The 72,089-nt window shown below is 45.6% G+C and overlaps 1 protein-coding gene across 2 annotated transcripts; it reads right to left on the bottom strand.

Annotated features, from left to right (window-relative positions):
* Positions 1-17,259: 17,259 nt before the first annotated feature.
* On the bottom strand, positions 17,260-62,212 carry large2 (LARGE xylosyl- and glucuronyltransferase 2). Of its 2 annotated transcripts, XM_029499011.1 has the most exons (16): positions 61,932-62,212; positions 46,840-46,918; positions 33,349-33,577; positions 30,218-30,507; positions 29,591-29,673; positions 26,765-26,888; positions 24,447-24,618; positions 23,772-23,876; positions 23,579-23,691; positions 22,037-22,162; positions 21,650-21,805; positions 21,139-21,302; positions 20,753-21,031; positions 20,194-20,340; positions 19,917-20,112; positions 17,260-19,313 (listed from the first exon to the last, which is right to left on the bottom strand). In XM_029499011.1, the coding sequence occupies exons 3-16, from the start codon at positions 33,446-33,448 to the stop codon at positions 19,116-19,118; spliced, it is 2,253 nt and encodes a 750-aa protein (XP_029354871.1). In that variant the 5' UTR covers positions 33,449-33,577; positions 46,840-46,918; positions 61,932-62,212; the 3' UTR covers positions 17,260-19,115. The 2 variants fall into 2 exon arrangements, with proteins under 2 accessions (XP_029354871.1, XP_029354872.1); XM_029499012.1 differs by lacking the exons at positions 46,840-46,918; positions 61,932-62,212 and adding an exon at positions 37,750-37,885.
* Positions 62,213-72,089: the final 9,877 nt, after the last annotated feature.

Genomic DNA, 72,089 nt, shown 5'->3' with positions numbered 1-72,089 from the left:
TTCTACACAAAGTTACAAGACAAAATGAAAAGTAGCTGCACAGAATAAATGAAAAACATCACAAATCAAAAGCAAAAGAGGCTCTAAAGCTGCGAGGACGTTAGTTATGGACAAGACGAGGTAAATAAATAAAAGATGAATTGGACTTTACCAAAAGTTAGGACATAGAAATGTGTTTAAAAGAACACACTTAAAGGACGTTAAGGAGCTCGATTGTAATCTGCCTGAAAATCATTTGGCTCGTCAGTTTGTCTTTGGAGTCTGTTTATTCTCCTCTTCACTTCTCTGAAAACAAATCTTTGTCTCATCAGTCAAAAGAATTCAGATGCAGTTTGTTGTTCACTCAATAACCGAACTGACCTTGAAGTGGTCAGAAAAACTGGAACGATGACCGACATGAATCCAAAACCAAACACAACCTGAATCCGTCACTTTGTGCTCACGAACCCACAACAACAGAAAACTGAAAACCTCTGAGGAAATCATCACCGTTCACCTCCATGAAACTGCAGAGACGTTGTGGCTAACGCTCACATCTTGTTGTTGCCTAGTAACCGTCTCCAGGCGCTGCCCTGCTGTTCATTTTGAAAAGATCAGAGTCGAAGGTTCACCGCTGTGGCTTCACCCACCTGGACTGTTGTTCATCGCCTCGCCGTCCCCCCAGAGACGCCCAGAAGGCAGCAGCAGGGGCGGAAATAAGTGGGAGGAGCCACAGCAGCTCAGACTGATGTCAGGAGAAGCGCTCCGTAAGGCTCAGTAATCAAAGACTGAACATCACAGAACCAACTTCCTATTTCAGCTGGAAGATGTTTTATTTTGAAAGGCTTTACAACCATTTCCTGTAATCATGGTGACATCCTTCATGTCATCTATTGGCCATCTAATGCTTCAACCAGTAAAAACCAGAACAGAGAAGGTGGATCTGACCTGCTCTGTCCTCTCTCCTGATTGGGTGGTCCATTCTGTCAGTCACACAGTAGCCCCGCCCCGTAACCCCTCCCCTTTCCCCCTAAATGACAATCATGTTGTATTTCAGACTCAGGGAGGAGGAGGGACATTTTCCCATAGACTTCAATAACCATATTTTTACAACCAGCAGAGCTGGTCGTGTTGTGGCAGCTGTAGGTCCTTCCTCTCTCTTCCTAACAGCCAGTTTCTGTCTGATTTAAGGCACAAAGTCCAAAATAAAAATAATAAATATTAAAAAATGCAATTTATTTCTAAGGTTTAAAAAAATCCTTGAAAAACTTTGTGATTTAAACGGTGATTTAAATAACAGTTTTCATAGTTAACAGCTGACAGCGCTGAATTATTGAACTTTAGCAGAAGAAAATCATTTCTGTACGTTTTGTTGCGCTTTGTGAAATTTGCATATTTGCTTTTTTTCCCCCATTATCATAAAATATTAGTATTTTTCTCCATATTTCAGGCCTGTGTGAAGTGTTCTGGTTTTTATAGCAGCAGCATCTTTCACATCAGCACAGATCATTAAACTGAGTGGATGATTTATTGGAGGCACAATGAGCCATAAGTCAACAGAGCAAAGGCCAATAAAACATTAATCACTGATTGGCCATAAAAGATGATCTGATTGAGCTGTAAAATAACAACTTTAAAAGAAACATTTATATCAATACATGAACTCGTGAACACAGATAAATCACATGCATTTAGTTTCAGATGGAATCCTTTTCAGAGACACATATTTAGGTCAGATAGCTCATAATGCAGCAGATGGTCTGCTGATGATGAAGCTCAGACAGTTTCAGCGTCGTCACTGATCTGCTGAAGTTTCTATTTGTTGGAAAAGAACTTTAACTCCTGAATAAACAAAGTTCTTATTAATTTATGATGACATAAATCAAGTTCCTGTTCTGGATCTTCAGCTCCAACCAAAACACAAATCCAAGAAGTTGGTGGTGAACGATCTCCTGCAGACCTCGGTCCACGTCCTGGATTCACTTCTTCATGAAAACACGACTTCCTACAGTTTGACCCTCAGAACTCTCCTGAGGGTCAAACTCGGCTCGAAGCAGCAGCTCCTCCGTGGTCAGAACACGGCCAGGCAGGATGTTGGTTTCTCTGAATCAGAATGCACTTTCTCATCTCTGCTCATTACAGACTCTGTTTCCTCCTTGGTTTGTTTCGTCGTCGTCATTAATCAGGGATTCACAGCGTGGAGCTGTCGGGTCTCTGCTCAGACACTCAGGTCTGCCCTCCGTCACAGCCGTGACTCCGCACTGATAAATGTCGGCCATTTTTCACCAAACACACAAGCGATCGAGCCATTTACAGACATGACAGCATCAGATTCTGGGCCATTACCGCCACTCGCTCAGCTGGTCATTTGGCCGGCAGGCTGAGAGTCCGGCCTGCACACAAACTCCTCCTCCTTTATTACTGGCTGTCATCATCCCAGCATCCATCCCCACAAATGTGGACCGTCTGGCACGAGCTGCGCCGTGATGACAAAGCAACGCCGCCGGGGCCATATTTAATCTGAGCTGTAAAAGTGCCAATGCCATCATCTGTCAGAGTCAGAGCACGACTGTTCGGAGCAAAGTTTATTTGGCTGTCAAATCCAGGAAACAAATGTGTTTTCTCTTTAATCCCAAAGGAGGATTCTGAAAAAGACAGATGGATGTTTCTGTGATGAACAAAAATAATCCTGAGCTCCAAATTGAGATTTATGGTCATGTGACTTCTACAAGTCTGATGTCTGCGTTGATGCTTAGGAACCGTGGAGTTAAAACAAATGTCCTTAATATCGCAGCAGCTGGTGTCGTGTGGTGAAGGATCTCTGCAGAAACACCCAGAATGAGACAGTCTTTGGCCTTCGTGTCGGCCGTTCTCCACGTCGAGGTTCATAAACTTTTCTCAGCTTTTGTATCCTGACTGATAGAAAGACAATCTGAAGGGGCGATTTGTTTCACTGAAGATAAAGAAGAATGACCAACCTGGAGGACTTCAGGCTAAAGTTAGCAGCTAGTTCACCTCATGTTCACTGTTTCATTTTATTTTTATTCAGTTTGATTTACTTTGTTCTGTTTATTTTAGCTGTACGATCATTCATTCATTAAAAATAAAAAGTTGTTTTAATCGGATTATTGTTTTGATTTCTTTCCTTCGATCTGACACTCAGTGAAGTGGACTGTGTTCCAGGTTAGTTGATGTCTGTACATTTTTCTTTCCTTTCTGTCATCATTGTTCTGAAGAACGTTTCCTCGCTCCACTTCCGTCTGATCTGCTGATATTTGCCGCCGTGTTACAGAATGACATCAGAGATGAATCTCCGGTCTTGGCTGCTCGCCTCAGGACAGAGCTGCCATGTTGTGCTAAATATCCAACGCTGGCCTTTTCTGCCTCGACGGAGAGCGTTGACACGATGGACGCCGCACTGCGGTAACGGTTGACTCCGGTCTGACCCCTGAGCTACGTCTTTACTCCGAGCCCTGAAGGCTTTGACATTTCTCTGACATTTACCATCACGGTTACCTCGTAGAGGTGGAGAGGCCTGACTTATTGGACCTCGGTCGGTCGGTCAGTGGTTGGTTCATCCTGCAGCGGCGGTCCGAAGGAAAGGAGCCGTCTGTCCAATCACATCATCTCTGCAGCGTTCTTGATGAAAAGATTTTAAAATGATTTAAAATATTTCATTATATTTTTGAATCATAAATATTCAGAGATATAAAGAAAACATTTTTCTTTATATCTCTTTCATTTAAAACAAAGGCTTTTCGATAAAGAGTGTTGAATAACACCATTGAGAAGAAGTTTTGTATGAACGCATCTTTCGTATTTTCTGTCTGTTTGATTTTCTTCTCATTTGCACTGTTGAGGATTTGAAGCCTGAGCAGAAACCACCAGGCCTGAAACCGGATCTGAACAAATCCTGGACCTTCAGACCAGCACTGAGTAACGCTCTTCTTCAGTCACAGTGCCCCTGAGCAAGGCAGCAGCTGCCTCATCGACCGGCGGCCGGTCAGCTGCAGGAGCTGAAAGAATAAAAAAGGTTAATTAAACCTCCAGAGAAGATCAGAGCCGCCTGCACGTCACGTCCAATCAGAGCGGCTATTCATCACACAGCTGTGTCATATCACTGTGTGCGTCGACAGACCGGCCTTGTTAGCTGTGAAGGTTGGCCTTGTGACGACCTTCACGGCTTCTCCTCCAAGACGACGGGCTGAAGCGTCTCCATGACAACCTGTAAATCAGCCGCAGCATCTCTTCTCATCTGAGATTCAGGCTCTTCCTCCTCATCATCACTACCCACAATCCACTGCGCCTGATCTTTAACCATCAGAGGAAGACGCAATGAAGCTGTAATATTCTGAATATTTATTATCAACACTAAAGAGAACTCAGATTGTATTGAAGTCTATGGGAAAATGTACCTCCTCCCTTATATTGAAGTCAGTGTCTGTGTTAATTTTTTGGACTCCTCCTCACATCCAGAGATGGTTTCAGAAAACAAGATGGCTGACAGACTAATTAGACTCACATACTGACGGGTGATGTCACGGAGGGTCGGTGGTTGGTTGGTCAGTTCTGGAGAAAAAATTATGTTCTGTTTTTGAAGATAAACGAAGAAAATCTTCTTCACTGAGTTTCATATTCAGCTCAGATAAAACTTTATTAGACAAAAAGGTGTTAATGTTTGTCTCCTTCAAAAGACACACCATCATCATCATCACCGTCATCACCGCCATCATAAACATCACCTGACTGCCAGCTGCTAAAAACGGGGAATGGCGGCCCAGAGCCCGCCTCCATCATCAGCCTGCAGCAGTGAAACACATTAAGGCTTCGAATTAGAATAACAATGAGAGTCGGGTTTGCAGGAATCCGGCGACAGACTCCATCAAGTCTGATGTTAATAGCCGGCAGATACAGACAGTGTGTTTGTGCTCGGCTGTTGATTTCCCCCGAGGACCCCAAATAATTCAGCTAATTCGGCGGCCTCCTCCATCAGCAGTGCGTTGGCGCCCGGCTCAGGTGTTTGTGGCAAAGGAATCACCATATTGAAGTGTGTTTCTGTTGTGCGTGCCGTCACTCTGGGAGTGATCTGAAGTGCTGAGACGTATATTTAATCTCCACATCTCTGACCGAGCTCTTCGTGGATTTCTTTTTGGATGTTAACTCTACAAAGTTTTCACCGTTCAGCCCGTTGGGATTAAATTTTAAGTTGTTTTTGTATCTTTTAATTATTTTCAGTTTCCTTTCCAATAAAGCCCAGTTGATTCCAACCAACTGATCCTGATGCAGATTAAAGATGAAACTTTCAGTTTGTTGATCAGAACAGGTTATTGGGATCGTTCTGACTTTCAAGAACAACATTTATATCATGTCATATATTTCTACTTTCATTTGTAGATATTTTTTAAACTATTGGCCTTTTAAAATTTGAATTTGAAAAAATAAAAGTGTATTTTATTTTCTTTGTTAATTTTGACGTTTGTCATTTCAACGTGTTTTATTTCATTTTACCGACTGCTGGATGTTCCGTCTATTTTTCTTCCTCTCTTTGATATCAAACAGATGAGGGCATTCCTGATTGTGTGTCTTGTGTTGAGCCCTCAGGGCAGCCACAGATTGATGTTCTATTCATCACACCTGGTTTGTTCACCTGCTGACAGCAGAAACAATAAAGAAGACGAAGGCAGCAAAGTGTTTCTGGATCAGATCTGAGGTTTCTCCGATTCCAGCTGAATCAGTCTGCTGAGTCGACCTGATCTGTTTGCAGTCTGACTGTTCATCTGGTCAGAGAATCAGCAGCTGAAGGATGGAAAACATGCAGGCGAAGAAGAAGCTGCTTCAGTTTTACCTCGTTGGTGAAGATTTGAAGGGTCAGCTGGATCATCTGCTGCTCAGTATTGACTTATTATGGGATGTACTTTACAGTGTCCAACCGCAGGCTCCGCCCACAGGATGTGAGGTCACAGTAAACTCAGACAAACTTCTCCTCACTGAGGTCAGAAACAAACAGGACTGATCCAGGGACTGTGATTGGCTGTGACATCACCCACCGGAGCCAATAGGAGCGTCCGACGTATCAAAGATGGAGAACAGAAGTACAGACGTTATTGACGAACTGGTTAGAAAGAGCGTGAATCTTTATGAACAAAGTGAACCCTCATCGAAACTTCATTCTGCTCTGACATCATGTTTGCGTTTATGTTGTGTGTCTGAAGGTTAATCAGCTTGTGTGTGTCTCCCATTTGTGGTGCATCATTACTCCGCTGCTCCGTCTTCAGACAGGCTGACCTATAAACACAACTGGTCTGACGCTGAGCGAGGTCACGCTCAGGGAGGGCACGACGCAGCACACCGACCGACAAACACACAAACAAACAAACGGCAGGAACAAGGATATTCTTAGAAACTTAATGATGCTGAGTGACAGCTTCGAGAATGAACACGATGGTTCACAGTGAAAACAGCACAGATGCTCCTCCGCTCCTTCCTGATTGGGCCGTACAGTCTGTCACTCACACAGAAGCCCCGCCAAAGGCTCCAACAGGTGGGCTGATGGAGCACCTGTGAGGATCAACAGCTCCAGGATCCAGTCACATCAGCGTTCACTAAACCAGCTTCAGCCGGCGAGGACTCGGGGTGGATAACAGGATCTAACAGGCCCTGAATAGCTTGTTTCCCTCCACTTACTGCTGCTCCTCAGATCAATCAACGGCTGAGTAGACACACAGCAGGAGGCCTCCCAGACACACACACACAGCTGAATCTTCTCTGACTGATTAAAGTAAAATTTGAACAGGAAACTTCTCTGATTAAGATTTGATCAATTTGCTGAATTTAAAAACGGGTTGGAGGTTTTAATTCACCGTCTCAGAATGAAAGTCTGTATTTCTGCTTGGAATAACATTTTACAGCAACAGTTCATGTAAAGCTCAACTGAATGAGTTTTTCATTTAGTTTCATTAGAAACGTAAAAACAACCAGCAGAGAAAACGAAACTAATGAAGTCTAATAATAAAAAATGAAGTCTGTCTGTGTGTGTCTGTGTGTGTCTGTGTGTGTCTGTGTGTGTCTGCTCTCTTGGTACCAAAGGGTGAAAAATGCTGACAGAAGGCCACAACATCCAGGAAATCACAACAAGATCAACCTGAGAGAGCACACACAGACACTCCAGACCTCCATGGACCAGACCTCTGTGGTCCAGACCTCCGTGGACTAGACCTGCGTAGTCCAGACCTCCGTAGTCCAGACCTCTGTGGTCCAGACCTCCGTGGACTAGACCTGCGTAGTCCAGACCTCCGTGGTCCAGACCTCTGTGGTCCAGACCTCCATGGACGAAGACCACCGTGGACCAGACCTCCGTAGTCCAGACCTCCGTGGACCATGATGGGACACGATGGGACACAACAGAACATGACAGGGACATTCTTCTTCTTCTTCTTCTCCCATGTAGATCCTCCAAATGAGAATCTATTCTACAACAACAGGACGAGTTCTTTATGACAGAAACAGAAAAAATTCAATCAGGCAGCCGGCGCTATCTTTAGTTCTGTAGTCCGGAGTGATTGATTAAAAATAGAAGGCGCCGTTCGGTGGCAGCGTGAAAAAAAGCAGAGCGGCCAGAGAACAATAGAAGAGGAGACGGGTGTGAGCGGACGGAGGTGGATGCAGATTAATTGATGAGTTCTGAACTGTGTCACTCTTTGTCTGACTCAACAAAAGAATCCATTTTCAGCTCTTATTATTCCAACAGAACCGCTTTTGATTTCACAATCTGCTCTGCTGTCGGACCACAGACCGGCTCCAGGCCTGGACCTGGCACAGACATCTGGACACCAGGCTGACGTGTGCTGATGTTCAGGGAGACCCGCCGCAGACGTTTTCCTTTGGTTTGACTCGTGTGTTAGACAGGTTTAGCCCACTTGACTGTTGATAAATGACTCAGATCTGCTGATGTTCAGGGTCACATGACTTTGAGGTATCTGCCTGAATCAGAGAGGGAGAGAAATCTGAGGCTGCCATGGGGGGTGAAATCACCTCAGCTCTGTTAAAGGCCGTGGAAAACATTTGTCCTCTCCACAGGCCATTAATCTGAGGCGACATGCAGAAGACGTGGGGGGGGGCTGAGAGGGAAAGACGGGGTGACATTTGTCTCTGAGTTATCGGCACCATCACCACCGAGCTCACTGTCATGTTTGTTCAGAGCGTTTGGGTGATGAACAGGTGGCTAACGGGATCCCCTTCTATAAACGCTTCTTTACGAGACTGTCGAGGTCGTCACCAACAGGAAGTCATATCGATGAAGTTAGTGGGAAGGAGCTGCAGTGTCAGTTGTGTAGTCCTGAGGCAACACAGACGCACAATCTGGTTCAGATGTTGTGAACAAGACGTTTGACTGGACTGAGGTTCACCTGGGAGGAGACAAAACCAAGCCGAACCTGATCTACGGTCTGCTGGGCTTTTAGAGCTGAACGTTAGCCCACAGAATATATTCTCTGAAAATATAAACTCAGATATATTCCCTATGTGTCCTGGAGAGGCCTGCTATCATCACATCTAATAAGATAATCTAACAGGGAAAGGGAATATTTAGAAAATGAAATTAGGAGGAGCTGAAAAAAGGGAGACAGATTCCTGCTACAAATAGAAAGTGATAGTTTCAACATCATTAGCTGATAATGTGTTTGTGTCGACTGAAGCAGAGTGAAGAAGAACGGCAGCGGAGTTAAAGCTTCTGTAAACAACAACAAAGCCACGCCCCCCCGGTCCTTCCTGTTAGACTGCTGTTTATTAACACACAGGTGAGAGGATGGACAGGTGCTCCGTCATGTGACGCCTTCACAGACACTCAGATCAGTCTGAATGTGGAAGGTTTAAAGGAAAGTTGCTCTGATGGACAGCTTAGGCTTTATTTAGAGGAATGAGGCTGAATCCCAGAATAGATTTCGGGATCCAGAGATCCACTGATCGGTTTCACATTTATGGAAAGCTGAATTCAGTGTTTTGTGTTAAGATGGACTCGATGATCATCAAAGTCAAAACAGCAGCTGAGATGTTGACCCTGTGGCCCAGTGGTCTTCCTTCCTGGAACCTCTTCAGCTACGTCCCTCAGAGCTCCAGGTTTGGAGAAGATCTGACTCGTCACAGTTTGGTTCTTCTGATCTTCACATTGGAACTTTTTTCAGCCTAACATCAATTTCAGGACTCCGCCCACTGACCGGTATCCACGGTAACCAGGCGTATATGAGAGCAGGCAGCACTCTGGTGAATCAGGACTGTGTGCTGGCTCAGGCTGCTGTGTGTGGAGCTCTAAATGGTTTCAGGCCCAAACAGATCTCTGTCTGACTCACCTGAGGTCAGACTGAGGGAATCATGGTTTTCTGCAGCTCCTGCAGTAAAATCACACATCAAATATCTGTGTAGTTTTGTTGTCAAACAGCTGAAACAAACCTGCAGTGCATTTGTGTCTGTTGGGAAAATGAAAGAAAAAGGAAATATTTTCAACTTAAAGAGAAATGCCTCATCCTGGATTTTCTGCAGTCTTAAAAACATAGTTTTAATTATTCATTCCTAATTAGCTTTTATGGTTTTTAAATGCAGTTTTAATGGTAATGTTTTATTTCTAATGTATCTGAAGCTCTGCTGTATAAATAAAGCTCCTAATGGAGCAAAGTGCTGATCTGCACTCAGGAGGAGAGCGTCACATGACAGCAAGTCATGTGACCCGCTGCCAGTGCAGGTGTGGTAGGCAGCGAGAAGAGGGTAGCTATTAATACCACTGGGGGTAAAACCAGCAGACACTGATGATTCACAATAAAACAACATCCAGCGGCTCAACAGAAACAGGAGAACCTGAGACGAACTGATGCATGATGGGATACAGAGAGTCAGACTGAAGTCCTGAAAGGTAGATTTTATCAAGGTGAGTCTTAAGACCATCCAATCGGGTATCTGCAGTCAGCTGTTGGTGGTTCAGGGTGGATGCTGGTTCTTAAATCCAGGAGGGGGCAGTAAAGCTGCTAAAGTAAGACAGGCTGCTGAAAATCCCTGAAGAAGAGGAAGAGGAAGAGGAAGACTAGGTGGTGAAGATGTTAGCACATGTTGGTGTGGAGGGAAATACAGAAAAACACGGAGTCAGGTTGAAGTTCTGCTCATCTACATCTGGACTGAACCAGTTTATTATCAGTTTTAATATGACAGCTGTGATTATAGCTGCACGTCTGTCGCTCATTAGAAACTAACTTTACTTCATGTGTCAAACATCATGTCCTTTGACATGATGTCTAAATTTCATGTGATTGATGCAGATATGTGGGCCTGTGGTGAACTGATGTGTGAGCATAAAAACACAAACAAAGCTGCGAGCGCTGCGAAGAACAGATGAAAACAGGAACTTTGGATCGTTCAACACCATGCTGTGTCACACCCAGAGGGGGAAGTATTATTCATTTCATAATCAACTTGACATGATTAATCTTGTAAGCAAACTGAGCACACGGATCTCATTAATCATTTTCACCTGATTGTCAGCTGGAGCTTTGGTCCATTTCTGCCTCAGTTTTCGTCCTACAGTCTAAAAGGGATGTGGCCTAAAGGTCCTTACAGTCTTCTACATGTCCCAGATTAAACAGAGACCGTGAACGCACCACATAATTAGACCTTAAGTTCAGGACATAAACAGAAGTCTTCAAAGCAGCTGATCACGGCAGAGTTGGATTCTGGATTCTGGATGTTCTGCCTTTTTAGATGATAATTGGAGGTGAACTTCTGGTTCTGGTTCTGCTGATGCTACACTGAATTAACTTGTTCATTCAGTTCACTGGATTTGCGACACCATGACTGTGCTACCGAGCTAATGTTAGCATTACCAGCTGTTTACCTCCCCCAAAGGCATCATGGGAGTCGAACAGTGAGCTCGTTCAGAAGATGCTGGTCTTCATCATCCGGTTCTGGCTCGCTCCAGCTCTGCCTCATGATGACCCTGGACTCTACTTGCACATACTGGTGTTTCTTCGGGCCCACATACAGCCTGGTGGTCAGACGGGTTCGGGTTATCTGGATCTTCTGGCCAACGCTGGAGTGTAACAGCTGGAATCATCCTGGTGAGCTGGAGGAGAAGCCTCTTCCTCTGACGTTTAAATGATAAAATGTATAAATCTTCAGTCTATTTGAAACCTGATTTACATTCCATTTTGTTGCCGCTCAGCTCCTGGCAGCTCTGCACCCGGGATCATGGCGCCTTCTGTGCATCATGTGACTCCACGAGGAGGCGGCGGTGCTTAATGAGGGCGAAGAGGCGAGTGTGTATTTACACGATGGATTCATTAGACAGACATATTGGAAACATTTGGTAAATGAAGCCCTGCAAAGTGTGTGTGTGGCCCCAGGTCCCCAATTACAGACCAAACTTCTCATCTGGAACAGAGGCCGAAACACCTGCTCTGAACATCTGCTGAGCTCGCTGCATGAAGTTTGTGCGTGTGTATGTACGTGTGTGTTTTGTGTTAGAGAGACAACAGTTTTTGTCCCCTTTAAGGAACCCCCTCTCATTTTATCACAACAGCAGCAGTGAGTTTTTGCTGGCAGGAAGCTCTAAAACACACTGCACTGTTGCATTATGGGGAATGTAGGCGTTTCTGCTGAATGAAGCACAGACGTGTTCAGTTTCCATCTCAGCTTCTGTGGCCAGTTAATGTGATGACAATCTGTTGGAGGGAACGAAACATGAACATGAAGCAAACAAACACATTTCCCCTCCTGGCAGTAAACAAATTAGATTAAAGTCACGCAATGAAAGAAATAATCAAACATCTCCCATCTTACGCTGTTTTCAATTTGAGTCATCAGGCTGATGTAAAACTAAAGATGTCGAATATCACAACTGATCCAAATGATGTCAGTCCTCTCATTACATTTAATGAGTTCACCTTCAGAGCAGGTTCTCCCTCCTGAAACAGACTCCTGCTGACAAACTAACTCTGGCTGGAGGACAGGGCAGCCTGGTGCATCATGGGAGCCATCACACCTCATCAGGAAGCGTCTGTGATGTGGCTTCAACTTCATTTGAGTTTCTGAAATTTGGTCGTGTGATTTTCTGCTGCAGCTTGTTGTCGTCCCGTGAACAGAAACTGCGAGCTGCTGTCTGACTCAGCAAATGATGAGGTGGAAAAATCCTTCCTGCAGCTGGAAACACTTACTTTTCTGTTTTTTTTCTGTCCCTTGAAGGTGGCCAGGGAGGGACCAGACCAGAGGCCGGGTTCTGATCCACAGTCCGGTCTGACCACTCAGACTGATCCAGATCTAAAGATGTCTTCTCTGGCCTTTGTTTTGGTTGTTGGTCTGTGTTAGTGCAGGTGAGTCCCTCCTGTCACATCATTGGTCCACCACATGTTTGTAAATACACAGGCTCCGCCCACAGGTGATGTCACAGTGTTCAGGTGGACTGGACTCAGGGACCAGGTTCAAACCCCACCAGCAGAATATATTTCCCAGTCCGACCGTGGTGGTCCAGGTCCTGGTCGAAGTTAGCATTAGGAGCTAGCATCCAGCTAGCATCCAGCTAGCATCCAGCTAGCAGCGCTTCAACTTTTAGCTGCATGAAAATATAAAATAAGTGCAGAAAATGGTGAATGAAAGACGAGAGGCTCAGAAACAGCTTCATTCTTACTTCTGTTATTTATTGAATGTTAATTAGCTTAAAACTGAAAGCAGCTTCCTCTGAAACTTTTAATTGAAATATTATTCCCTCAGTTATTCAGCAGCATTCAGCCCTCCTTCAGGCTGTCCACGCTTTAATTAAACCGTTAACTCGCTCACATTTGGGCTGTAAAGTGCTGACAGTGTCTTCGATGATCAGCTGACTTCGGCCTCTCCGGAGAGCCAGCAGTCAATAAAACGGAGACAGGACAGTGGCCCCCCCAGAGTAAATATGATAGATACATCAGTGTTCTCCTTGTGCAGGTCTAATCGGAGAGTCTCCTCAGTCCAGCAGAAGGGGGGCCGTTATTATTACCATTGATCTAAGAGGGAGCGGTCCTCGGGGCCGCTGCTGGGAGCCACATCGATCCTCTGTTGGCTCTGACACTAATAATTGCCTCCCCACGCACCGAGCCCAGCTCAGGACCTCATCATGGAGAGTGCTGGAGACGGACAGCCCCCCCCAGTCAGACGGAGGTCTGAGCTCTGCTGCTCATGTTTGAGTCAATTCTCTGCTAATTAGAGACTGAACCCAAAATTAGATTAAATATGAGCTATTATATGAGAGTCTGCTGCTCATCACCTCTGCTGAAATGACTTTCAGATCTTATCGCTGCGTTTCAGAGCTGTAGATTTAAAAATGGAGCTGGATTCTTCAGTGTTCAGCTGCCTCATGTTTATCAGTTAGCTGCTTGATATTGACGAATATTGAATATTGTGATGTTTCCCACCACAAACAATATTTTATACACTCATTCCTTTTGTTTAAACGATTTTTATCTTTAAAGATAAACTTTACCTTCGACATGCTGCACCCTGGATGACGTGTCAGAAGTTGACGATCTGAACATTAAATATCTTTTAACTAAAATGTTAAACTCAATAACATTTATATGTTGTTAAAAAATTATCAGAATATACAATAATAATAATAATAATAAGACAGATGTTTTCAGTGAGCTGATGATGAATTAATTGCATGTTAATTTGTATTATGTTTAACTGGTGAATGTTGTTCTGCAGGAACAATCAAAGCGGACGACTCGTCTCTTTGTGAGACCAGTTTTATGGCAGAAGGTAAGAAAATCACAGTCAGCGAGGTGACGGAGGTCCAAGTGGAGCTGTACAGATAAATCATCCTCACCTACCTCAGAGTTTTCTTCCTCACTTTCTGTCTTTTTCCATTTTCCAATATTCAGACACATTCTTTCCGTCTGTTTCTTCCATCAGAATTTATTCATTCACAGCTCATTTGCTGCAGAGCTGTTGAATTATTTCTGAGTCGTAGTCTCAAACATTTTCGTATATTAATGTCTTTTATTTACATCGAAAAACCTCCAACAACCAGAATGACTAAACAATAATCATTCAATCATGATAACAGTAATAAAATTAGGGTTAGGATTTCAGCACTAAAACATCCTGATTTACTGAGTCAGACAGAATCAACTGATCCTGAATGTAAGTAGACTTTTTAAAAATGAAACACAGAAAAGCCCGACTGAGTCAAAGCAGATTGACTTCAGCTGTAATGATGTGCTGAGTAAATAAAATCTGCTGCTGAGGATCATGCGATATGATCAAAAGCTCCAGAGCAGCAGCTAAAGGGAGCCCTGAGGTGAGAGTGGTGTTTTTCTGAAATGTAAAAGGTTAATCTCACACACACAGAAGAACAAATACAGATTAAACAATTCTCCGTCAGCTGTTTCCTGCTCTGACATTTATTGCCACAGCCGGGAAATTGAATTGTCTTCTGTAGATGTGTTGTTTGAATAATGGACTCGCCCGCTCACACAAAACACAGACAGAAAAAACTGTGAAGTCAACCGTTTCTTCGTCTCCAATATCTGCACCGATAGTCATCTTCCTGCAGCTCTACACAGCAGCTGCTGTGCTGTTGTCATGGAAAAAGGAGGAGGAAGAGGAGGAGGAAGGAAAAGCAGGAGGCATCCTCCGTTTGCAGACTGATATCAGATCAGCTCGGCTGAAGGTGTTGAAGCTGCAGTTTCTTCTTTCTGTCCATCTCAGTTGCAGATGTATGTTCGGTCTTCTCAACAAGTTTTCCAACGCAGACTCGTTTACACACAAACTTACGCCGACGACTCTCCAGCTTGGCTCAGAGCGACGCCTCCGGCTGCAGAACAGCAACCCAAAATTCATGAATTCAGAGAAAAACCTTCAGAGAGTCCAGCCTGTCCGCTGAATTTAAATGGTAACCTGAACTGAGTTTTGGGGACAGGAAGAGTGATCCATCCAATCGGGATGAGCCACCAAAAACCAGTCAGCTGACTGTGATGTCAGAGTTCTAATCTGTCTGTTAGCCATCTTTGTTTTTTAAAGCAGTAGAAACCATCTTTGGAGGAGAAGGTGGATCTGACCTGCTCAGAAGTGAAAAACCTGAACTGGACTAAACCAACATGAAAACCCTCCTCAGACAGAACAAGCCGAGCTCCGACCTGACGAGGATCCTCCAGCAGCTAATCAGACTTTCCACAGCTCATATTTGCACAATCAAAGAGCATCTGTGCGTTCGGAGTCGCTCACTGAATCAGAAACGATTCTGGCTGCGTTGACACGTCCTGCTGGAAAAAGCTCCGTCTCTAATGAGCCGCGGCCTGCTGACACTCTTCAGGGCCGCTGGCCTACATGCACAGAGCTCCAGCAATAATTGATAAGCTGTTGGTAAGAATCCCGGGGGCTGCTGTGAACTGGCAGCCTGAGGAGGCCTGGTGGAACAAAAACTGCACACGATCTGGGATCCTCTGGACAACAACACAACACAACACAACATGTTGGCTCCTCATGTCGTCAGCGGCGTGTTAGAAAACACTCCGGACTGAAAATCAGAAGTTAGAAACTGGCCTTCTCTTTTGATCAGACGAAGGAAGCATCTTCAGTTTGGGCGTCCACGAGTCTCCTGCTTTAATGTTCCAACAATTTATCCAGCAAATTAACACCAAACTCATTTTTGACTTTTGTCAGTTTTATAAAAATAAGCCAAAGAAATGTTTAAATCCATTCTGACCTTCTGACCCAGAACCCGCAAACATCGTTAGCTTCAGGCTTTAGTTTGAAAATCATCTCTTCTTCTTCTGCTGTTTAATTTCAGAAACGCAGCTGGATGTTTTATTCTGAAAGCTCGGGGCTATAAATCACTAAAATGAGACCTTTGACCCCCCCCCACGCTGTTCCTGATTGGTTCTTGTCAGCCTGGAGAAACAACATGAAGGACAAATGAAAGCGTCACTAGCAGCTCGCTCCTCGCTCAGTGTTTTCTAACAAACTGCAGACGTGACCTTTGCTTCTCGTTTACGGAACTCACACATGCCCAGTGTGCGCTGCTTTGCTAATGCGCTAACTATGCTACATGCTAAGGATAGCGGCTGTAATTAGCACTTAGCATTATAAATTGTTGGCAGACTTCTGTCAAGAACAAATTTGTCGGTCACCACGATGCTGAAGCTGCAGACAAATTGAGAGATCATCTGTTTTCTGTGTTCGCTCGCTTCATCTGTCAGAAATGAAAAGTGTTTTTGTTCCGGCTCAGCCAGAGAACTATTTAATGTAATACAATTTGCATTTAAAGAGGACGAGAACTATCAAGAGGTTTGTGTTCATCCAAAATAATTTAGTTTGGATTGGAAATTTCCTTTGGACCAATTACACACATGGAAGGTTCACACAGGCATAAAACCGCAGACCTTGATAAATATTATAAATTCCTGGATATTTTTGTCCTGTTGGGGCAACAATTAAAGGGAAAATCCCTGAGGTCTCAGTAATCCCCCCAAAACTTTAATTCACTGGAAACACGACTGTAAAGGAAGCAAAGTGTCTGTTTCGTTTCTGAGCTGCTGTAGAAAAAACAATTCCCCCAAAGTTTAAGTGTTTTATTGATTATAGTTTTATTTTAGCCACAGAAATAACTGCCCCTTAATATTAAGGGTCAATGAATGTTCCTCATTCATGTTTTAGTTTAAACTCATTTCTCTCTCTCTGATGTTTTTATATTTAACTTTCTTCTTTTTGAACAGCTGCAGTAGAAAAGTATTTCTTCGTCCGCTGTCCTAATTTTAAACACGTCTTGAAAACAGACGGACAAAGTGATTAAAAAAGGGCAAATTTATTTAAAGCACTTACATAGAAAAATATGATTGATTTGAGTCAACAATAATAAATAGAGCGCCTGACTGTCCCCAGGCCGTCAGTACAACAGTACAATCAATATCCAGTTTCACAATACAGCAAAGGCACTAGCATTTACCACAATCAACAACAAGTCAATGGAGGCGGCGTGGGCGGGGCAGTGGGGGCGGGGTTTTTCAGTTCGCTCTCACTCCTCATTGGCAACAACATGTCCAACAACGGTTACAGGTTCGATCCCCGCTCCGAAAGTTTTGAGCTGAGTTCGGCTCCCCTGTGCTCTGTGTCCGGACCGGACTGGCCCGGAATCGGAATCAGGATCAGCGAAGGGGCAGCGTGATGCATGAGAATGTTGAGAATGGAAACAGAAATGAGGACGTTGGACTTTAAAGCTCTGATCGTCGCCCCCCCCCCCCCCCACCCCACCCCACCCCACCCACCCCGAGGCTGACGGGTCATATCCCCAATTTCTCTTGTATTCACTCCAGCGTGTCGTCCAGAAGTTCTGATCAGCAGACGCTCAGACTCAGATGGTGATGAAGATGGTGATGAAGAGGAGGGGCAACACAACATGTGATTTGAGGAAACAACACAGCCGACCTTCAACAAACTATTCAATCAAAAAAAAAAAAAAATTGGAATTAGGAAGATTAAAGTCCAACTGAAAGGAGACGATGAATTTGTCTTCTGCTACGTTGTACAGATCAGTCCAGCAGCTGCTCTGAGACGCCGACACACAAACGCACAAACACACTGCAGGTCCACGTTGCATAAAGTCAGCGGAGATGGAGTTTGCATAAAACTGAAAGGGGAGTGAATGGAGACTGAACTGACCTGCAGCCAGATCTGCTTCAGAATCTGACTGAGTTCTGACTGAGTCCTGACTGACTCGTGGATCCTCGGACTCAGAACCTGGAGTGGTCCGGCTGGGGGGGCACAGTTCAGCTGTTTGAACTGTGAATCTGTTGTAGTTCTGATGGACTCTGTTCAGATAAACCAGAGTCTGGAACCGTGAAAGCTTTATCCCAAACACAGAGGACCAGGTCTGAATCCCACCCTCATCGGAGAAAAATTACTTTCAACATCAAAGAAAATTCTGGGAATGAAAAGTTCTGGTCACCAGTTCAGACCTGCTGCTGTTTGATTTGGATGTTTTATTATTTTGACCGATATCTAAAAACACGATGGTCACGACTTATTTATGATGTTTTATGATTCATGCTGTTTTTTCAATATGTGGTGACTTTGTTTCTGCTAAAATAAATGAAATAATGGATAAAAACATTAAAGCTGCATGACATGCAAAAGAAATGTCCGTGTAATTATCTTCATCTGCAGCAACACAACGTTGTGTCACATTACGTTCTTATCATGATGATCTGGATTCTATTTGATTCATTGTGCAGCTCTAAGTCTTCACCTTGCTCACGCCAACACATAGGAACCTTTTTGGTTGAGAGTCCACAGCACAACCAGAACCGGATCAGACTGCAATTGGACCGAGCAGACAGAGGGGGATCGTGGGTCGGGTGGGACAGTAGACGGCACATAGAGTAAATCCAGTGGAACTGACAATGTGATGGCACAAATACAGGAAATAAAAGCCAGAGCCTTCGTCACGCTGCACAGTCTTCCTCCTCAGATGGATGGAAACATGGAGAGCGACTGTTTACATGCAGGCAGACATATGAACACTTTGACAACAAGCAGGAAGTGTCGCCATATGATGCGCGCACACACACAGCACATCCCTGAAGCTCTCAGGAAGTCTGAAATCATCTGAGCAGGATGTGATGGATGGATGATCAGAAGGTCAAAAACAATCACTGAAATCATCAGTGTTTGATTTTCACTAGAAAAAAATCTGAACTGAAAATATTAAATATGGGAAGTGATAAGGCTTAAATCTTTCTCCAGGTCAACTGGCTTCATGTTGTCGTCGTGGTCTCCTTTAATTCATTTATTTTTTTCCCATAATGCCGCTCGGGTCCCGTCCCTTAGTGTCTTTGAATATCGTGTCCATGCGGTCCATGTCTTCTGGAAAAGAGCCCTGATTGTCAGAACAAATCATCAGAATATGGATATTTTCCGGCTGTAAAGCTAGTCCCATCAGGATCCAGACTCCGCTCTGCCTCTCCATCCAGCCCAGAGAGTCCACCTCCACCCAGTCCGGCTCTCGTCCTCGACTGGGGCATTAATGCACAGGCGCCCGAGAATGTTTGAAGGGGCTGTAAAGCTTTACCGTCACGCTCATCGCCTGAGCCGTGTCAGTCCGTGTCTGAGCTCCGGGAGCTCCCGGTTCTTTAGATGTTCCTCTGGGCCGTCAGGTACTTGAGAGCGGCCGAGCCGTACTTCCTGGACAAGTCCTGGTGGAACTCGTCCTTCAGGGTGTTCAGACAGTTGCGGTAGCTGGAGCTGGAGCGGAACTTGGAGATGTCGAAGCTGGGAGCGTGGGGCATGTGGATCATGAAGGCGTTGGGGAGGACCATCAGGTCGTACTCCTGAGGAGAGGAGGGAAAACAAAGCGGCTGAGATCACAGGAAGTAAACTCTCTGTCCTTTTCTCCTGCAGGTCAAACGTCCGCTTTCACTTCACTAACAGACTCAGTTTTGGATCATTTATGATGCCGCCGACGCCGAATCAAGAATTCATGGACTCCTACTCAGCTGAAAGGTCAACAACACTCTGGAGCTTCCATCTTCAGACGAACTTGAATCAACAGTTTGTTTATTTTATATATTTATTTATATAGTCTAATTTTCCCAGTTTCCCCACTGAAGGACGGATCAAGGATCTTCTTCTCTCAAACTCAGAACAAACCCCACCAAGTTTAAAGAAATGTTTCTATTGATCCAGAGTCATGAAATCTGAATTTCTACAGCAGCACCAGCATCAGCCCCGATTTAAGTAAAAACTTTTATTTTGAAGTTTTTTGATGATTTCTAAATGAGCAATGAAAGTGGAGCAGATTTCAGGTCAACACTTTAACCTTTAACCGTGTAATTGAGCGAATGTACCAATGAGCTGACATGGAAATGTCATTATGTACTAATGTTTTCAAAACGCAGACAGAGTCTGGACCATTTTCACTCCTCCTCACGTACCTGTGCGTCCAGTTCCATGATGTGCGACACCTTGTTCCAGCCAAAGCCCACGAAGCGCTGGTCGTACTCCGGACAGTCTCGTCTCACCACCACGTACGGTTCGAAGTCCGGCTCCCACTCCACCTTGTAGGGCGTCGTAGCTGTTCGCCATTTGGCATAGTTGGTCGGAGCGTGACCTTTGGGCCACACGTGATACCTGGAGGGGGGAGCGTAACAGATTAAAAGAGGATCACATGATCTGGTCTTCCACTTGATTTCGGGTGCCCGTCCAGGTTACCTGAAGGTGTAGAGAGTCCCCATGTCCAGCATGGAGAGCAGCTCGGCTTTGGATTTGGGGAAAGACAGACGGTACCGAAGAGTCTCGAACGCCGGGACCACCAGAGCCTTTTTAGTGTGAGCCATGTCCAGCTGCACCACGGACTTCCTGTCAGAGCAGACATTCCAAACAGGTCAGATCCACTTTAACCGAGACCGACCTCAGCAAATATTCACGTCACCTCAGCAATCAGTCACACACAGCAAAACGTGTTTTACCCTGCAGTTTTTTTATTTAGATATTTATTTTATGTTGATAGTCAAAAGAAAATAATTTGCAATATTAAGAGCAAAAACAGCTCTCACCTGAAGCTGGACCAAAAAAGAAGGAAAAAAAAAAAAAAAAAAAAAACAGAGTCTGGACTTTAGACTTCTGGAGAGAGTTAAGCCTCCTCCAGACTCATGACCTGAAGAGGCAGAAGCTGCATCTCTTCATGTTATTAATTCAGCTGATGAGAACCGACAGCTGGACATCAGCGTTTGTGACAAACTGGATGATAAGGTGCAGCAGCAGGTCTTACCTGAGGTAATCGTAGAGACCATACATGGGCAGGAAGTCCACATCAGTCAGGAACACGTACGGCGTGTTGGCGTTCTTCAGGGCCACGTTCCTCACCAGGTTGACCGGGTAGAACTGGCCCTCTTTGTAGACGATGTGATAGCCGACGTTCTTGCGGTTCTTGAGGACCTCGGAGGCCTGAGCGTAGCGCAGGAACTGCTGAGCCTCGGCGTCGGACATGTAGAGCGCCAGGCTGATAGGCCCCTCCCAGTGTTTACAGATGGCCTCCAGCATCTGGAGCCTGAGGAGGCAGTCACACGTTACTGAGGAAGGAGGAGGAGGACGAAGGTCCATAAAGACCTCCATGTGCCTCCATGTTCCCCGACGCTGCTGATGACGGGTTGGTACCTGTCCATGGAGAGCTGGGCCACCAGCGTGATGTCGGTGTCGTCCTCCGTGGGCGTGTACTCGTACTGCAGGAAGTAGAGGTGGACGCGGTGGACGGTGAGTCGCTCTCGACGGAAGTCGTAACACTGATCATCCTCATCCAGCTCCTCCAGCGCCGTCTGCAGCTGAAGAGGCGGAGCGTGGCGATGACATCAAAGGTTAGAGGTCATTCAGATACTAACTTCCTGCCTCCCCTCCACACTTCCCTTTGACTGTTTCCCAGACAAGCTCGGCTCTTAAACATGCTGCCGCCGATCCCAAATTCAGCTTCATGAATTTGGGTTGTGAGCGTTACCACGGCAACTGCTCCGTCCTGCTGCACTACGGGAAAATCAACACTGACATCCTGCCAAATCAGAATTGATCTCTGGCCCATCTCAAAATGTTTGAGTAGTTATGGCGGGAATGAATATCGGCTCGGAGATCATTAAAAGATCAATCGTTTTGACACCACATCAGGTGTGTGTGTTACCTGCACGCTGTCTGGACTGGCCTGACTCGGGCAGCCGAACAGTTCCCGCCTCAGCAGGTTCCCGTCGTACTCCAGGAAGGTCAGGTAGAGGTTCCTGAAGAACTCCACGTGTTTGTTCTTAACTCGAAGCTTCTTCGGAGAATTCCAGTGAATCACCTGACGGCAGAAAACGGACGGCTCAGCACATCAGTCATCTTTTCTGACCGGCGGACGTTCTTTATCAGATTAATACACAAACATCCAACAGTGGCATGTGAATTATTTCTTCACTTCTCACACTAAAGTCAGTGTCGGTGTGACACAGAAGTCAGATTGTGTTGAAGTCTATGGGAGAATGTCCTGTGTACAGTGTTGAGTATGTGCGTGTCTGTGTGTGTGAGAGCGCACCTTCAGGTCGGACACCTCGGTGTAACACTGCTCAGATCGAGTGTGATCTGACAGCTGGACGTTCCAGAAACAGGGCAGCTGGTGGACCAGGACCGGATTCTGTTTGATGAAGGCGTTGAAGATGTCCTGCACACGGTAGACACACAACCCACACAACACAACACAGAGTCAACAACAGCAGGGGGAGTCACGGCAGCGCTATCTGTCTTTTTGCTGGTTTCCTGGCAACCTGAGCTCTGACTCGGGGAGCAGAGTTTGGTGAAGCTGCTCGTCGTGTTCAGCTTCAGCGACACTCAAGGTCGAGCTGCACAAACACCCTGAGACTGAAAACAGAAATGAAGATGCAGCTCGGATCACCGGCAAATCTGCATCTGACCTTCTTTCAGCTGCATTAATAAGACGAGCAGCTGTGGACCGAAGAGAATCTGAACAGAACCGCCTCAGCAGGAACCCCATTCCTTCATTCTTCAAACTACGATTCGAACAGACAATTAAACACAGCTTACAATAAGCTGAATGACTGCTCCACCAGGAGAACGAGTTGTTGTTCTCTGTTGTCTGTTGTTGTCGGTTGTTGGCTGTTGTCTGTTGCTGTCTGTTGCTGTCCGTTGCTGTCTGTTGTTGGTTGGTGTCTGTTGTTATCAGTTGTTGGATTTTGTCTGTTGATGTCCGTTGTCAGTTGCTGTCTGTTGTTATCGGTTGTTTGTTGTTGTCAGTTGTTGGCTGTTGTCTGTTGCTGTCCGTTGCTGTCTGTTGTTGGTTGGTGTCTGTTGTTATCAGTTGTTGGCTGTTGTCTGTTGTTGGTTGTTGTCTGTTGTTGGTTGTTTGTTGGCTGTTGTTTGTTGTTTGTTGTTGTCTGTTGTTGTCCGTGCTCAGTGGCTGTCTGTTGTTGTGCTGTAAAACTCTGAAGGACTGTTGTTTTTTTTGTTTTTGTTTGTTTGTTTCATAAAACAACACAACGGCAGCCGGTGCTGCTCAGACTTTGAGGGTCATATGTGATGAAGGTGAAGATCAGAGATGCATTAAATAATTCCTCTTATTTTTAAAATTCTTTTTCTTGATTCTTAAATAAAATGAAAATCTGAAAATAGTTAAAAAAAAAAAAGTTGCAGTTGAAAGAATCCGATTATAACATTTAAAGGTCCACACAGGTTAAATTAAAATAGAGCTGTAATGTGAAATATTAAGTCTGAGACGATTTTCATAGATGGATGGAGAATAATACGATGTTGGAAACTGAACATTGAGTCAAGCTTAGTTTGTCAAACTCTCCATATTTTACTATTTTATATTGTAAAACTCTGCAGAGGTTTATAATCTTTAGATTGATTTATATTGGATTGGATTTCAAAACAGCAACATAAACATTTCTAAGGCAAATAGAATGTGAATATTTCATCCTCTGACATTAAATCCTTTTCATATCAAACTTAATAATTAAACTTCTTCCATCAGCAGAATAAAGCTGAGAAATCAAATCAGAGCTTATTTATACTGAGTCTCCCTGGCGGCACTTTGTGTCTTCTCTGATGTGCGTCTGACCTGATCGGCGAGCGAAGTACTGAGCATGCTCATCAGCTCCCTCTCTGCCGTCAGCCGCCACATCTGCTCCCAACCGATTCGCCGCAGTCGCTCCAGGTAGAGGAGGATGACGCCTGCAGGAAGCACACAGGAAGTGAGTGAACCACGCCAACGAGTCACGTCCTCAGACGTGGCGCCGCTCCGGATTGGTCACCTGTGTTGAAGCCTCGTCCCAGCGCCGGCCAGGGTTTGTGGTTTTTCCACAGATTCCCCAGATACCAGTCGCTCTGGTTCTCCACCAGGCCAATCACCTGCTTATCTGCAAACAGAGCAGAGACAGTCCAGTTTCTGCCAAGAAATGATGTCACAGGTCTCAACAGGAAGTAACATGGAAAATGGTGATCCGGTTTTCAAATTTAAAGTCTGAATTTGACTCGATTCCCCCGTAGTCTGACGTCTTTATTTTGGTAGACATCCTTTACCTGTAATCACTCCATCAGGTCAATCAGAATTTGCAACAATTTAAAACTTTTATCCTGCTTTTTTTTTTTTCAGAATTTGTGAAGCATGGAAATTTTGAAAGGCTGAACTTCCTTCCTGTCCTTCACTTCTCAGCTCCAGCCTGCAGAAGTTTAGACAGTTTTAATCCTTTGTTAGTTTTTTCCTCTCTTTCCTTTTTAAATGCAAAACCCTCGACATCCAGCATCCACTCCAGAGGAGAAGAGCCTCTTCACACAGGAGCTCTGATGTTTTATGTATATTTAAGACTCCAGGGCTGATGTGTGTTGGAGCGCTACGGCAGGAATCCTTAGTTATTTCTGTTTCTGACATTTCCACTTGATGTTTGGGGGAAAAACGGGTAAAAACCTTCAGTGATGAAAGTTTTCACCTGTGAACTTCCTGAAGATGCCCCAGAGCTCAGCGATGTCTGTGGCGAAGGTGATGTCCGTGTCCAAGACGATGACCTTGGTCAGGTGGGAGGGCAGCGCTTTGGTTAGCGTCAGCTTCATCAAGCCGTAAATACCTGAGTAGTGTTTGTTGGGTATCCACGACACTTCGGACTGAAAACACAAACAGGAAGACAGTTGGTTCCACGTTGGCGGTTAGCGCGCAGGTGCATTCACAATGTTTTGGCAAAGACTCAATGTGTGTGTGTGTGTGTGTGTGTGTGTTTTCTTTTGTTTTTGAAATTGCAAACAATGTCCTTTAATTAATTCTCTAGATTCAGAATAATTGGATCTGCATATGTGCATCATCTGTGAATATAATCAGCTTAAAGTCTCGGCTGTTTTTCTTTGGTTTAATGTGAGTTAATGGGGACTGGGGGGGAGGGTGAGAGAGAGGGAGAGAGGGACGGAGAGAGGGGGAGGGCGAGGGAGAGAGAGAAGGTGAGAGAGGGAGAGAGGGACGGGGAGAGGGAGAGGGAGGGAGAGGGTGAGAGAGAGGGAGAGAGGGACGGAGAGAGGGGAAGGGAGAGGGAGGGAGAGAGTGAGAGAAAGGGAGAGAGGGACGGAGAGAGGGAGAAAGAGAAGGTGAGAGAGGGTGAGAGAGAGGGAGAGAGGGAGAGAGGGACGGAGAGAGGGGGAGGGAGAGGGAGAGAGAGAAGGTGAGAGAGGGAGAGAGAGGGTGAGATGGAGAGAAGGAGAGGGAGAGGGAGGGAGAGAGAGAGAGGGTGAGAGAAAGGGAGAGAGGGACGGTGAGAGAGGAAGGGAGACGGAGGGAGAGGGAGAGAGAGAGGGTGAGAGAGGGAGAGAAGGAGAGAGAGAGGGTGAGAGAGAGAGAGACATAGTGACAGACAGAGAAGAGGGAGCGTTGGGGGGGTCGCAGCATCTGACAGCACAAAGGACTCATTGTTCAGTACAAAGACTGTGAGGGAGGAGAATGTGATGATGTGAAGGATGAAGATGCAGGTTGGTTGCAGTCATACACACACAGACACACACAGACACACACAGACACACACTGACTTATTCATGCTGCTTCCATCCTCCATCAGAGCACATTCATCAGTTTTATGTTAAAAGAAGAGATCTGCTGTGTTTGTGCTGAAGTGTCTCTTGACTTCGGGTGAGAAGTGTTTCTGCAGCTCGGCCGCCTCACGAAAACCTTCCAGCTGTAATCTAAAGGATCAGATGGAGTCCTACCTGCTCTGCTGCTCAGATCCAACACAAAAGGTTATCAAGATACAGTTTCTTTCCCGAGCAGAAGGTCCCCTAATAACCTTGTGTGTGAACAATAGCAGCTTTGTGTTGATCTGTGACACGCTGTGGTTACCTGGGCTGTTTGTGGGTCTGTTGTTTTAGTGTTAAGGCAGCTCTGCATCCTCACTTCAATTCTCTGGGGTTGCGGTTGAATAAATGAATGAATTTGAATTAATGGGGAGAATTTTTGGCAAAATCCAAAGGGAAAGAAGAAGGATTTTTTAAAGGCACACAGAGGTCCCTTATTTTCTGTGATAAAATGAAACTCTGCTGGATCTGCATAAATGGGATCATCCAACAAGCTGTTATTAACCTGTTATGGATATTCATGTTCTTCATGGGATCAACCCAAATCAGCGCCCTCGTTACAGGCCCATCCATTATTTATTCATTACAGCTGGATGAAGACAGTAAAATTTGGTTTAAAGCCAGAAAATGAACCTTGAGCTCAGACTGTTGTTGCTATTTTACATATATTTGTTCAGGGACACTAAAACTCTGCAGAGTTTTACAATGTTTATAATAAATTGAATCATACGAATGCAGCAGAAATGTTCCTGAAGAAAATTTACACTTGTATCTCTGGACAGCTCGTCCTTTTTCCTTTTATATGCTAACATTTTATGTCAAACTAAATAATTAAACTCTGACAAATCAAACAAAAGAGTTCTTCAGATTGAAGTCAAACTGATTCTCTGCTAATTTAGTCCAAGGAGATGTGAGTTCAGATCTGGTTGTTAGTCTGAAAACCAGGCCAAACTGCAGCTTGACCTTTGACCTCATCCTGGAGGCTTTAATGGTCCTCTGATCAGTTAATGCGACGCAATCTGACACGGAGACTCGAGCGGCCTCCTGCTCTGAAGTGGGCTCTGTATTGATGTGACTCGGCCTTTGATGGCGCTCTGAGGTGAATCTCAGATTAATGAAAACACGAGACTGCGTGTCCTCGATGCGGACGCTGCAGTTTACTTTGATATGACAACGGTGTGTGTGTGCGGGCTCTTACCTTGAGCTCATCTGCATCGTAGAAGCTGACCTGCACCGACGGGACCATCCAAGACTGAAACAGAGAGCTCAGGATACGATTGGCCACTGTGTCGGTGATGAAATGAAAGTGAAGAGGATTCCTCCTGAAAACGGAGACAAAAAGCGGCCACTCAGACTTCCATTTCCAATTTAATGTTTAAACACCGGAAAAATGTGCATACAATTCATTTTCTGAGCAGCAACACATCAGACAGATGAGGTCAGACTCAGCCAATGTGTGCGTCTTTAAAAGCTTTTGTAAAGACGCACACGTGTGAGTGGGGCTGATTGAGGTCGACAGAAATCCAGCAAACAACAACAAAACCTCAAAATCTGCTCTGAATACAAATCCAATGAGTGCAGCGCTCTAAAAATATCAGGACTGATGTGTCCTCAGCGCTGCACCAACTTTGTTCCAGGACTCCCTGCTGCTGCTCACCAGAAACCTCTGAAGTTACTGTGAAAGAGATCCACTAAACCCACGTTCTGTCGTAATAAAGTCAAACTATCACTCTGGTTTAATCACCTGGATGGAAGAAACTCCAAGACACTTCTGTCTAACCCCCCATTTGTACTGCACCGACCCCCGTCGCTCTCTAATGCTGTTCGTCCATGAAAAACACAGCACCTGTGTTTCAGTCTGCTGCTTCTCTCCCACATTGCCAGCCATTTTCCAGTTTTCAACTCGCTAACCTCATCTTAAATCCAAGCCTTGGTCAAATCTTTCCTCTCCTCTGTGCTTCCCATTATTCTCTCTTCACTCTCCACTGGCTGTTCCATCACTATTTAAAACTGCAGCAGTACCTCCAGTGCTGAAAAAACCTGGTTCAGATCCATAACCTTCTCTAACTTCACCACTCAGCTACACACATTTAACTGCAAACTACCTGTGCCCCCCGGCACAGCACTGAAACTGCCCTATTAAAAATTACAAAGGACCTCCTTGTGTCTGACTCCAGGTTACTCCCCATCATCATCCTCTCCCCTGGCATCACTCTTGCCCCCCTGGATTGGTTTCACTCCTATCTTTTAGGCCACACTCAGTTAATACAGCTTACATGTTTCCAGTCCAACCCCTCTCCAGTCACTTCAGGTGGGCCCCAGGGTTCTTTCCTAGGGCCACTTCTATTTATCATTTACTGCTTTCCCCTTTGCTGCATTTTCTGCAAATTCAAAACTAATTTCCTGCTGCTTCCCAGATAACAGACAGCTCTACTTATCCTGCAAGATAGATTCCTGTCTCCTTCCCTCACCTCCTGCATGTCTGTTCACCTAAATTTGAACAGCAATGGAACTGAATTCCTCCTCCACCCTGTCTAAATCTGACACCAGTGACAACGTCTTAGTTGCCCCCTCTGATCAGGCGAAGAGCCGTGGTGTCATCCTCAACAGCACCCCATCTTTCCAATCCGGTATCAATAACAATCCCCCGTCTGCATACTTTCATCTACTGCCTCTGTCCTTGTGAGTCCCTCCATAAATACCAATCGGTACAGAACTGTGCTGCCCATATCATCACCAAAAGCCCCTCATTCCACCACATCAGCTCCATCATCCAGCAACTCCACTGCCTCCTGTTCAACTAACACACAGATTTCAGTCTCCACCTGTACACCTGCAAGGCCATCCACGAAGTCACCCCTCCGTATCTTCCCATCACCGCTCCAGCCCGTTCCCTTCGATCCTCCTTCTGTCGGCCCGCTTCAGCACCACCTCTGGAACTCTCTGCCTCCTCACATCTGCAACTATGACTCTCCCCATCTTCAACTCCAAACAGTTTGCTCACTCACTCCAACTTCTGTTACACTCTGCCTTGTTTCGTTTATGTATGTTGATTTTATTTATCAATGTCTTTATTCTTTGTGCAGTGTCTTTTAAGGCGCTAAGAAATAAATCGTGTTCTTATTATTATAAAAGCAATCACGAATAAGATTTCGATTGGTCTGTAAAAAGAACACTTTCCGCTCAAATCAAATTGAAATATAGTCATTTAATATATATTTTAAACCCTTGGAGACGTTTTTGTGCCTTTTACTGTTTGATTTCGATAATAAAAATAACAACTTCCTGTAGCACCCTTGAATAGACAGTTTACAAAATGAATCAGGTGAGTTCAAAATACACTTCGAATGCATCACCATCTCTTTAATTTTCAGGCTTCGTATTTAATATGTTCCTGATTCCACTGTGAATGTTGCTGCTGATGATATACTGCACATCCCACCTGTCTGTTTCCCTCTGTCTCACTCAGCAATATGAACTATTAGTCTTGTTGGATGATCTGAGGTGTGAACATCACGGCTGCAGCAGAAACACGATGTGTGTGTGTGTGTGTGTGGTCATCTTTTGTATTTCTGCTGCTGCATCAACACATGTTTTGGGACAGAAAATGTCTGAAATGTCTTCAGAACAAAACAAACACAAAACGAAATGATGCTCCATTTAGAGGGAAAGGGGAGGGGCTAGGGGGTGGGGCTACTGTGTGACTGACAGACTGAACAGACCGATAAGGAGGGCGCACAGAGCAGGTCAGCTCCGCCTTCTCCTCTCTCTTTTGGTTTTAAAAAACAAAATGGCCGACGGACACGTTACAACCTGGAGGTTTCAGAGTTGTGTATGTGTGTGTTTGTGTGTCCGTATGATCCAAGATAATCCAAACAGGGACCAGGAAGACAGAAAGGAACGTTTCCATCCTGTCGTTCTTCTCGGGGTTTATTTTGAATGTTTCTGTTCATCATTCAGTCTCACTGATCCATCCAACCCGCTTCAAGGTCTCAGCTGTGTACGAAGTGATGGGCAGACTCACCTGTGGAAAAGGACGGACTTGACCAGCGTGACGACGTCTCTGCTGGCGTTGTGGCCGGCACAAACACAGGCCACATGGATGAGCTGCAGAGAGAGAGGGAGAGACAGCCTGACATGAACCAGGACATTCAGTCCGCCCCCCCGTTTCCCTCCGACACGTTTAGGAAGTTTATATAATAAACACTGGAAACCTAAAGAGAAATCTGACTGTACTGTACTATACTCTCCCTTGTATTGAAGTCTATGGGAAAATGTCCCTCCCCCTCCTCAGTAAACATTTTCCTGATGAATTTATGGTCCCAATCAGGATAGAGAAGAGGTTTCTTAAAAAAGCAAAGATGACAGCTATGGCTGACAGTCTAATTATAAGATGCAGACTGACAGGTGACGTCAGAGTGTGTTGACTGTTGTGAACAACACAACAACACTACTGCGTTCACGTGGGAATTGAACACAGCTCTGTCGCTACTTTTCCTTTTGCTCCTGACGTCATCTGCAACTGCAAGAAGTTGCCTAGCAACAGAACTTGACCTGCTCATTTCCTCTTCATTTGGACCCTCCCACCTGCACACTGTTCCACTTCCTGTTTGTGTTGTAACCATGGAAACAGACATCAGTCAACACTGACCTCACACTTCTGGACAGTCGGCGAGCGGGGACACTCGGTGTGGTTGTTCTTGTCCTCTGCCGTGTTGTCACCGTCCTCCGGTCCGGTGTCTGCAGAGGCCGCCCACTGCTGGTTGCCGTAGTTACCGTCTGGCTGCTGGCCCACGCCTTGCTGTGATTGGCTGAGCTGAAGCCGGATCTGCCGGTTCTCTTCCTCCACCTCTCGGACCCTGGACTCCAGGACGGCTCGCTCCAGGACCTGAGCTGCCGGGGTGTCAGCCAGGCAGGGGGCGAGGAGCAGGGAGCGGCCATCTGGGGGGGGAGGAGACACCAGGAGGTTAGTGATGGACGTTTCCCAAAAAACCTGACCCCTCTGTGTGTTCGGGGCTAAAAAAGAATTACTGTTCGAAGATTTGTCTGATCATTTTGAATAATTTTCAGAATCAGCGGATTCCATCTGTTCTGTGTGTCGTCGTTTCCACGGTGGAGCTTCAGTAGAGAAACTGAACTGAATGCTCCGGCTCAGACGTCAGGTGTGTAAAGAGGCGACATCAGGCGCCGCAGTCCTGCTGTTTTTTACACTTTTTCACACACACACAATTTCTGGGACGAATCACACATGAAAATTGTTTGATCACACCCCCCCACTGCTTCCTTACAGATCTGTGAATAAATCCCAGAATGCCTCAGGGCAGAGTGTTGGTTTGGTTCAACGATCCTGATTTATCATTTCGGACACTGAATGTATGAAAATGCTGATTCTCTGCTCCAAAGGTGAGTTTGACGCCGCCGGGGTTTAACTGTTCACACAGATATGAGCAGCCAGACGAAACAACACTGCTGCTTGCTTGTTTGTCGTCGGACGTTTCTCTTCATTTCCTGCCCCAGTTTCTTCAAAAAGTCACAAACTGAGAATAAATGAATAAATAAATTCATCAAATGTCATTTATTTCAGTGTTGACTTTAAACCTCAGACGTATCAGGACAGAAATGTTAGAAGCAAAATGAAGGCAGAAAAATAAAGAAATCAAAACGACTTGATGCATCTCACACACACAGCAGCCAGACACCGTGAAAGTTCCCCACAACGCTGTTTGAGATCAGATTTCTGATGATTCCTCCAAACGTTCCCCCTCGTCTTCTCTCTCACCCTGTAGAGCAGCAGCCGGCCCACAGCTGAAGTGAGGCATGCTGGGAATGTTCACACCCTTGTGTGTGGCGATGTGACAGCGGAGGAAGGAGGGAATCTTAAAAACTTCACTAAAAGCAGCAGCTAAAACACGATACAGGTTTGTTAGAGTCTGATTATTATACACAGGGAGTTTACAGCATTTAATAAACTGTTGGCTAATTTAGTTTACTGACATTCATCATAATTAATATCTTCACTGCAGGTTCTAATCTGAACAGCAGCTCAGATAAATGATGACCTGAGACCGGACTGCTGAAACTTAAAGGGCCTAAACGGTCTGAATGTTAAAGCTCCTCCTGGTCTCTGAATAAAAATCATGTCTACTTTCTATATTCATTCAGGGAAAGTATTTAAGTACTTGAAATCTGTTTTATATTGTTGGATATCTCAGAAAACAGTCAGTGAAGTATAAATATGGACCTTTAAATTAAACATGGCTTTTTAAATATAATGTTATTCACACTATTGACCGTGTAAAGTGTAGATAATGTTATTTAGCACTTCTTTACATTCTGGATTATCATGCACACATTATAAAGCGTGATAATCCTTCGTTGGCAGCGATGGATTTAATCATGTAACCTAACAAAGCCAATGGGAATGAGAGTCTGAGGATGAGCTGCAGAGGAAGCCGCGAGTGAGGACGAGGAAACTCAACTGCAGGATGCAGTTTCTCCACAATCTGATATGCAGGTTATTTCTGCTCTCCATCACTCTGAATGCTCGGAGCTAAAATGGAAACTCATTCGTCATCCATGTTTGAGTGCTCCGGTCAGACTGTGATCCTCCTCCACCAATCACTGCTGACCTCCATTATGAGACGAGCGTGGGGTCGAAGGTCACATCATACACAACCACAACAGTAATTAGACAACATTATATTCAGTATTAAAGCTCCATTCTTTATACTAACGAGTAATAAAAACTAGACAACAGGCAACAGAAGGGCTGAGAACCTGCTTTAAAATCAAATCTACCCTCAGACCAGGAGGACCTTTAACATTCAGACCGTAAAGGTTGAACGTTAAGTATCAACAGTCCGGTAATGTCTCAGTTCATCATTTATCTGAGCTGCTGTTCAGATTAGAACCTGCAGTGAAGATATTAATTATGATGGCTGCCAGTAAACTAAACTACACAACAGTTTATTAAATGCTGTATACATTCAAAATGCAACAACAATCTCTCAAGACAATTTTATTCTGTCTGAAGGTCAGTTGTTGTTGACTGTCTGACCCAGTCCTGGACTAACTGCTCCTCTGGGACGAGGCTTTCCCTCAGATATCTGGCAGGTTGGCAGGTTATTCATCACACAGCCAACTGACATGTGAAGACAATTACATTTCCCAAGTTCAGCTGAATTAAAACAGCATCAGCTCGTATAACCATTAATGTGAAGACGCTGGCAGCTGCTGATGACACTGTGAGACCCCATCAAGGTCAAAAACTAAAATGTAATCTCCATTTTTAAAGGTCCATGCAGTCTAAAGGTAGATTGGGTTTAATTATATCATTTTCAGGTTTCAGGTCAGGGACTTGTCGGTTATGGACTCGGGCGGCTGTACATGTGACTTGCTCACTGTGTGTTATAAAAGATCTTCCTGGAAACAGCATCAAGACAAATACATTCCCTGAACTGACCTCGGCCGCTGCAATCCAAACAATCATCAGCCTCGATGGCTCTCTGGGATGTCAGGATGAAAAACCAAACCAAACAGAAAACAGTCTCCATGTGTTTAATAATTTAACGTAATAGCTGGATCGAAGGGAAATTGAGCCGAGCTGCAGAAAATTGTCTGATAATTGATGTGTTCTGTTCTTGGCGGTTTCCTGCAACTCTGTTTGACCCAAACCACAGCTCAAGTCTTTTATTATAAATCAGCTGCGACTTTTCAAACCCGATCTCTGTGAGAAGTCGCAGAGAGGACTCAGATTGTGCGGAGTCAGCAGAAGGTACTCACTCTCCAGGTTTCCTGCCAGCAAGTAGAGCCAGGTGAGCAGGACCACGGCCGTGAGGGACGCCACCAGAAGCTTCAGGCGTCCGCGGCACAGCAGGTTCATGGTGGGACGGCGGCGCTGAGGGACTCTGAGGGTCGGGGGGGCGGGGGGGGACTGGGGAGAGGAAGGGGGAAGGACGGGGGTCTCAGGTCGGGCTCAGTCCTTCATCAGGTTGCTGCAGCATCTTTTCATCTGAGGAGATAGAAGGTGGAGGTCTGCTTTAATTTTTTGATTTCAATTCAACCTCTAATTTGTTCTTCAGTGAAGCAGGACAGGTTTCTCGCCCCCCCCCCACCCCAGTCCAGTGACAAAGCTGCATCCGTGATACTCCAAAGGATGATGATGTAATGATGATGTCACTAAGTCTAATGAGGCTTAATGAAATGAACAGAAGGAAACAAGAAGTGTCACATTTGTATCACAAACATGGAAAACCTGAAAAAAGAAAATCCTGAATAAGCTGTAACTAAACCCCGCCCAACAGCCGGACCCCCCCACGGTCTCTGAGCTGGAGGTCTATCTTTGTTTCACAATAGGATTCATTAATCCCACTTTAATTAAACAGAAGCCTGAAGGAAACAAACCCAGAATCCGCCGCCAACAAGAAACAGCAGAAGAAGAAAAGTTACGGCCAACGAGCTCGGAAAAAAAAGGTTTCATTTGGAGGATGAAACAGCTGACGACGAACAAAACAGACAAATGTTCAAGATTAATGACAGATTCACTGAAAAACCAGAAACAAGGTCACACTAATCAGCTGATAACCTGTTAAATATGGATTTACAGTTCTAATCAAGTTAATAATGTTGTGTTTCATTAAACTTTATTTCACTTCAGTAGAATTCTGTTTTATACGTTCAGATGTTATTTATGATTCTTGTTTTTTATTTCTGACTCAAACATTTTATTTTTCATATTTACGATTTTTTCTTTTGGTTTATTCTCTTCAGAACATCTTCATCTTTTCGTTATTTTATTTTTAATCTTCAGGGACTGATGAGACTGTTTTTACTGCGTCTTATTTCTTTATTATTATTATCTTATTTTCTTTATTCAAACATTTTGTGTTGTATTTGTACAAAACTTTGATTTAACTGATTGAGAAATTTTTTCATGAGCTGGTTCTGGTTCGGGTTCTGAGGCGTCTCTCGTGTCACGAGTCAGATATTTTGTGGCGGACGTCCTCGTGTTTCTGAGACACTGAACTTGCCGAACACAGCGTGTTGTGTGAACAAAGACAGAAGACGAAACACTTCAACCTCCGAGGAAACAAACATGTCTGACGCCTCTGTCATCAGATCTGCTGTTCCCACAATCCTTCAGGAAACAGCCCTGAACCACACGACCAGCTGATCAGACGGCGAAGACATCAACATTAGATCTGACTCCTTTCGTCGTCACAACAACCCATCAGACTGTCTCCACTCAGTGCTCAGCTCATTAGGAACACATAATCTAACCCCGACCCATTCAGGATCAGTCCAACAGTCTCCTTTCACACAGAAGCACACATTAATCTTATTGTGTTTTAATAATCAGCTGTGAGATGCGTCCTTTGACCTTTGACCTCTTTGAACCGAGATGAAAACAGACTTTTCTGGTCCGACCTTCTTCATTATGAAAAACAATGAGGATCAAACTGCACAAAGACACGACTCTCTGCCAAGACTCCAACTTTCCAAGTACATCCAGATGATTTATGAGTTAATTAGCGAGGCTGATGTATGTGCTGTACGTCGTTAGGAGCAATGAAAGTCGCTGGGAGGAGACGGGGAGACAAACAGAAGAAAGAGCGGAGGAGAGAGGCAAAGAAAGGAAATGACTTAGAAGACAGGAAGGAAAAATATATATCAGGAAGAACATCGGCAGAAAGGAGAAGGTGGAAGATGAGGACAAGATTTAGGAAAGGAAGCAGGACACAAGAGGAGAAAAGAAAAGAGAAGAAGAGTAAGTAAATAAGGTCCATCCTGAGTTGTGGGATGTGGAGGTTTATTGGCCTTTCAGCCTCCAACGCTCATAAACCCGGCAAGGAAATAAAAATGAGGGACAGTGCCACTAAAGAGGAGTTTAATAGGCAGCTTTTGTTGATTCTGCAGGAGCTGCACAAAACGCTTACACTTCTGGGCTCTAATTGTGGCTGTAAAAACAAAGAGCCTTGGCTGTCGATATGAGGACGTGTCGGAGGACTGCGGCGGTTTCAGCCTCAACCCGCTCCCAGGCGTCTAATCAGAGCTGAGAACAGCACTGGAGGGACGGCCGAGGACGCCGTGTGGGTGGCGGCAGGCAGAGGCACGACAAATAACTCGGTGTAATGGCTGTAAATTAAAAGATAACACACCGAGTGCAGAGAGAAAGAGAGATTCATCTCTTTCCTAACTGACCCCAAACGCATCGTTTATTCCATCAGTCTTCTGTCATCTGTGTTTAAATGTTCATAAAAACAATGACTTCGTCATCTGGGGGCCAAAAAGATTCTGCACCGATCAACAGGAAACAGAAAAACACATCAGAGCTGTTATTCCCCCAGATGGTTCTTCCTGTTTCCTCCTTAAACAGAATCAGCTGATCTGTCCGATCTGAAACTGATCAGATCTGGATCAGTCTGACTCCGTCCATCATCATCCTCCATCTTTGATAGCGACGTCTGGAGTCACGTCTCTACATCGGACGCTCCTATTGGCTCCGGTGGGTGATGTCACAGCCAATCAGAGTCTCTGGATCAGTCCTGTTTCTGATCGCAGAGTCAGGCAGAATCAGCTGATATGAAAAAAAAACAAAACCTGAGCGGTCTGGACTGAGACCCAGCAGGGTGATGATGTCATTAGGAGCTGAGAGCAGATCAGACTGAAGAGAGCTAATCACCGAGGGGGGAGTCCTGATTAACGAATTATCAGACAGACTTCCTGCATTAGGAGAGGATGGGGGGGGTCCACTCACACGCACACTGTTTAAATCTACTTGTCACTTCCTCTGAAGGAGGATTGTGTTTGTGTGTCACAATACACACAACAGAGATCAGCTGTAAACACACTGTGTTACGCGCAGTCACTTAATTATCACTCTCCGCTTCTGATTACTGCAATTAAAGTATTTGTCCTTTAAAATAATAAACTCCTGGTTGTCGGTTTGAGTTCAGCTGTTGTGGGACTTAGACCCCCCCAGCAGGACCGTCTTCCTCCTCCTCCCTGACTGACAAACATCCTCCATTCTTACACCAACACAAAATAACATTTAAATCCCCCCCCACACACAATTAGCAGACACTACAATTTAAAGCTGTCCTTGAACGCCTCACTCCAGTCTGGGGGGGTTGGGATCAACAGTTTCTGGGAGGTGGAGCTCAAATATTAAAGAGCCAAATGGTTTGATTCATCGTTGACAAAAACTCTAAAACCACTGAAGTCAAAATAACGTCTCAGTGTCGTCTTGGAGCTGCCGCAGACGATTTACAGAATTAGTCTCGTTTCCCTCCAGATTAATCCGGCAGCAGTAAAGACCTCAGATCAGTTCAGTTCAAAGGCTGTACAGTCATCATATCAGACTCCATGTAAGACCTCACAGGCTCAGGAGTCGTGGGGCCGTGACCTAATCAACCAGAGCTCTGCTGTAAGAGGTTTATGAAAACCAGGTCGGACCTCCAGCTGATCAGCTGATCGTCCTTCAGGTCATTTATACATCGAGTTTTAATATGATTACCAGCTTTCATGTGGACTGCAGGACCAGCAGCCTTCACTCCATTAAGCGTCTTCAACCTGAAACCATCACCGACCAAAAGAAAGCTTTGTGTTTTAAATTAAAGGCCCACATTGTAACGTCTCCAGTCTTTTATTTTGAAAGGTTGGTCTCCATCAGAAGATATATTTGTGGTTTTAAGACCAAAAACCTTCTCAGTTTTTCTTCTCCACTCTCAGACAGCCAATCAGAGGAGAGCAGCAACTGTTTGTTGTGACATCACAAAGTCCCAGAAGTCCTGACGGCTGGTTTTAAGGTTCAGCATTTCTCTGGACTGATTTAGAATCAGAGACCACGTGGAGGTCTACCTGTAGATCTGTGGACCTTTAATATTATATTTCCCCCAAATATACCCCAAAACAGACTGTCTTTACTTTGGACCAGGGGGTCCAGATTCAGTTTCTCTAACTGTGATGAATCTGACTCTAAAACCCGACAGGAACCGGACCAGCATGACCCAGAGGAGGTAAAATTCCTCAAAACGGCGTTCTGCTGCTTGGCGACGTGTTTTAGTATCGCGGAGGGAAACAAAAAAAATCATCAGAAACACGAGACGACATATTCCATCTGCACTTCTTCTTCCTCCGTGTCACAGAAACACGTGACGTGCGACCTTTGCCCTTTCTCCCTACCTGGATGTTCTCTCCGCCGCTCAGCGTGATCCAAACTTGTGCTGACTAGTCCAAGTTCAGAGCGAGCCGGTTCTCCTCCTCTTCTTCTTCTTCTCTCTGCAGACTTTTGTTCCAGTTCTTTGACCTCTGTTGCAGATTCATGGCCTCCTTTCTTTCCCTTCGCCGCCTCCTCCCACTGCTCCTCCTCTCTGTTGTCGGCCTCCTCCTACCCGAACACAAACACTCCATAAATCACCACGGGAACAGCTCTGATTTCCGCCCCCCTCCCCCCGGGGCTGTTGGGGCAGATGGGAGGAGAAAGGTGGAGAAGGAGCGGTGTCACCTTTCATCCAGTCAGGAAGAAGAGCGGGCAGCATTGTGTGGCTCTTTTTTTTCTTTCAGCTGAGGAATTCAAAAAGTCTGCTGAGACTCAAATAAAAGCTTTGAGATTTCTCTGAGCCGGCAGACGAACAGGGGCGGGATTTGTCCAGCTCACCTGCCACTGGTCCCCTCAGGTCCCGGTCCTGGTCCTGGTCCTGGTCCAGGATCAACCAAATGTCCTTTCCAGGTTTGGTGTAAACTCAGAAACAGAGGGATGTAAAAGCCTCAACGTGGCTCTGAAATGGTTAATTTATAACCTGAACAGGAAACTGGAGCCTGAAGCTGAACCAGATCAGTCTGCCTTCAAACAAACACACCTGGATTACCTGGCAGCTCCTCTGAGCCTGAAGGAACAAAGTAATTACACACACACACACACACACACACAGTTCTGTGTTCCTGGGCTGAAGTTTTGAGCTGATGATGGACACTTCATTAAAGACACGGATCAGCGGCGTGGATCAGAAGGAATGCTGGGAAACTCCGCCGCTCTTATCTCTCCTGTGCAAAGAAAAGCAGCTCGCTCTACCTGCCCCCCCCCCCCCCTCCCCCCGGGGCTGCCTGTAATCGCCCTGTAATGTAAACTGTGAGGGGAACGTCCCATCTGGACCCTGCACTTGTTCCAGGAGGTTACTGCAGGTCATTGTTAGGAAAGACGCAGCGACACAAAGAGCTGAACTACACAACAGCAACACAGAGTTACACATTTCTAATTCCTCCGGCTGCATGCTGGAAATCTGATATACAGTTTTAGTGACGAACATAACGGATCAGGTCAAGGTCAAAAACACTCATTAACACGTCGGGCTGGAAAATAAACACAAAATCCAGCCGACACGTTTGTACGACGTTTGGAAATAAATAGAAAGTGACTGAAACTAAATGGCAAAAACTACAAAAGGCTGGATCCTAAAAGACAAACACGAACCTTTAACAAAGACATAAAAATAAACAACAACAACACGTCCCAGGAGTCTTCCAACAGATGGAGCTCCCATGAGGCTTTGAGGCAGCTGCTGTGTAGAACTGTGTTGATGTGACGAGCTCTCATTCCTCCTCTGATATAAAACCAAGTTTAACAGACTCATGCTGTGTTTGTTTCCTGCCGCAGGTCAGCGTGAGGATCAGGTGACACAGCACCAGACGGCAAGACGACTTAACACCAACACTTCGCTCCTTGTTAAGGGTCGGAGGTCACATGTTCTGGGGTCTATCAGTGAACATGGAGGGTCTGGTTTCGTCTGAGCACCTGCTGCACTTCCCTCCTCCGACTTCCTGCTAAAATGAGCCTCCAGCTTCAGTTTCAGCGTGGAGACACCGAGCCGACTGCCACACATGGACCACGTGGATCAGGTGGAGAAGAAACATTTGAACCTTAACTTTAGTTCATTTGTCCACAGTACAGTCTGAACCTGAACATTAATCCTGATCCTGGCCTTCAACACTAACCGTCCTCTATGATCCAGAGAGATGGAGGGTCAGAACCATAAATACAAACCTCACACAGTCATTTGGATTTCTACACATTTGGAACCTCTCAGTGATGTTGGATTTCCAAACCCTGAAATAAAACCAAACTCCAACAACTCCCCAAAAATAACATCAAAATAAAAAGAGAATAAAAAGCAGCAGCTCGGTTCCTTCAGCCCGACCGCTCCAACAGAACAGCTGAGCTTCTCAGCGTAAACACGAGCTGCCCTCCAGCTCTGTGCTGCCCACCAACACCACCAACACAAAACATGACAATCGGTGTACACACACAGCTCCTCTGTGTGTTGCTCTGCTGCCTACACACCACAGACTCGAATGCACAGATTCTACATCACTATGGCGAAGAGGGTCAGAGGTTCCACTGTGAATCTATTATCAGAACCAGCTGCCGTATATTTATCTGCTGTTTCTGAGCAAAAGATAACAGTTGGTGAAGTCCTATAGAGCCAACAGACCATAATAAATCTGTGGGGGAGGTCGATCGATGCCAGTGACTCAACCATTGTTGGGCTGGTTGCTCAGATTTCTGCTTTTAAAAATCTACTTTCTTGCACAAACTTGTTTCAGTAATAACTCTGCTCCCCGAGGAGCGTCGTCCTCACACCTCTACACCGCCTCATCCACTGTCACCGTATTATTACTGCATTATTCTTCATGTTTTCTTCAGACCTGAGCCTCCGCTGTAGGACGAGTGTCCTCCCAACAGACTCCATTGTTAAAACCAGCAGAAATAAACATGTTTACACTCAAGGACAAACAGTGAAAACAACAGCTCTGCTCCTTGTGGCTGATTTCCTCCTTAGAGACGACTCTACAGGGGAAAGTTTTTATACAAGTCCGTTCCCAGTACACTGAAACTCCAGACTGAGACCATCAGCTCATCAAGGAAACGCTTCCTGAGCTAATAAATCAGGGAGGAGGAGGGACATCTTCCCATAGACTTCAATACTATCTGATCTCTGACTACAGCCAGTGGTCAGCAGGTAGGATGGACCTCCAACAGGAGAGTCTGAGGGACGGACTCCCTGGATCGAGTGGAACGTGGTGGAGCCGTGGCTGACCCTCAGAGGGGGCGGAGCCACAGCCTGCGGCCATCAGAACTACCAGCTGCTCTTTCTGCTCCTCTTACAAGGACGACAACGAAGAACAGATCTTTTTGTTTGGAGAAGTTCAGAGAGGTCGAGCAGTTTCATCATAGCTGCTACAGACAAATGTGACGCAATGAATGGATTCAGCTCCGACATCATCAATCACGTCCAGCAGCCGGCTGAAATATTTAAACCGCCACTCTTCTCTGTTTCTTCATGCTGGTTCTTCTCAGCACGCAGAAACTTCCTACAACTTCCTATTTTCAAATTTTGCTGCGTCTGATTTCAGGTCACAGTTGAATTTCAGCTGAAATGTGAACCAGGTCCAGATGGTCCAGTTTGGTTTTGATCAAAGTCTTCTTCATCAGGATGAACTGACAGTCTGATTTGGACTTAATGTCGGGGTCAAAGGTCAGACCCAGGTGCACGTGTCCATTAAAGGGCGGTGTCTCGTTGAGCTGCAGATCCGCTGACAACGTAATTACTCACAATCCGTCTTAAGACTTTGAGCTCGTTGCACTTTGATGCTGCATCAGCTAATGTGGTGAGTCATATGCTGCTATTTCAGTCCAGGACACATAGACACAGCAGAGGAGGACTCCCCAGGACAGAACCGGGCCAGAACCGGGCCAGAACCAGGGAAGAACCGGGCCAGAACCAGGACAGAACCAGGCCAGAACCGGGCCAGAACCAGGCCAGAACCGGGCCAGAACCGGGCCAGAACCAGGGAAGAACCGGGCCAGAACCAGGACAGAACCAGGCCAGAACCGGGCCAGAACCGGGGAAGAACCGGGCCAGAACCAGGACAGAACCAGGCCAGAACCGGGCCAGAACCGGGGAAGAACCGGGCCAGAACCAGGACAGAACCAGGGAAGAACCGGGCCAGAACTGGGGAAGAACCGGGCCAGAACCAGGGAAGAACCGGGCCAGAACCAGGACAGAACCAGGGAAGAACCGGGCAAGAACCAGGACAGACCCAGGCCAGAACCAGGACAGGACCCGGACAGGACCAGGACAGAATCAGGACAGCACTGGGCCAGAACCGGGCCAGAACCGGGGAAGAACCAGGACAGAACCAGGACAGGACCAGGACAGGACCAGGATAGAATCAGGACAGAACCAGAACAGAACCAGGCCAGAACCAGGACAGAACCAGAACAGAACCAGAACAGAACCAGGACAGAACCAGGACAGAACCAGGACAGGACCCGGACAGGACCAGGACAGAATCAGGACAGCACTGGGCCAGAACCGGGCCAGAACCGGGGAAGAACCAGGACAGAACCAGGACAGGACCAGGACAGGACCAGGATAGAATCAGGACAGAACCAGAACAGAACCAGGCCAGAACCAGGACAGAACCAGAACAGAACCAGAACAGAACCAGGACAGAACCAGGACAGAACCAGGCCAGAACCAGGCCAGTTTTTTGATTCTATCAGTTCAGTGTTATTTTTCAGGAGCTCAGCTGTCGTTCTACATCGATGGAGGATGTTGTCGTGGTAACCAGTGAAACTGTAGCAGGAAATAGACTGAGGCTGGTGGGGGGGGCTGCTGAATCACTTCCTGTCAGCTGATGACATCATTTAAACGTACTAATGATAATATTGATAAGTATCGATAAATGTGACCTTTTTAGACACCGAGGACCACGTCTGCAGAACCGGGCTCAGATCGAGGGCGAGAGAGGTATAGTCAGACAGAGAGAGAGAGAGAGAGGTGAATGATTCAGGATAGTTGTGAGTCCGTTTCCCCCGCGGAGCCGCGACTCCATTTCTTTCCATCCACCAACACAGATTCATCTCTCTGACAACAATGGGGAGGTGTGTGTGTGTGTGTGTGTGTGTGTGTGTGGATCTTGGTCGGACACCTCCTTCCCTCCATCTTCTCCTCTTGTTCCTCCAGCGATGGGGGGGGGGGGGGGGGGGGGGGGGGGGGGTTTGTTTCTCAGAGTGTGCCGCTGACGATTTTATTTTTACTGCTGAAACGAACAGTCACACCCAAACGCAGACAGACTGGGACCTTTAAAGCAGATGGTTCTGATCTGTGACCTTCAGCTGCACATCAAGGTCATCCTGATCCCACCAACCTCAACTCAGACCAGAACCAAAGCTAAAGGCGGACCTCCCTGTGGATCCAAACACAACTCAGACCAGAACCAAAGCTGAAGGCGGACCTCCCTGTGGATCCAAACACAACTCAGACCAGAACCAAAGCTGAAGGCGGACCTCCCTGTGGATCCAAACACAACTCAGAACAGAACCAAAGCTAAAGGCGGACCTCCCTGTGGATCCAAACACAACTCAGACCAGAACCAAAGCTAAAGGCGGACCTCCCTGTGGATCCAAACACAACTCAGACCAGAACCAAAGCTAAAGGCGGACCTCCCTGTGGATCCAAACACAACTCAGACCAGAACCAAAGCTGAAGGCGGACCTCCCTGTGGATCCAAACACAACTCAGACCAGAACCAAAGCTGAAGGCGGACCTCCCTGTGGATCCAAACACAACTCAGACCAGAACCAAAGCTAAAGGCGGACCTCCCTGTGGATCCAAACACAACTCAGACCAGAACCAAAGCTGAAGGCGGACCTCCCTGTGGATCCAAACACAACTCAGACCAGAACCAAAGCTAAAGGCGGACCTCCCTGTGGATCCAAACACAACTCAGACCAGAACCAAAGCTAAAGGCGGACCTCCCTGTGGATCCAAACACAACTCAGACCAGAACCAAAGCTAAAGGCGGACCTCCCTGTGGATCCAAACACAACCTCAGACCAGAACCAAAGCTAAGGCGGACCTCCCTGTGGATCCAAACACAACTCAGACCAGAACCAAAGCTAAAGGCGGACCTCCCTGTGGATCCAAACACAACTCAGACCAGAACCAAAGCTAAAGGCGGACCTCCCTGTGGATCCAAACACAACTCAGACCAGAACCAAAGCTGAAGGCGGACCTCCCTGTGGATCCAAACACAACTCAGACCAGAACCAAAGCTGAAGGCGGACCTCCCTGTGGATCCAAACACAACTCAGACCAGAACCAAAGCTGAAGGCGGACCTCCCTGTGGATCCAAACACAACTCAGACCAGAACCAAAGCTAAAGGCGGACCTCCCTGTGGATCCAAACACAACTCAGACCAGAACCAAAGCTGAAGGCGGACCTCCCTGTGGATCCAAACACAACTCAGACCAGAACCAAAGCTAAAGGCGGACCTCCCTGTGGATCCAAACACAACTCAGACCAGAACCAAAGCTAAAGGCGGACCTCCCTGTGGATCCAAACACAACTCAGACCAGAACCAAAGCTAAAGGCGGACCTCCCTGTGGATCCAAACACAACTCAGACCAGAACCAAAGCTAAAGGCGGACCTCCCTGTGGATCCAAACACAACTCAGACCAGAACCAAAGCTAAAGGCGGACCTCCCTGTGGATCCAAACACAACTCAGACCAGAACCAAAGCTAAAGGCGGACCTCCCTGTGGATCCAAACACAACTCAGACCAGAACCAAAGCTAAAGGCGGACCTCCCTGTGGATCCAAACACAACTCAGACCAGAACCAAAGCTAAAGGCGGACCTCCACAACACAACTCCTCGACGCAGTAAAGTTTAAGATGACACAAAACACAAGTCGCTCAGATAAACTGATGCTAAAAATCCAAACGGAGCTGCAGACAGTGACATTACACGTTCACCTTATTTATTCATTGTTTCAGGAAAAATATTGATTAGTTCGTGTTTAGATGGACAGATAAGTAACTCAGACCAGGAGGGTGTGTGTGTATGTGTGTGTGTGTGTGTGTGTGTGTGTGTGTGTGTGTCCTTTGGTTAAATCAGTGTAACACTGCGACGCCTGCGACTGATTGATGTGCTCCGCTCGCGGCTGCAGACGACCTGTAAGACGGGTAATGAGCTTTTACAAGGTGACACACACACACTCACACACACACACACACACACACACACACACACACACACACACACACACACTGCTATCCCTCACCATAGAATTTGCAGACCTTGGTGACCTGAGTGGCCACAGGGCGCTCACCCACAATGCCTTGCTCTCAGACCTAATCCCCCGATGACCCCTGACCCCTCATTCAGATCAACCCCCCTCTGCTGGACAGATAATGAACACTGCAGGTCGTTTGACGGGGCGGTTTGTGTTAGTTTGTTAATTAGTGTGTTTCCCTCGGGGGGTGGGGGTTGTGTGTGTGAAGATCCAGTAAAGAGATTAACGACACACACACACTCAGCCGTGTTGTCTTGTCAGGACGCTGGTGGATCTTTTCTGGCTGCAGCGACTTCAGAGGCCGTTTATTCCCAAATTCTCAACAATCTTCTTCAGCAGAGTGACGGGGGACAGATCCGCCGCCCTTTAATCCCATCAGGATGAAAACGCAGAACGCAGTTTGTCTTCAGGGGGCGTGGCCTGAGAGGTGGGAGGAGTCAGACTTGAGACCGGCTCATTTTGGTAGAGGGAGGGGTCAGTTGGTCACGTGACCTGGAGGTGTTTCCCAACATCTGCTTCTCTGAGACTTTGATGGCTCACAACAGTTATTTTCTGTTACTTCCCCCCGCCCCCCCACCGCCGTGACTACAAAGTACCATTTGTCTCTGCATAACATTGTTTTCTTATTATCATTAAAGAAGACAAAAAAGAAAAAAGAAAGGAAACAAAGAATAATTTATCAACTCTGTTCTGCATAAAAACTCATACTCCCTGCGCACGCTGACAATGAGAGCGCCACTGCCATCTACTGTAGCGGAGGTGCAATTACTCTTTATTCTAGTACAGGAAAAAAAGCATGTTCCGGGGGGGTCACACGGCCCCCCTGGCCCCAATGTTTGAGAAACACAGCTCAGAAGAAGGTGAGACGCAGACAAACAGATTCAATTTATCTGCTCAGTTTGACAAATGAGCATCTGGACGAAGACGCTTCGTCAGGAGAAACATGAGCGGCGGCACGTCCTCAGAGCGGGAACAGAGCTGCTCTTCATTTAGGGTAACAACAAAACACAATCAAGACAAAGAAGTTTCCATAATGAAACAAAGAGGTTTGTCTGCACTGGACAAAAACTATCTACAATCAGCACACTAAAGTCTGAATGTTCACACTTCAAGCTAAATGAAAATGAAATGAAAACCAGAATGTTTTCCGCCTGGAAGCGTCATAGAAAATAAAGTCTCCATTATTGTCTCAGCACCGACCCACAAAACAACCGACTTCCACACTGAACATTTCTGTTTCACAACATCACGGCGGCTCTGGCATCACATGCTCCGAACGAACCCGTCGCCAACAACCATCTGATCACCACGCTTGAGACGATCTCACCAGAGGAGAAGATCCACCTTCATTCACTTCACTGTGTTTAGTTGACTTTTGTTCAACAACAACAAGAAGGTTCTGGGTTTGAATCCTGGACCTGTCAGGGTGGAGTTCACGTGCGGACGGATGGAACTACATAATAAGAAGGAGAACTGAGAATCCAAACCTCTGACTGATCTTTAAATGAACAACGCTGCGTTGCTGACATTCAGCAGGTGTCAGGCTGAAAACGTTCTGCGTATTGTTTTATTAATGAGTCTGATATTTCTGCTCAGAATGAGACTCGATGCTTCTCCACTAAATTCGTACCAAAACGCTTGAAGCCAACATTAATAAATTCCACTGCAGCTTACAGAGCTGTTGAAGCAGAACAAAAAAAAAAAAAAAACAACCTTAAATTACTTGAAAGCCAATTAACATGACACCATAATTATCAGACGACCTCTCCGTTGTTGTACAGTTTTGTTTTTAGGATGAGTTGAACAGTGAAGCTGTTCGAATCCATTTTTTCTCATCTCACATAAACAAGACGATAAATGAATCAAGAAACCGGTCACGTCAGAGTGAAAGCAACAACAAAGAGCCAAAATCATACAAAGAGGAGTCTGACGCCTCGGTGCACGGAGTGTTCGCACGTCCCTCCGAGCCTCAGACGGCGACTGATACCTGTTATTGTCTCCATACGGCTGATTTTACACTTCAACAATACAAAGCTCCACACACGCCCACATTCACTCCCCAAGCTGAGCCGAGAAAAGTGCCACATTTTAAAGTACCATAAATAAAAACAAAAAGCTGCATTTGCTTCTTACCAGATTTGCAGGAAAAATCCAAATTCAGGGAAAAGTGAGGAGAAGAGACGGATCAGGAAGCTCAGCGGGAAATCCAAACCTGTGGAGGAGACCACAGATGAAACGTCTTCACAAAGATGTTGACTGTTTCTGTGTCAGGAAAGTTTTTCTCCTTCTCTTAATCTGTGTCGTCCTTTTCAACCTGTCAATCAAACAGACGGCTGAGACGTTCCAGATACTCTCTGACTTTATACAACAACCGTCCTGACGGCAGGCTGCTCATCTGAGCGGGAAATGAGACGAATCAGAACAGAGAAAACAGTGAAAAAGACAGGCGAGGAAGCTCTCTTGAAAAGAACTGGAAAACTGACAAACTCACCAAGGTGAAGGTGAAGGCATCAACACAGGAGGGCAGTAATTACAAAATAAAACAGGAAATGAACTAAAGTCCAAAACTTCCGTGAAAATCAGTCTGAGGTTTTACATCCTCATGATTCTCCGTCTTCAGTTTCACGTCAGCATGCGTTTCCATGGAGATATTAACTGCTCACCAAGAAATTTCAACTGACTTTGATTCTTCCATCAGATTAAACCTCCTGCGTTCAGACTAGCTGGTGGTGAACATCTTTAACAGGAAGTCTACATAAACACCATCCAGTATGAACCAGCACACATTTAAAACCACCAACCTCCAGTTAGCAGCTGGAGCAAGTCGGCTAAAAGCAAGTCCAACTGAAGCGACCAGCTAGCAAAAGGCTTCCATCCTCCTTCCTGCTGCCTGTCATGTGACCCTGCGATGCGTTCACTGCCCATGAAAACCAACAGCATCCCGTTCAAACTGATCCAGAACTGAGACGTTGTGTTTTCTGGGAAGTTTTAGTTTCTGGTCCTGTTTTCCAGGTTTTCCAGGACTAACAGGAAATGAGTCCTGCAGAAAATGCCTCACTGCTCTCAGTTTCTCCAAAAAATACATAAATCCAAAGTCTCTCAGTCGATATTTAACAGAGATCTGGTTCCTGTAATCAGGCTGGAGGATTAGAAAAACCTGGTTTCTGCTGAAGCTGGCTGCAGATAACGGACAAAACGTTTGTGTGACAGCAGAGCAGGAAAAACACACTGACAGACATCTGCATCCTTAAAACATCCCTGTTCACTTTCTGAGACCAAAACTGACATGAAGCAACGATCACGTCAAAATAAATTACAAACTACAGCAAAAATTCTGCTGATTTCACTGAAGCCTTTCCAGCTGTTGTGTCGTCCGCGATCTTCAAACTAAGACCGAGAAATCAGAAAAAAGAACACTTTCAACAGAAAGTGACTTAATCACAGCCGTGAACATGAGTCACACGGGACCGAAGCCAATTAGCAGCCTTTTGTATCCAGAATCAGAGCTTTGATGTTCGACTTCTCAAAGCAACATGACAGAAATAACAGAGGAATCATCTGTGATCTCTCTGCAGGTGCAGCTGATGAAAGGACTCTGAGTGAATCTGAGAAGAAAAACCTGCAGCGTCACCAAACAGAGATGGAACTGAACGGAAGGAGGATTCAATAAAAAATAAAGAAACGACCAAACACACATTTCCTGAAAAGCCTTCATCATAAACCTGCAGCTTTGGATCCGACACATTTGTTTTATATCCTTCACAAAATAAACAGATAAGAAAACAGTTCTCAGTAAACTGATCTGTCTGGACTATCTGCTTGGTGAATGTTCAACAAACTCTTTTAGATTAAGGACTGACCCATGCCCCCCCCCCTGCCTGTGCCGACCCCCCAGCCCCGGAGTTGTGCAGGAGAAACATCTGTGTCATTATTTAGTCATTCTGATTGTGTTGAGGTGAAAATGCTGCTGTGCGTTCAGGCTCCACTCTGCGTTGGGATGAATTTGGATTTTCAAACCTTGAATTCTGAAACCTGGCGCTGCTGCTGGGGGAGGAACTGAGGAGGTGGGGGGGGCGAGATAAGACAGATTTCCTGATGAGTTCAGGGACTTTGGGAAGGATTCTGGCTCTGGTTGGAGGGGGAGGGTGTAAAAGCTTCAGCTACACTTCTACAATGCTGTCTAATCCAAAGGATCGGGGGGGGGGGGGCATCTGAGGTGGATCATCTCTCCATTCTGGCTAAAATATTTTGTTTATCTTAGTTGAAATTATTTTCACTCCTGCAGTCCTGAAGCTGGCTTTGTTGCAGCCAAAAAAGTGAAATAGAGTCATTTCTAAAATCAGATCTTTATCTGATTTATTTTTCACTTAAGTTCATCTCTTTAAATGTGATTTCATCTTTTATATTCACAATGAGTGTCAACCAGCAGCAGAATGAATGGAAAAGCTAATTTTAATTCTGCCAAATAAACAAGAAGACTGAATGAGCTGAATGTAGATCTGATCAACACACTGACATCCACTCTGCATGCACGATTAACCCATCGACTCTGCTGCTTCAGTAGCTGGTGGAGCTGGCAGAGTTTTGGAGCGAGCGCTGGAGAATAATGAGGTTATCACAGCGCCGCAGCTCGCTCCATTACATCCCCCCCAGCTCCCACAATTCCCAGCTACACCACCCGGCGCCCGCAGACTGAGGCCGAGTCCGAGCGACGTCTGCCCTCGGACTGTACGGACCTTTAAAATGTATCTGTCTTTACCCACAATGCATTGTCTGTTCAGATGGAACGTTTCAGGGACTGATCGTTTCCTCCGTCTGCTGTCTTTGTCTCTCTGACACCGATGGAGATCCAGACACTTGAATGTGTCTCATTAAAGAGGATTTATGCGTCCTGACTGATTTGTCTCTCTCAGTTTGTCTCTGCAGAGACAAAGAGGTCAGAGTCAGTAAACTTCCTGTTAGCTGCAGACAAACAGGAGCAGCCGTCACAGCGTGCTGTCACAGTCGCACATCAGCGTGGAGGTGAAACCTGACAAACGCCCTCCGGCTGTAAACAAGCTGCACTGACATCTGCACCGCGCTGTTAGTCTGTCTGAAGCAGATCCAGGTCTGACCCGGGTCTGACCTGGATCTGACCCGAGCCCCGTGGACTCTCAGCTGCTGTTACCATGGTTACTGATTCTTCATGGCTGTCAAAAGGCTGAAGCAGCATTCACTTTAATGTGTTTGGCCAAAACAAGACGGACCCGCTTGGTCGTTTTGTTGGCTGTTTTGTTGGTCGTTTTGTTGGCTGTTTTGTTGGTCGTTTTGTTGGCTGTTTTGTTGGCTGTTTTGTTGGTTGTTTTGTTGGTCGTTTTGTTGGCTGTTTTGTTGGCTGTTTTGTTGGTTGTTTTGTTGGTCGTTTTGTTGGCTGTTTTGTTGGCTGTTTTGTTGGTTGTTTTGTTGGTCGTTTTGTTGGTCGTTTTGTTGGCTGTTTTGTTGGTCGTTTTGTTGGTCGTTTTGTTGGCTGTTTTGTTGGCTGTTTTGTTGGTCGTTTTGTTGGTTTAGGGTTAGTTAGGGTTAAATTCAGAAACTTAAAATGAATTTGTTACACTTGAATCATATTTGGTGTCATAAATACTGCTCATATCTGACTGTTTGTGTTTGTTGATGACAAACAAGCATGTTCAGTGTGAAAGAAAATTCCTGATATTGGATCGAATCACTGACCCGATAATCACATTTGGATGAAGCCGGTGAAGATTCACACCTGAAAATATACAAAACACATTCAGCTGAACGAATCAGTGACGACTGGATGATCACAACGCACAATGTGTGTGTCACTGTGTGTTACACTGCATTAAAATGTGTGAAGAAACCTGTTTCCTGCACGGGAGGCGGGGCTTACATCGTGGCCAGGTTACCGATCAGCATCAGGACGGAGTGCCGGCGTTCAGGAACCAGCGGTATGATGGGAACACAGCAGCAGCCGTTCTCCAATGCCGACTTACAATAACATCACAAAAAGTCACTCCTCCAAGCCCCGCCCACATGGACCAACCAACCTTACAGAGTTTATCTTCCTGTGGATATCAAACCTTCAAAATAAAAGACACTTTAAATCCTGATCCACGGCCCGCAGCTGTGTCTTTAATCTGATCTAATCTGAAAAGTCAGATGACCGTCTGATCACGTGATCAGATCACCACAATTCAACTGGATGGCTTTCCTCTGAGCTGGTTTCTAACCGGAGCTCAGACCAGCAGAGGACACACACAGCTCCCATCCACCTTCCTAAAATATTTAACACTGCCTCCTCCATCTCTTCTTCTTCTCCCTGACTCAGCATCAGCAGAGGAGATCTGGGCTTCGAGCCTGTTGCAGCAGAAAAGAGCCGGACTAAATAATCTGCGACCGGCTCTGACGGGAGCTTCATCCACTTTTAATTTCTGCAGGTTAGCAAAGAGAGACACAGGAAGTGAGAACATCCATAAACCTGAAGGGTTCATCCATTCATAAGCATCACTTCATCCTGAACCACGACAGCTCCTGAGCGAAGACCTTCAAGGCCCAATACAGAATATTCCAAGAAGAGTAAATTAGACCTGAAGATACACAAATAAATAAAATATGTGTTCTGCTGAAGGTTCCTCATTTTGTTTTGTGTTAAACTACCAACACACCTTTTAGTTTAACACAGCAGAGCTCAACACAAACCATCCAGTATCAAGAAGTGAAATGACTGCATGAAGCTCAACTACACATTTATGAATATAGACCTTGTTTAATGTGTCTCTATTGGAGCCTGCAGTCTGGAGTTTAACCTTTCATGTTTCTATTTCTGAACACAGCAAAATCAAGTCAACGGTTTATTTTCTGCAGTCTCAGAGTTCGTGGACTCGTTCTTTCCTTCCAGGCGGACTGTTTTACTTCAGGACTCTGAAAAGAGTCGATACTGTACTGGCTTTAATTTCATTTCCCAGACTTACATTTTAATAATGTTCTTCAGAAAAAACAAAAACATCCCATTCAAAGATTCATCTGATGCTGAGAAGCTTTTATTTCTCAGACCTGAGACGGAGAGTATGAGCTCACATTGATGTTTTTTTAAGATGACACACACAAGCTGGGAGATTGTGTGTCTGCCAGGAAGACACACAAGGGCAGGAGCTGAGCGACTTTTTGGAGAGATCATCAAAGTTTGAGTCTGTGAGGATGACTTCCTCTCTGCCACGCTTCCAGGACCGACGACAGACGGACCACGAAGGCCCAAAACCTCCTTAAAAAACGAGCCACCATTTTCACGTAAATCAAGATCATGTAAAAGTGCGCTCAGCCATCTCATGTTTGTCTGTTTAACGTCAACGCTGCTTCTTTTCTCTTGCTGTGAAGCCACGATCGTTTTATTTTAACCAGAATTTGCCAAAATGTTAAATTTGACAGTAAGAACTGGATTCATCAAGTAATGGGTTTAAACATGAAGGGGGACTGGTTTTGAAGCTTTGGTTCAAAACAAGAAAGGAATAAATGAATGAATAATATGAATATAAATAAAGGCAAAGCACAAGTTGGATTTTTTATATTCTCTGATAAATAAAAATTCATTGAAATTAAATTCGTATTAACAAATACTGTGTGGATATATAATAATTATCACATCAATGTATTATTTAATTCAGTTTGTCATAGGTATTTCACTTATTTCACTTTTTTTTTCAAACTACTCAGTTGCTGCTATATGATTCAGGGATTTTTTAGCATGGACAAGTGATTTACAACACATATATTTTTGGATATTATAATTATCACATACGAAAAAGTTTTATAGCTCCTGATGTGGAAACACTGATCTGGATCACATCAGAGTCATCAGAACTTCAGCCTCTCATGCCGAGACAGGAAACAAAATAAACAAGCAAGATGCCACAAAAACCCACATCTCACTCAATCGCTTCGCCAGCTGATCCATCATGGCTGTCAGCCGGACGCTCAGGAGTGGAGCTGTCGATCAAACCGACAATAAAGGCATGGTGGGAGCAAAGTTCAGCTCCAGTCGGACTGACAAGAGCAGACGGGATGGATGACAATTTTTCTTTTGGGACTCTTAAAGACGCCCAGAGCTCTGAGACCATTTCAGACCTTTAAAGTATTCTGTAAAAATAGGCCATCCCGACCGGACCAAATTTAAGGTGATTAATCATTAATAAAATAAAATTACAACCACACACGGCAAAGAAAGCTTCGCATTAAAGCTGTTAGTGTTTGTCCAGACCGATTACAAGAAGTGTAAAAAGCTAAAATATATTCAGATTAATAAACAAAACAATTAAAGTTCATATTTTAACAAAGGAACAAAATTCTTTGAAGCACAGTCTGTTTAGAATTAGACCCCGCTGAGAAGAGTTTACTGAATCTACACATGAATTTAAAACACGATTATGAATGAAGCTTCAGGACGCCGTCTGAATTTCTGTTATGTTTATCTGTAGCTTCAGGGGGCGTGGCTAAAGCATTTTAACAACAACTGGACAGATCTGGCAGAAAGTTTTGAAAAGACCTTCAAGGTGTCCAGATGATAACCAATCATCTGACAGGATGAGTCCCCAGAAGATGAACTCGAAGAACTTCACCAGACAGCTCCGAGTTTGGAGCTTTGTTAGCACGTCAGCATGCTAACATGCTAAACATTGTAAATGCTCTGTGTTTGAGATTGAGACTGAAAACTGATTCAGTACAGGAGTAACACACACAGACACACACACAGACACACACACAGTAGTGAATCCCTGAACCACCAAACATCTGTTTGTGCTGAATGTCGCAACAAACCGAGACATTTTCCACCTGAACCATCAGTTGGGGACAAACAGGAAGTTGGCACCAACCCCCAAAATAAAAGTCCTCCCAGCAGGACGCCGTGGTCATCAGACTGACCGTTGGACGGTCGGCTCATTACAGCTGAGAGAACACAGAGAACACACAAGATGGCGGACAGAACAGATTATGATCACTTAGCTGAGGAAAAGTTAAGGCATTTCCAGCAGACTTCACTGTGTCACACAGATATTTGGTGACTTTAAGTCACTCCTTCAGTGAAAGATGAACTTAAGTTGTGTTTCTATTCACCTTCATCCTGACTCTCATGTTTTTCATGTTTGTCTCTGAATCTTCTTATTTCTTTTCATGCAGGGAGCACAAAGGTCCCGCCTGTTGCCATGACGATAGTGAGCTCTTTGTGCTCTTCAACAGGTCAAAGATTAAAAACACGGCTGCCACAGTTTACTCTTATATTTGTATGAAAACCAACTAAAGCCAAGGCTGAACCCCCCCCACGAAGGACAACAGAAAATAAAGACAGAGCTCTCTGTGAGCGTCTTACCTGGTGAAGCCTCAGGAGACGAACGGGGACTACCACAGATCGTCCAGAGGCCAGAGCCTGATCCTGCCCTGACACCAGCAGCTGATTTGAATACGAAAGGTCCACCGTTGGGACAAAAGACCCTGGTGGGGGGTGGCGACACCTCCAGAGGCCTAAACACCTCACACCCCCCACCCCTGGTCCTCCATTCACATTGCCCTGCAGGAGTTCCCCCCTCCCTGCCCCCACACGGCTAACACCCCCGTTCAAGACTCCTTAATGGGAGGAGAGAGTTGACCCCCCCACACTCCAACAGCTGTCTGAGGGTCCTCCACACACACAGTCACACACAACATGGAAGTGTGGCACCTCAGCAGCTCGTCAGAAAAGAAGCTACGTCCGCTTTGGGAACGATCTGGGAACCAAGTTCACCGAACAAAAGCAGTCGATCAGCTGTTTAATCTTCCAAACGAAAACGGAGGGGACAGAGAGGATGAAACATTAGAAGAAGCTAAAATAAGAAAAATAAAAACTGAAAAGAGACATCCAGTGACCTTTGATCTTTGACCTTCATCTCTACAGTAACAACAAACGAGCCAGCGACAAAAAAACATTTATCAGACGGAAATCTTTTCAGCTGGAGGTTTCATTTTGAGCCCATCCATTACTGACCGCACACACACAGGTCGCACACTGTTGGTGTCGCAGCGCAACACACAGTCCAAATAGAAAGGCAGACAAGAAATATGACAGTGGCCAACTCACACACAGACACACACACAGGAGCCTTTTACAGTCTGCTGAAACAGGAACGCAGCAGCGTCCTATAAAAGGCATCAAATCAGAGTTGGACTCCCACGGGCTGCTGGGAGCTGAAGGCGATCGGCGCCGCTTCACTCTGCTTCATATCACCAAGGAGGGGGAGGAGGAGAGGTGGAGGTGGAGGAGGAGGAGGAGGGAGAGGAGGAGGAGGGAGAGGAGGTGGAGGTGGAGGAGGAGAGGAGAGGTGGAGGTGGAGGAGAGGTGGAGGAAGAGGAGGAGGTGGAGGTGGAGAGGAGAGGAGGAGGAGGAGGAAGAGGAGGAGGAGGAGGAGGAGGAGGAGGAGAGGAGAGGAGGAGGAGGAGGAAGAGGAGGAGGAGGAGGAGAGGAGGAGGTGGAGGAGGAGAGGAGGAGGAAGAGGTGGAGGAGGAGAGGAGAGGAGGAGGAGGAGGAGGTGGAGGAGGAGAGGAGGAGAGGAGAGGAGGAGGAGGAAGAGGAGGAGGAGGAGGAGGAAGAGGAGGAGGAAGAGGTGGAGGAAGAGGAGGAGGTGGAGGAGGAGAGGAGGAGAGGAGAGGAGGAGGAGGAGGAAGAGGGAGAGGAGGAGGAGGAGGAGAGGTGGAGCAGGAGGAGGTGGAGGAAGAGGTGGAGGAGGAGGAGGAGGAGGTGGAGGAGGAGAGGAGGAGGTGGAGGAGGAGGAGGAAGAGGAGGTGGAGGAAGAGGAGGAGGAGGAAGAGGAGGTGGAGGAGGAGGAGGAAGATCAGGCTTCGGTGTCCTGCTCAGACGATCATCAGTAACCAGCAGTCTGCTTTGTTTCCCCAACGCCAAACGAACTGAAGGGCGGGAACAACACTCCTCCTTCAATCCACGACGGAGATGCTTCGCTGCATCTGTATTATCACATCCTTTTTACCCACAAAGCTTACATAGACTGCTTTGTTATGACATCACAAAGTTCCAGAAGTCCAGATGGCAGGTTTTAAGGCTTTATGGACCTTTAAGATAAGATTTCAGGTTGAAAGTTTTCAGAAACAGAAATGCCAACAGAAATGAAAACACAGCAAACAGAGCAGACCAAGCAGACCAACCAGGGGGTGGAGCACGGCTGTGACAGACTGTCCACTGTTTTCACCACCCAGAGGATCTGTCACTTCCTGACACAGGTGCTCTTCAGGCCCTGATTGGCTGCTGGATCGGCGTTGTTAGTTTACTGGATATTAGACAGTGTGTCATGGAAATGGAACAGCTTCCTGTTTTCAAACTCACAGCGCCGCCAGAGCCACAACTCACAATTTAATATCAGCGTGAGTCCAGCAGTCAGATATCGACCAGCAGAGACCGACCGGTGTTTGTGTCCAGGATGTCGGCCTGCTGCGTTTGTGAGACCAACCTGCAGAGCGGCTGAACAGAAAGGAGATGAAAAGGAGATAAAAGCGAGAGGTGAAGGAGGAAGGGGCGGTCTGCTCCACCTACACCACAGTCCGCATCGACTTTATTTTTAAACTTCCTGTTGCACAACAGAGCGGCGGAGGCAGAGGGAGGGAAAGCCTCGCCAAGCTGGAGTCCAACTGATGCAACGAAGACGACCAGAGACTGAAATCTACAGGATGCCCACGTCCAACCTCCGGGCAAGGGTCTCCATTAAAGAGCGTGAGAGAGAGCACGGCCGGCTTATGTCTCTTTCTGCTCGGTCAAACGTGTTATTTATTTCTCATTGTGTGTGGCCACAGGCCGTAAATACATCTGTAATTACCCTCACAGCCATCAGGTGGGGTTAATGGAGAAACCATTAGCAGGGAGGAGGAGGAGGAAGAACACACCGAGGGGCATCATCAGCAGATATTAGTAGATCATTCAGTTTATTATGAATCCGTCTGCCACCTGCTGCTTAACGCTGAGGGAGAGTCAGCGATTAAAACGGAACTCAGGAAATTAACTTTACAACACAATTTTAGGAACACAGAATTAAAGAGGCTGCTGCTTCTGTTTGAGGATGAATAAAAGTCATTATTTTATTATTATTATTATTCCACTAATGTCTACAGGATTTATGTTCACTTTATGTTTTTTAATTTGATATAACTGAACTGCAGGGTCCAAGACAAAGAGGAGAAAAAACAAAAAGAGTTTTAAAAAGATTTTCATGTTCTGATTTCTGGTTGTGCGTTCACACACACACACACACACACGCGCACACACACACACACACACACACACACACACACACACACACACACACACACACACACACACACACACACACACACACACACACACACCCACTACTGGGTCAGTTCAGATTCTTCTGGTCTTGATCTGAAAATTGTTTCCTTTTAGACCAGAAACTGTGAAATTGTGTTGTAAGAGAAGACGAAATAGTTTATTTTTGAGTAGAAGAAGAAGCTGCAGCTTGTGCGGCTGTGTGTGTATGTGGAGGGAAGAAGTGAAGATATAATAAGGTTCGGAAATAAACGTGGCTTCGCTGTTTAATTATCTTCACTGCAGGAGTTTATCTTGACTTTTAAAAAGTCAGTCAAATTCATATTTTACATTAAAAGTCCACATGAGGCCAAAAGTGAGTTTGGAACGAAGTAAAACTAGCTCAGCTCCACCTGCCGGGTCCTAAAGGTCCAGAGCTGATCATGTGACATCGTTACTTTGATAGGTGGAACAGCAGGCGTTCCTTCATCTTAAAGGTCCAGATGTTCACTTCTTCAGTCTTTTATTGTGAAGGGCTGATCTCCATCCAAAGATATACTGAGGAGCTACTTAAGAAAACAGGAAGCATTCAAAGTCGACCTGTCGTCATTTCTTTGCAAACTGAAATCTGACAACAACAAAAACGCTTTGAATCAAAGAAGAGAGATGAGATTTTGTCGTAAACTTGGCTCCGCTGCTTCGTTGTCTTCACCGCAGGAGTTCTTCTTTGGTGAGGAGCTTCAGGTCAGCTGATACGAACCTTTTCAGCTTTATGAGGCCGGATCCAAATATTCATTTTATCAGTGATCAATAAGATACTGAAGGGAAGCTGCTGTTACATAACCTGTTCTCTGATAATGACAGCAAGTTCACCTACACACACACAGACTGCACCAAATTCTGTGCAGCAGAGACTGCGTTCTTCTTCTCCACACTACGACGAATCGGAACGTTACTTGTGTGGATGTGGGGCAGCTCGATATCCCAGAATGCACTGCACACCAAATGGCAGCAACAGTAGAAGCTCTGATCCATGGTCAGAGTGGGAACAGTTTCCACCTCGGGACTTTTATTATGTCACTTCATTAAGTTTTCATAATTTTTCCAGGCGAGGCAGCGGCCATCTTGGTTATTAATCTGCTGTCAGACTCCTGAGGTCACCGACGGGTCAGAGAGTGCTGTGATCCCGACCGGAAGGTCAGAAACTCTCAGAGATATGGGATTCTTTCCTCTGATTGGCTGACTGTTGTTCCTTGAGATGTAAAAATACACTGAGATGGTAAATGTAAATAAATGAGATCAGCCCTTCAAAATAAAAGAGGGTGGAAACGTGGACTTTTAACTGCTGAACATTTGATGCCTCGAGGACGAAGCATCTCCAACCACGATGAAATATTTGAATTAACACAAGGCATTATTGAGAAAGAATCAGTGATTTGGTAATAACACGACTGTCAGCTGGGGCAGAAAGGATTCAGGATACGTTTTAAATAGTTCAAATATTTGTTCAGGAATCTGGTGAAGATTCCAAACTTCACATTCCTGACTCATTTATTTGATCAGTGAAATTAAACAACTCTGCTACCTCAGAATTTCTCAGAGACACAGCTCTAGTTATCTCAGGAACAGGCAGAAATTAAAAAAGCATGTGGTTGTGAATCTAAAATTCAAATCTGCTGCATGTTCTCCAACGCCTGAGCAGTGATGCGAAATAACTGAGAAACATCTTTGTCTCACTTTCACTCTCTTTTTCCCTTCATGACTGGTCACCGAGTCAGCCATCTGTCACCATGGCAACGGATCACCCAGCATCACGGGCCGATCGCGGTGACCATCGATAGTGAGGGGTAATCACATGTACACAAACAGCCACGTAATTATTCGCTCCGTTACACTGCAGAATGAGTCACCACACGGTGAGCGATGGGATTGCTTTGTTCCCAACTGAGCCTCTCACACACACACACACTTCCTCATCCATTCCTGAAGTGATTCCTGGTCAGTTTTCAGGGACGTGGTTCTGCTCAGGGTTCTGGTCTGGTCCTGATTCCCACAGAGCCTACCTGTGGTGTGCCTCACGTCCAGGCTAATGCTATATGCTAACTCAGGTGAGTCAGCAGGTGACCGAGTCGTTCTGATCTTCAGCACAGACAGAACGTTTTCACACTTTTATACATTTTAAATATTTTTTTTTCTCCATTACACAATGACAAAGCAAAAAATCTAAACAAAAACAAAAGTTCTGTCGGTGTATTAAAAATACTTCACTTCATATTTGTTTCTGCAGCAGGTTTGTCATCATATTTTTACTGTATCGCTCTTATTTTTTGGTCTTTGCTTTGTTCCTCACTTTGATGAGATTAACTTGAGCGTTTCCTCCCTTCCTCTTATTGTTGTGTTGCTTTTATCACTTAGTGCTGTGTGTGTAAAATCTGTGTCGCTTTTGTGTTACACTGTCGTAACAAAGCTGCTACACAAACAAAGCCTGATTGACTGACTGATTGATTATCGGTTTTGCCTCCACACAGATCAGATGCGGCCTCCTCCTCCTGAAATGCATCGCCGGCTCCTCCACTCAGTCTCCATTAACATAAAGTGCTGGAGGTGAAGAGCGAAACAGGTCGACGGCGGCCGGCAGCCAAACTCCGGCGACTCATCACGAATTCCAATCGTGCACTTGAGGGATTTCCAAGCACATGTAAATGACAATTCTCATTTCCTAAATCAGATTTCACACTCTTCAGTCAGGTTAAGTGTGAAGTCAGTGAAGGCGACGGGAGCCAAATGCGACCACCGGGGGTTCGATGCCCGTTCTCGCCGTCTGGCACACCTTGAAAACATGTAATGAATGGGAAACATTCAGGACGGGCTCAGCTGTTGTTGACTGACAGAGATTTTCTCTCTCTCTCCCCTCTGTGACAAACACGATGAACGCTGGAGAGGTGACAGTCACAAATACCCAGAATGCATTTCATCTACCAAATGGCAAACGGCACGATTTCAGTCGAGGGAGGTGAGAGAGAGAGGAAGCAGCAGCGGAGTGTTGAAGAAGTCACAGCTGTTACAACTGAACCCTGGAGAGTCGCAGTGTGTGCGACTGTGTGCGACTGTGTCCACACTTTGCTTGGGTGTTTGTGAGCAGCTCATACAGAGCGACTGGTTCCTTCAGCGTTTTTTCTCTATTTTAAATCAATAATCAAATCTGTGAGCGTGTGAAACATGAGCTGCATGATTCTGACAACTATAGACAATCTGACGAACTCTCTCAGAAACTGCTGAGGAGCTGGTGGAGACCAAACCAGAGCTAAAAGAGATGCAACAAGTCTTCTATAACCGTCTGCGAATATAACTGGTCCTCCACATCAGCTAACATCTGGAGATATCCAGAATGAGTTCACTTCACCGCCAGATGATCACAAACACGTCGAGGCTGTTCTGACCGAAATAACGGAAACACACAACGATATTGAGATGATGATGATGAAAATCAGAAAAGGCCCCAAAATGAACTGAAATCTCTTAACATCCAACAATTCCATTCATTATTCGTCATAATATGTTTCAGCACCAGCAAACAGCAACACTGTGAGTCGGACTGTCATCAAACATCAACCTCACGAGGACATGAAGTTTAATGCCAATAAAAACAATCAGTTTTTATCAAAATGAAAATCACATTTTTCCTTTTGACAGGATCACATTAATGATACCGCCGTCAGAATAAAAGCAGAAGGTGAGCTTTTGTTTTGAAAGGTGATGGCAGGATATTCCAAAGGTTCAGTTCACACATTAAATCCAGCTTCATTTTTGTCTGTGACGCTCAATTATTTACCAACCGTCACCTGATGGGTTGGAAAAAAAACAAAAGACAAGCCTGCTTACCCCTGACCTTTGACCTCGCCCACCTTCCACCTGAAAGTAAGACGGACTCTTAGCCGCCATGTTTCCTGGGGCGACACAGGAAACCTCAATTTTTCTTTTCACCAAAGGAGAAGACTCCAGTCAGCATCCAGACGCTGGTCACATGACCAGCTGTCCGCTCAAGTATTTATCAGCATCGACGTCAACACAACATCAGGTGTCGGTTAGCATGGCGGCTAACGGCTAGGCTGCAGCTTCCATCAGCTGTCGGTCTCAAACATACAAACCAACATTCTTCACAACACAACGACTGCTCTGAGTTGTGTTGTTAGGAAGGTGAAAACAACGCAAAAACAACAACTGGTGCTGTGGACACGGCTGATGGTGACGGATGTATAGTTGACATCACAAAGTTCAGCCTGTATTTATACGAACTACACAAAAAACTGATCACACATTTAGACTGAAAACTGAAAAACAGCCGTCAAGCTCCACACGTACTTCCTGTCAGAAAGGCTTTTATTTTGAAACATCAGCAGGTACTGCTGAGCTTCACAAACAGCAGCTTCACAACACAAACACACTGAATGAACAGATCTGTGAGTTTGTGTTACAGAGGCAGCTGCTGAGCTGGGGGGGGGGGGGGGCTGATCCGGATCAGACCCCGAAAACCTTCAAACCAAATCTGACGGGCTCAGACTCCACAGATCTGGACTTGGCTGCAGAGACCGGATCCTCTGGTCCAGATCTACCTGAGCTCAGTCAGCATATCAACGCAACTGTGTGCGTCTGTGTGTGTGTTTGTGTGTCCCAGGAAGTGGGTCAACAGCCTGACCTGGAGAAGCTTCTGAAATCTGGTTCATTCATGAATTATGTTCTTTAATAAAAGACGAAATATTGACTCAGCTGAGGGATGTGATTGGTCCAGCCCAGCGTGTGTGTGTGTGTGTGTGTGTGTGTGTGTGTTGGGGGTCTGTGTATGCCTCACTGAACAAGAATGTAGCTAGATTAGAGCTGATCCAACACACAGGTCACATGGACCTGGCTCACACACACACAGCCCCCTCACCGTGTGTGCAGGTTGTCACTTCCACCGTTGTTGTTGTTGTTGTTGTGTTGTGGGTCCGTCCATCAGTCCAGCTCCTAATCCAGGATCCAGGATCCGGACGAGGAAAACATCCAAAGATCCAGAATGATCCCGATCCGGAGTCCGGGGTCAGTGTGTGTCCTGACGGAACACACGGAGCGGAGCAGCAGAGCGCCGGTCCGGTCCGGTCCGGTCCGGTCCGGGCTGAGGCTGAGGCTGAGGCCGGGCTCGGTGCGGCGGAGCGCCGTGTCAGATCCAGACGGTGCCGGTTTTTCTGTAGTCCCCCCCCCCCCCCCCGGGTCTCCGTCGGTCTGGGTGTGTGTGGTGGGTCCACCGGTCGGTCCGGATCTCTGCAGCCTGCCGTGTCTGCTCGGATCCCCCTGAAACTGAACCAGGCTGCAGCAGATACCCCCCCCGGGACAGGCCCCGCCCACACAGCCCGGATCAGCCAATGCCTGCTGTTACTGCCTCCCTCTCTCTCTCTCTCTCTCTCTCTCTCTCTTTCTCTCTCTCTCTCCCTCTCTCTCTCTCTCGCTCTCTCTCTGCCTCACACACACACACACACACACACACACAGATGATGTCCTTCAGATTAATTTCAGAACTTATTTCATATTTATCAGTTTTAATAAATTTAATAGACCTCAGCTCATTCATTCATCTTCTACCTCTTATCCGTTTCCGCTTCCGGGTGTGGGGGGGCAATTAGTAGGATTGTATTGAAGTCTATGGGAAAATGTCCCTCCTCCTCAGTAAACGTTTTCCTGATGAGTTTCTGGTCTCAATCTGAAATACAACATGATGTTCATTTAGAGGGAAAGGGGAGGGGCTAGGGGGCGGGGCTACTGTGTGACTGACAGACTGAACCACCCAGAGCAGGTCAGAGCCACCTTCTCTGTTCTGACTTTGTTCTGGTATCTTCTGGCTTTACTCATGGAGGAGCTAAACTTGATTGCTTCATTGGTTTCAACATCATCCTCACTGTTTCGCTTCCACACAACCATAGAAACACACAACGCACACACCAATCACAGATCAGAGCTCTAATATGGGCTGACACACACGCCTTCAGGCTCAGTGAGCTGGAGAAACTCCGACTCGACCACATTCAGGAGCTTCACAGCATTTTAAAGTCTGCACCTGGACCTGAACTCAGAACCAGATCCAATGTTTTATCAGATCTGAGCGAAGACTTCGGGTCAAAGTTCACCATGACATCACTAATTAAAGGCTGATTTAAGTTTCATTTGAAAGTCACAATAAACAAACTAAAAACTTTGAATTTACAAATTTAAAATATCTGGATAAAATATTCGAATCAACATTTAATTATAAATACAGAGAAGTACTAAGAATTTTTTAACAAAGAACAAGAACAAAAATTTACCTTCAAAACTACTTCAATTTAAAGTTTTATGACAAGAATAAAGATGGTTACTGGGATTACTTTAACTATGACGTAAAATTAATTCATAAAAAGATCGAAATCAAAATGACTCCAGACTGTGTTCAAATTATTTTTTTCAATAGAGGAAAACAAATCTGATTATTTCTGTAGATGCAGTTTAATCATGGATTTTTAAGTTATTTTTGAAGGTTAAAAGGGTAAACTATTTCCTTTTCCCTTCTGTTGATTTGTTAGACTGATAAGAAAGGAAATATATTTAAACTGATTGTTTGTTCCTTTGATTGATTTACTCATTTATCTGGATCCTGGTCAGCAGATACTCCAAACTGTTAAACATTACTATTAAATTGCAAATAACGTAAAAAATAATATGAAGTAAAAATAAAAGACCCAAAACAAACAAACAAATATCTCAAATTGATATGAAAATTTTGTCCCCATAGTTAAATATGATCCCTCTTTGTAAACGGGACAGTTTGATATTTAACTGAATAGATATTTAGCTGTCTGTATTTTCTGTCTAATTTGTTTGGCTGAATGAAGATAATTAATTATTATATCAATAATGCATCAGAACATTCACAGCACTGGCTTCAGCATTTCTCTGATCGTACGGCTCAACATATTTTATATCGTGGAAAAAGAAAGCACTCAAGTACTGCAGCTCAAAAAAAAAGAAAATAATAATAGTAATAATAATAATAGATGGAGAGCTTTGATCTTGGTGCCAGAAGAGAGTGTGAAACCCATCATTTAGAAAATGTTCATATTTTTCCTCGTCTTCCATTTCCCTCAAATTCATTCAATCATGATCAGCAGCCATGTTCCATCTCTCTGATAATAAGCACCAAACAGAAACGAGGCTTCGTGCCAGACGCATCAATTTTCCACCCTGATTTCCACTCGATGATCAGAGTGGACGCTTCCGTCTGGAGGACAGTGCGCCAGAAATTTCACTATCATTGTTGTACTTAAAACCGGCGAAGCAGTGATGATATTCATGGACAAGAAAAAAACAGCAACAACAGCTGATTAACACACCAGAGCAAAGGATTCAACATCTAACAAGCTGACGTGACAATAAAACCAACAAACAAACACAACACGAAGCAAAAAAAATAAAAGCACAGCTGGAAAGTGTCAATATTCAGCAAAAAACAAGAGAGAGAGCGAGAGAGAAAGAGAGAGCAGCAGGAATTAATAAAAAAAGCTCTGGAAAACTCGACCAATCACAGAACAGAAACTTTCTAAAAACCTGACACAGGGAGCCTCCAACTTCTAAGGAACTCAATAAAATTCCAAATAATAAATCAGCTGGATTTTATCGGCACTATTTTACAGAGTAACAGCAGAATTTAAGGCGGCCCCCACCATCTCTACGCACCAACATCACCGTCATCACTCATCAATGAAGCCCAGAAAAGACTGAACCCCCCGAACAGAACAGAAATATCTGAGTCTGTCAGACGGGGACGGCCGTCTTCCACATTTTTTATTGTTGCACGATAACAACGAGATAATAAAAAGATAAAACCATCAAGTTAAAGGAATTCAGATTAAATCCGTCTTTACGCAGACGATGTACTCTTAGAACCTTCACACATGATGGGGAACGTTTAACAACAATAACAACTTCTACACAGTCTACACAATAAACTGGAACACATCAACTTTTTTAGTGCAGCACGGTGGAAGAGTGGTCAGTGGTTTCGGTTGGCTCCTGCAGGAAAACTTCATTCATTCCTAAAAAGTTTCTGCTGGCAATAAAATAAAGGTTTTACTGTATTTAATGGTGACAGAGCAACGGATGTAATGTTCCATTAAATACCAGCAGCTGAGCAGGAAGGTGCAGCGGGTTTGAACTCAGTTAGCAATTTTCTGTTGGTACATTTTGAACCTTCTGATGGAAACAGTGTTTAAACTATCTGTAATTGCATATTGACTCAGCTCGCTCAATAATTTTACCTTCAAACATGATGCTTGACTTCACCTGAACTGTTCGACCACACGGAGGAAAAAGGTTGTGTGGGAACGTCGAAGGGTCCTCAGAGGGCGGAGAAGTAATAATTCACTTTGTGAGGTTAAAATGGTGAAGACATGAAGTTACTGTCAATGAGAGGCCGACAGTTTGACCAAGACAAACAGAAAACCTGCAGAAACACCAGATTGTAGAGCACCAGGAAGAAGCAGCAGCTGCAAACTGAACACACACACACACACACACACACACACACACACACACAGTATATAAATCTCCTCTTTATGAAGCACAGGAAACATTTGCACTCGGCTGTAAGATCTTTTCATATTCAGCTGAAGACCAACATGGGAACTCTGTCAGCTCTGATTCATTCTGTTCGCTCAGAGACAGAAGAAGCTGCTTTCAGACGTCAGTCTGGACTTCAGAGGACAGAACGCGTTTTCAAGACGGTTGACGGTCAATTTACTGGACAGAACAAACTGGATAAGACCCAGAATGACCCCGGGGCAGAAAACGGAGTGAATCAAGGCAGAGAGACGTGGACAGTCCGATATTTGGAGCTGATTTTTCATCATTAATGAGCCGAACTCCTGATCAGATAAAGAAAGAACCAACCCAAACACAAGAAGAAAGAAACATTCAGAGTGTGTTTAGTTAGTTCCTGTTTTCTGCTTCCAGAGAACAGAGTCTGTTTTCGTCTCGGTGGACAAATGTCTTCTGTTTGAAGGGTTTTGTTGAATTGGTGCAGTTTAGGACATTTTTTTGTAAACAGAACTGAACCTAACTAAAGTCAACGTTAGATTATTTTGAAGTAAAACCTGGAAGCAGATTTCTGTCAAACAGGATGCTGACTCAGCTGATCAGCAGCTGTAGATAAAACTAACAGGAGTCATCAGAGCTGGTCCAACAGCAGCAGCATCCTGGAATTCATCAGATAGAGAAAGAGAGAGACAAACAGAGTCTGAGAAACAATCTGGATTTGTGGAGGAAAAGAAGGTGAAGCAGCACGAAGAGAAAAAACCTGCAGATCATAAATAATTCAGAGACAAGTTGTTTTTCTAAGAGCATGAAAAAAATCAGACGAGGACAACTTTTACTGAGCTGCACCTAAACTCTGAGACACACACACACACACACACACACAAATATACACAAATTCAGGGTGAGGATGAAGATTCAGGAGGCATCATATGCAAATAGCCCATATGTGCTGCCTGTCAAAGCAGCAGTCTTACTGGTACTGTGTGTGTGTGTTATTGGTGTGACAGCTGATAATTGGGAGAGTATGTTAGCTTTGGGGTCAGAGGTCAGATAAGAAGCCTAAAGGACAGCTGGACAACCAGGGAGGCCTCTTACTGTACAACACACACACACACACAGTTGTGTCTCCATAACTTCGGAGGACTTTATTTGACTTCCATTAATTTCAGCCACCAGAGCTTAAAGCCAATTTGAACTCAGCTCAATCTTAACCTGAATCTAAAGCTGAGATTAATCTGAACCTGAACTTAGCCCAAGTAAAGCACTCAGACAGGTGCTTCATTTATATTCAGCTGTTTGTTTACAGCTTTGAAAACAGTCAGAAGTCCAGGACAGGTCTGCACCGACCCGGTTTGGTGAACTGAAACTTTGCTTGTTGTGTGTCTGTGTTTGTGTTTTGATGGCTGACGGTGTGAGTCGGCGGCTCAGCTGCAGAGTTTCCTCCTCGTTCTTTAAAACACCAACACGTTTTTGTCTCCGTCACGTTTAGGCTGCTTCTTTTCTTCCACTTTTTCTTTCCTTTATTTTGAAAATTCAGCGGTTGGGTGTGGTCCATAAAGCCACGCCCCCTGGCTGTATTGGTGTTGTAGTGCAGTGCATCATGGGATATGCCTTCAGAAGAGGACAGATATGAAGGATGGGCGGAGCTACTGCTGATGATGTGATATCACCAGAAGGAAACACTTCCTGTTACCATTTCAAATTAAAAGCTCTGCATCATTTAGTGCAGAGAAACACTTCCCTTCTCAACAAACTTTTAATTTATTGCTGCAGTAAACGTCTCATTTCAATTTGAAGTTGTTTTGGTTCATCCTGCTGCTGCTGACCCCCCCGCAGATATCTGTCTGCTCTTGTTCATTCTTCCAGATGTATCTGCATCTTTGCAACTATAATCATTTTGAAAGAAGATGCTGCCAACATTTATGGCCTGTGTGTGAGCAGAGTTCTCATATTTTCTGTAGAGGTCTCTGGATTTTATGTCTTTTATTTCAAAGGCAAATGCTTTTTTCTGTTCAGTTCCTGCAGCTGGCAGCGAACTGAGCCGGACAGTAAAGAGAAATTCAGGGGTTAAAAGCATCCAGGCTGCTGATGATACAGCAGCATGTTGCTTTTACATGGATAAGTGACATTTTCTTGTAATTATTAAGACTTTAATCTGTAAAAAAACTTGCATCTCATTAATAGGAGAAAATGGCTCAAACTAGGAGGCGCAGAAGAAGAAATATCCTTCAAAAATATTTGATTCTTATCGTGTACTTCACTTTCAATTATAAGGCACAGATCCTGTAATTTTTTACAATTACAATATTTGGGAGTTCTGTGTCTGAAAAAAATGTGTTCTTGTGCTCGTTCTTCAGTCCTCCAATGTGTGAAGAATAAATACATAAATTGTTAATGTAATGGCTTTCCACATTATTAAATGTATTATTAATCCTAAAAATGAAATGATTTCTTTTCAAAATAAAACACTGAAATAGGGGCCTCGCCCCCTCACTTATTTGTCTTTTCATGCTCCTGCAGCAAATCGTTTCTTCAAGGTTAAATGAAACTTCTGTGGTCAAACGCAGCGTGAATGTCGTCACATGTTTGCTGCGTATTTGTATGTGTGGCGGCGTCAGTGTGGCTGCTGCTGCAGACAGACCTTTAATATTTGATGAGCTGCCAGATGGCACCGTGGAGGCTTTAATCACCATCTTTAATATACAATAGGTAGTCACGATCGGGGGGGGCATTTGTGTCATTGGCTACTTTTGGGGGACAAATTTCAGACTGAACACCCAAAGACAGATTGCCCAGATGACAAAAGTTGTGGCCTCAAACTAATTTTTGGTGTTAGGAGACACACACACAATAAAAATTAGGATCTGTGCTGAGACAGAAACTGAGCGCCACCTAAAAAATGAACATCCTGTTGTATTTCAGACCATAAACTCATCAGGGAGGAGGAGGGACATTTTCCCATAGACTTCAATAGAGGCTGCCTTCTATGTGCATCCAGTGGGATGAAGGTTTGAGGCCCTTCAGCATCAGAGACGGTCTGCAGCTAACACAGTGTCGACGTCTGAACGAGAATGTTCAGAACTCTTCTGTTTGTTTATCGTCTGGGCTCCTCTCATGTGAGTGTCGTATTCAGACTCAGGCTGGATCATTCCAAACTAACGTTCTCTTAAACGCTGAAATTAAACGAGCCATTAGAGACAGATGTGGATTATTAAAAGTGGTTTATTAATGCGGGCAAATCTGAGAGAGCAGCACTTTAAATGGGCTGAAATACGAAGAATGTCGGACCAATAAGACGTGAATATTAAACAGGGAAACATAAAATGGGAAAAGAGAAAAATTAACCATCTGCCTCTGACAGATGTGTGAAAAAAAAAGCATCCATCTCCACACAGCTTCACTTCGCAGCCATTTTCCCCAAATAATAACACAAAAGTAACACAACCTGGCACTGCTGCACTTTGCTTTAGGAGGAAATTAGATGACAAGTTTGAACAAATTTGAGGTGAAGCATTTTATTTAACTTATTCTGTAAAAGATCTGAATGTGATGTAACACAAACTTTCACAATGTTGTAAGAAGCCACCAACACTCACAAACCGACAGTACGAAGCAACGACGGAAGAACTGAGAGATCAGTGTGTGTCTGTGTTTCTTTATGTATGAGCCAGTCTGCAGGGAGGGCGATGAGATTGTAGCTCCAGCTGCCTGCGGCCTCACTGACATCACATAATCCTCCCTTCGTGATTGGATGATCCCAGATTCTCTAACCAGCCGGAGATGAAGGACGATAAAGACGAGGAGCCCAATCTGCTCCGTCTGTCCTCAGATACTGCAGCAGCCAGCTGGACCCTCCTGGACTGACGACTACAGTGGGGACCATCCAGAAACACCTCAGCACCCCGCCGGAGGAGTGTGGGGAGCACAGGTGAGGACAGAGGACAGGTAGGAGGAGGGGCGAGGCGGACAGAGGACAGATGAGAGGAGGGGCGGGGTGGACAGAGGACAGGTAGGAGGAGGGGCGAGGCGGACAGAGGACAGATGAGAGGAGGGGCGGGGCTGGTAGAGGACAGATGAGAGGAGGGGCGGGGTGGACAGAGGACAGGTAGGAGGAGGGGTGGAGCGGACAGAGGACAGGTGAGAGGAGGGGCGGGGCAGACAGAGGACAGGTAGGAGGAGGGGTGGGGCTGGTAGAGGACAGGTGGGAGGAGGGGCGGGGTGGACAGAGGACAGGTGAGAGGAGAGGCGGGGCTGGTAGAGGACAGATGAGAGGAGGGGCGGGGTGGACAGAGGACAGGTAGGAGGAGGGGCGAGGCGGACAGAGGACAGATGAGAGGAGGGGCGGGGTGGACAGAGGACAGGTAGGAGGAGGGGCGAGGCGGACAGAGGACAGATGAGAGGAGGGGCGGGGTGGACAGAGGACAGGTAGGAGGAGGGGCGAGGCGGACAGAGGACAGATGAGAGGAGGGGCGAGGCGGACAGAGGACAGATGAGAGGAGGGGCGGGGTGGACAGAGGACAGGTAGGAGGAGGGGCGAGGCGGACAGAGGACAGATGAGAGGAGGGGCGGGGCGGACAGAGGACAGGTGAGGGGGCGGATAAAGGACAGTTGGATGACTTCAGTATGTTCTGAGCTTGTTAAAGATGAAATGTGTTGGTATTTGTTTCTCTCCTCTGGTGAGTTGAAGAGTAAAAGAGATAAAAGTGAAGAAGAAGAAGAGGACGGCCGTTCCGGCTCCCAGCTACAGAAACAACGTCGCCTTTTCAGAGGCGGTTTTCCTCCCTGACGACAGTTCGCCGATACTCTCATTCTTTTCCATTTACAGAGCCACTTTTACTGCTGCTGTATCGGCTGTGTGCCTCCTGATCCACGGAGGAGTGTGTGCGTACAGTACGTGTGTGTGATAATGTTTAAGTGTATGCGTTGTTGCTCTCATGGCGGCGGCGCTGACATTTCCCGAGCTGGCGGAGCAGCAGAGGTGAACGGTTACTCAGGTGTGACTTTCCAAAGTGTATCAGTAATAAAGAGCTGGAGGACGGCTGATCGGCTCCGACCTCCATTAGGGCCTGATCGTCGGGGCCGAGCGTCGGGGCCCGAGGAGCCGCTCCAGCAGCATTATCCCCTAATGTGCGACGAGAAGGTCAACCAGCAGAGACGAACAAACTTTCTGTCCTGTGAAAGAAGATGAGGGACAAACGACACGTCTATATTTATCTCTAAAATGTCACGTCAGAAACAGCCTCGTCCCTCCATCTCAACTGAAGCAACACAAACTGCTTTTACTGCCTCACATCAGCTTCAACCTGCTCTGGACTCCCTGTTTTAAGGACACACAGCACATTTACAGTCTGTCAGGAGGGACATCAGCAGGTCGGAGCGTCCTGCGTGGCGTTCTGCTCACTTCCTGACGCTGACCCGGACTGGACTCTGGTTCTGACTCAAACGTCTCATATGAAGGTAAAATCTTCCCGTCAGGTCACATTTAAACTATTTGTTCGGTTTATAGCCGAATACCTGCAGACGAGCTAACGTTAGCACGCTAACAGGCTGACTGAATCATGAAACAAAGCACACAGTCATCGTGTTGTGATGTGGCGTCTGAAGGTCACATGTTCACATTTAACTGAATTAATAAAGTTTGCATCGACAGCCACGCTTCTCTCCTCGTTCAGGCTGCAGCTTCCCTTCCTCAGCGCCGCCGCCATCGCCTCCTCCCTCACCGCCACCTGTTCCTCCCTCGCCCCCACATTTCCTCTTCTGCTGAGTCTTATTTCTCTTATTTTATTTTGGAATATTTTTTCATTGGTGGCAGATTAAACTGGTGGAGCTGTAATGAGATGCCATTTCACTGCAGCAGTAGGAGTCGCCATCTGCCTCCATCTGCTCTGTCATTCTATAACACCTACACACACACACACACACACACACACACACACACAATGCTCGGACTTAGGGCCACCACTGTGCAAACACGAAGACACACGCACACGCCCACACAATACATCAGCACAGCAGGCAGTAAAGCAAGCGCAGCGCCATGTGCCACAGGTAGACGGTCTGCAGGCGCCTCCACTGACCGCACGCCACTGTGACAGCAGACCGACTGCGACGGGGAGCGGCGGGAAAACAACACCACGCAATAAAATGCTCATCACCTGCCATCGCCCCCGCTCTCTGTGATTCCCCACAGAGGCTTCAGTTAATCTGCAGCTTCCTGCCTCGGTCTACATGTTTATTTTGAAGGAGCTGACTCACTTCATTTCTGTTCAGGTGTTCACTAAAAAAACACACAGACAGGTACTGCAGTCTGACATCACCTGAACATTGCAGCAGGTGAAGGAGTGAATGCTCATGTGTTCACAACTGAAAAGTGACGTCCTGAAGTGAAACTACCTGCCTGAAGGTCCAGGTGAGTGTTTGAGGCTTTAATGGGTCCAACAAAAGTCCAGATCCTCTCGACACAGAGCAGAATCAGGACCTGACCCGACTG

Source organism: Echeneis naucrates, chromosome 3, assembly GCF_900963305.1.
Source record: "Echeneis naucrates chromosome 3, fEcheNa1.1, whole genome shotgun sequence".
In the NCBI taxonomy this organism is placed as follows: Eukaryota; Metazoa; Chordata; class Actinopteri; order Carangiformes; family Echeneidae; genus Echeneis; species Echeneis naucrates.
The sequence above is the reverse complement of the archived record's forward strand: the minus strand, read 5'-3'. Positions and strand labels throughout refer to the sequence as shown.

Excerpts from the sequence above, each read along its gene's own strand:
- large2 (XM_029499011.1), bottom strand. The coding sequence starts at position 33,448 with ATGAACCTGCTGTGCCGCGGACGCCTGAAGCTTCTGGTGGCGTCCCTC. Across the intron at positions 30,508-33,348 it reads GCTGGCAGGAAACCTGGAGA|ATGGCCGCTCCCTGCTCCTC; the intron begins GTGAGTACCTTC and ends CTCCCCCCCCAG. Across the intron at positions 19,314-19,916 it reads TCATGGAACTGGACGCACAG|GAGTACGACCTGATGGTCCT; the intron begins GTACGTGAGGAG and ends TCCTCTCCTCAG.